The sequence below is a fragment of the Strongylocentrotus purpuratus genome, unplaced genomic scaffold (assembly GCF_000002235.5).
Source record: "Strongylocentrotus purpuratus isolate Spur 01 unplaced genomic scaffold, Spur_5.0 spur5_scaffold_21, whole genome shotgun sequence".
NCBI classification, from domain to species: domain Eukaryota; kingdom Metazoa; phylum Echinodermata; class Echinoidea; order Camarodonta; family Strongylocentrotidae; genus Strongylocentrotus; species Strongylocentrotus purpuratus.
Window position 1 is genome coordinate 6,547,089 of NW_022145607.1, and position 72,089 is coordinate 6,619,177.

The 72,089-nt window shown below is 35.5% G+C and overlaps 1 protein-coding gene and 1 long non-coding RNA gene across 2 annotated transcripts in view; both read left to right on the forward strand.

Annotated features, from left to right (window-relative positions):
- Positions 1-401, forward strand: part of LOC105439806 — a gene marked incomplete at its 5' end in the record, with an annotated part of 2,102 nt that extends 1,701 nt beyond the window's left edge. The window contains one exon of the mRNA XM_011669211.1: positions 1-401. This exon is cut by the window's left edge and continues 1,701 nt beyond it. Coding sequence (XP_011667513.1) covers positions 1-63 — 63 coding nt within the window.
- A 34,873-nt stretch (positions 402-35,274) lies between these two features.
- On the forward strand, positions 35,275-37,315 carry LOC105439769. The gene is made up of 2 exons (XR_004065995.1): positions 35,275-35,346; positions 35,983-37,315. It is a non-coding gene; the product is annotated as an uncharacterized LOC105439769 (long non-coding RNA).
- The last annotated feature ends 34,774 nt before the right edge of the window (positions 37,316-72,089 follow it).

The following is a 72,089-nucleotide window of genomic DNA, read 5'->3' on the forward strand; positions in this document are numbered from 1 at the left end:
GTCTTCTGCTGTCCCAAACAAGTGCATATTTTCAATCTTCATATCAAGCCATTCTACTCGTAATCACATGAAGATCATGGTAATTTAGACATACAATGAGTGTTTATTGATGAAAAGAATTATGATATCCCATGTCTCAGGTCATAGTTCCCGGGTATGTAATTTTTAAGTGTGCATAGTCCTAGTTGTTCTTTAAGCAATGTTTTAAAAGTTTGACAATTTGGAGGCTTTACAATTCACTGTGTTTATTTCAATTCAAATCAATGTATTTATTTGTCCAATGTACTTTCAACATGGATATTTCTTCCGCTCATACTGTACGTAAAATTTAAGGCTCAGGCATATTTTAAAAAGAACAGAAATAGGATACAAAAAACGAATACATTTTGGTAATCATGATAGTGCCGAATAAAGTATTTTTGGTTTTTAGATCATGTATAATGTAATCATCTAACTTCATTAATCTACATCTCAATTCATGTAGCTTTCGCCCTCTCACGTATTAGATCATTCCAATTAAAAATCCGAACATTCAAATTAAACGATCGGTAATAAAAAACACGTTTATGTACTTAAATTACATTTTTAGATTTTTATATTCAGATTGACATAGTAGGTTTGATGATCTTGTTTGCTGCCTTAAATTTAGTGCAATACCATAAACGTACGCATTGGGAAGATAAATATAATTTATAATCTCCCCTTAAGACCCTTGACAAGGGTAAATGTGAGGTAGATTTGTCCAAGTTGAGAATCAATCCCATAAAAGCATTGCAATAACAAATATGTAACTGTCTGTATTATGAAATTACATTTATACTTGTAGGAAACAAGGAAAGTATATTGTTAACTGCATAAGAGTTGTAACAATACATGAAATCGTTATCTTTCAATATGTGCAATATGTTTAATAAGCAAGTCAATGTAAAGAAGCAAACAGAAAAAACAAACATGTAATGATGAAAACGTGGAGACCAGTTTCCTGAATTAGAATGTTGTTATTAGAGCAGAAAAAAGGTGTATTTTATATCTTATTCATTGTATAAAGCCATCACAAGATATTTGTAACCGTATTTTATGCCGTTCCTTAAAGTATAAGTCACTATTTTTGTATAATCTCCTATATGATATCGTATTATAGTCTGTTGAGTAACAAATGTTAATCATGGAGACTCTAGCTGTTGCTTTCCCTTGCTGAAGTATTATGCGCTTTGTTTTCTGTAAACTTAAACCATGCCGCTATTACGTATGCAGTTATAGGTCATTTACCTGTTCTGCTTCCTGCTCTGTCCGGATTTTCTGTTTATCCAGTCATTTATATTTCTTTGCGTATGTTCGTTTTACACATTCCATTTTGACTTTGTTATTGTTATAATTTAAAAATATCAGGTGATTACATATATGATTTAAAGGTACTATAAATTCCAACGGCATTTGAAAGTAAATATTAATTTAGAACTTCCCTTAAAAAGGGGACTTGAAAATGTCTATAAGTGGAAAAATAACGACTATAAGTTGTCGAATCGACTTAAGAGTGATGTTCAGACCATTGTACCGAATGGTCGTACGTTTTATATTTAATTTTGGCCATTACAAGAAGTGGGTTATTGATGTAGACAAATGATCATGTACCCTTTACAGCTCATTTTTTGTGTGCTATTACCAAAGGTATACAAGCCAGTCAGTCACTCAATAGAGTCTGACACTGACATTGAAGTTTAGCAAGTAAATGGGTTTCCTTGCATAATTTGAATATTAGGACACTGTTTACGTTTAAATTTTACAGATAGGACATACGTGACATATTTATAATTCTTGCACAGTTCTACATAATTTGATGCTGGCTGCAAAAGGGACATTGTATCTTTTAATTATTGATTTGTTTGCCATCTGTGATATATATTAAATAAAAAAGATGAAATGAAAGCAATTCTTCTAAATTTGTCAGCAAATAAGCTTAGGTTGTCTGAACTCCTAATAAAGGAAAAACAAACATTTAAAAATTGTATATTTGCAAATTCTTAACAGTGGCGTATAACTATAAACAAGATCACGGATAGAATAGGTAACGAAAATGGGTAAGAGGTAGTGAATAGTATGTATACCTATGGATTGGAGAAAGACAGATCAGGTGGAATAAAAGGAGAATGAGAGTGACATAACATGAGTAAGAGAAAGAGAAAACGAAAAAACAGGGAAAGTGACAAAGAACAAGAAAGACAAATTGATACAGTCATATGGAGAGAGATAGAGAGAGAGAGAGAGAGAAGAGAGAGAGAGAGAGAGAGAGAGAGAATAAAGAGAGGGGTGGGAGATGAAGGGGAGATAGGAGGAGACGGATCAAGAAAGAGGGGTCGAGTATAGGGCACGGGAGGGAGTGAGAATGGGGAACTTGTTGAGAGTGACAAAACAAGAGAGAGAGAGAGAGAGAGAGAGAGAGAGAGTTTTTGAGGGGCGCCAATGGGAAACATGAAGCAACCGATAGAGAGTGAGAGAGAGAGAGAGAGAGATAGAGAGAGAGAGAGAAGGAAGAAATGAAAGTCAGCTCACCTCCCTGTATAAAAACCTCACTCCCTTCTTGCCCTTCTTTCTTTCTTCCCAACCCCCCCCCCTCCCCCTCTCTCTCTCTCCCTCTCTCTCTCTCCCTCTCTTTCTCGCTCTAGCTATTTTTGTTATCAATGTTTTTTAAATATTTTTTAAAATTAATTAATAGACTCCATCCTCTGTTACACTATGATTTCTTGTTCTCGTCCATAAACTCTCCCTCTGAATTTCTCTCTCTCTCTCTCTCTCTCTCTCTATTTCTATATCTCTCTATTTTTGTTATCACTGTTTGTTTAATACTTTTTTTTAAATGAATGAATATATTACATCTTCTGCTACACTATGATTTCTTTTTCTCGTCCATAAACTCTCCCTCCGTACCATTCTCACTCTCTCTCTCTCTCTCTCTCTGTCTCTCTCTCTCTTTCTCTCTCTCTCTGTCTCTCTTGCAAAAAAAAATGGCGCCATCTTCAGTACAGATGTTAAACTAAATCGTTTAATACACATAAATATTTGACTTACTGAAATTAAAGATAAAGTTGAGTTCTGGTCATGCAATTTCATTGTGAAAGAAACGTTGTGGAGTCGATCAGAACACTTGGTATGTACTGCAAGGTTCTGGAATCGAATTAATAAGAAAATCGGCCCAGTCTTGGTAAAGTTACAAGCATTGAACAGAAAACGATGTATATGGGACTACACGAACGTGTGGCATAAAAATCTGTCCCGATTTATATGCTGTTACTTGTCATGATTAGAATATTAAGGCATTTGAAGAGCCATGCTTTTCAGGGAACATTTTTTATCTGATGTTCTTCCACATTTGTATAATACAATGATAACGCTCACAAATTATTTTGCATCTCTTCCCAGAACTCAACCTTCTCTTTAATGACAGAGGAATTTTGACCAATACCAGTACTATTCCTCGATATTTCAGATCCTTTCAGTTGAGCAGCTCAACTTTATCTTTAAGCTCAGTAATTCAAATATTCATGTACATTAAACTATTTGGTTTAACTTCTTTACTGAAGATGGCGCCATTTTTGTTTTGCATTCAATGGTGTGGAGGCTCCTGTCACTCTTCCGGCCCATATCACCCTCACTCCTCTTACTCTCACTCTCCTTTTATTTATTTATTTATTTTCTTTTTTTTTATTGATGTTTTCTTTCGTTCATTCATCTGCATGCCATTCGGGGGGGGGGGGGGCATGTGCTACCTTTACCAATGTAGCTACGCGTTCCTTATTATGCGTATAGTAAATTACATGATTTCTTTATCATTTTATATTTTTTTACCCAATATTCCATGAACATATGATTTTATTGAAAACAATTTACTTATTACAAAAATAATGTTTCTACAACGAGGTATGCTTGTAAGTCATTTCCTTGGAAGAGAGAATAATTTTTTTATTCAATCCACTAATCCCAAACAAAATCCACGCTGGTATGTAGCACAGTCATGGCATCAAACGATAATATATATAATAATGCTTTCCTGAAAGCTCTGTCAAGTCTTATTCGAATTCACATACAAAATGTGAGTTAACAAGACCATCGACGAATGGGAGGGGTGAAGCAAGGGGGACATATCATCTTCTTTTCATGCTGTATCCCCCCACCCCCCCAAAAAGGGGAAAACATATATATATCTTTCTCTCTTGATATTCCCCCTTTTTTCGTCTTTGCCATTGCCTTGGCGCCAGGAGTTTTATGTATGTCGGTTGTTTCAAAGGGCCGAAATAAAATCCTATCATTCTTTAATTGTATATTGTATGTTGAAAATATGTTTTTACGAAAAACTGGGTGTAGATCACCAGTTTCTTTAAATGTGTCTTGGATAAAATTGAATTTTTGGTCACTTTTAATCTTCGATCTGACGAAATCGAAAAATGAGGAGGCGCCATTGACGACCGCTGTAGAGATTATGAAATAAAAACGTGAATACCAAGTTTAGAGCTTTTAACTAGCTTTACCCTGAATATCAGTGCCTCGATGGTGTATGCCTTTCGTCGTTATGCCAGGGTCTTTTATATCTGTTTATCTTATTGATATCTACTTGTGCATCATGCAAAGGAATTGTGTGTCTTATTTCGTGGAATTCTTCTCAGAACTACACTCTCCACTCTTCGAATTTTGTTATTCTGCACACAACCTTCCCGAGGTCGAACTTTTCTTCGTTCCTTTCATTTACTCCTTTCATTTGACCTCATTTATTGTGTACAAACACGGAAAAAAGGAGGGAAAAAGTTTTTTTTTAATTTTTTTTTTTAAATCCTTCCTTTATCGACTCTTTCCTTTTATTTCTCTTTCCTTATATTTTCCTCGACTCCTCTATACTCCCCTCAAGCGATTTCTTTTGACGAAAAAATATAATACATGGTTTCTTGTTCGTAATTTTTTGGAAGGTGATGTGCTGATTGAGCTGTGCTAATCGTATACGTGTTAAACAAAAGCAAAAATGTATCACATTGGTGAATGAAAGGTGGAAATTTACGAACACATTTCGGTATCGAAATGCAAAATACGTGAATAAATTGATAAGATTCAACAACCTAAGCGTTAAAAAAATAAAACCTGATGGTGTCAATATTTCGGTCTTTTTCTACCTATTGTGCATAACTGTTAATAATATGACGTTTTCAACTTGCGTTTACTTTAAACACATGTTTATTAAACTACGTTGGAAGCTCATTCCTGGGGGAGGGTGCTGAAGGGGGCACACGCCCCGAAATTACTTAAATGGGGAAAGTCTAATCTCGCCCGACCCCTCACGAAGGAGAACAATATATGTAATTAATGAGAATTACAACAACGTAAAACAGGCTTTCTATTGCTCTGCATTGCATTTCAAAATGGATCAATCCCTCGTATCTTCATGAACGCAGTTTTTCTTAACACTTTTTAACCACGTTGACATTAGCAAGGTAAGAAGCAAGGGAGCAGATACTTCCATATATCAAGTGGGAGTTAATATGTTCTCATAACACAATAAACACTTTTAAATTAAAGAGTGATATGATTGTAAGTGCTGCTTTAAAATGCACATTTTCACAATAACAACACCAACATTTCTCATTTGGTCACTATACTCCAGTACAACTTACATATCATCAGTGTATCATATGACTGTAGAAAACCCTTCTAGACAGGCCAAATGCGATAGGCAGATGATGTGTCTTACAAGGAGGGGGTGTCGTTTCAACCCCCTTTACATCTTTACAAGACCATAATAGAGGGGCACTTTGCCCCCGCCCTCCATACCTCTAATATAACCATGGAATAAATTTCTAGTGCTCGTATTGTATTTGGGCAGTTTATAAGCATAATAACTGGACGTTATCGTTACATTATTCAATACTACCTAGTCAAAAACATCATGTTTTAACCGATTAAACTTGTTGACTGCATAGCTATAAACTTCATATTCGTATTTAAGTTTTTCTTTCATAGTTTTTGGAACGATTTCTGGATTTGGTCCGAGAGGTCATATCGTCTGTAATGGAAGATAACAAGAAAGACTGAAGAAATAAATTCCCTCGTGGCTTTTTAACAAATATCTGGTATAATTGGAAAAATGATGATATAAGAGCTGTCTCAATGTAATACTTTACAGCCATTTTGTTAAAAAAAAAGTAATATAAAGATAATTCTTGTTATGAGGTTCAGTTATAACCATTTTCTCTGTGCTTTATGCTTAACCATTTAGGAGTGGCGTTATAATAATAATAATAATAATATACAGTACTTATATAGCGCATATCACAATAAGTGTCTATGCGCTGAAAGAAAGAGTAAGACGGAAAGGAGGATATAGTAACTTAAGAAGAGTGAGATATGCTCAACATACTTCCTCTCATTAACATTGGAAAGTATTTTTGGAAAGAAATGTTTAGAAGAGCAGAGAATATTTATTAATGTTCTCTAAATCATGTCTTATAATAATAACATCGACTCACATTTAAATAAGGCAAAACAGCACGCACGTGAATTGCGAATAATGTGACTGCCACATCTTACTTACTATACATTATTTTGATGTTATGAAATAAATCTGACATATCTATTTGTTCTTATCGACAAAATTGAGCCCATCTAGAACCGGTCGGCCAACCACTCCTAGTAAATCAATGGCTCTGGTATTAATTAGGGGAACACGCCCTCTTCGGCTTGCAGCAAGTAGGGGGAGATCGCGTTGCGTTGGTGGAGATTGTAATTTAATCGACCAGAATCTGGGCGAGAACACACTCTCCCTTGCATGAAAAAAAAAAAACTTTCTCAGCTGAAAAACATGAAAATAGCATGATGGACGACCGTTACCAAGGCGTATTCATGAATCTCCTTCTAGTTATCATGCACAATTAATATAGGTTTTCCCGGCCAATTTCGTCAAAGCAGAGATCAATTTCACTAACGTGCATTCATGTTCGAGCAAATTTTCTCCACTCGTTGCTCCCCTTTTTCAATTTTAAACTTTTTGCATTCAATTTCGTTTCGAAGCAAGCACATTCAAATTAACGTTTGGTTCAGTCAATTTGGAAATACGTTAGCGTCATTCAATTTCGCCAAAGTTGAGTGGGAGGACAATTCTTTGGCGAATTGCGGTTTCATTTTCGTCTATGGGCAACCTCTTTCGCAATCGGGTCATTCAAATTAAAACTAGACCTCATAATTATTGTATGAGGCTCGAAGTTTATTCGGATATTCACTTTTTCATATTCATTTGTTTATTCTTTTTCTCTATGATCTTTTCTGACAGGATTTCACATTATACAATCTTCTTATTTGTCTGATATATTTATATTGCATTCAATATTTTCTCTTTCTGTCGATCTTTATTTTTGATGAAACATTTCTTTATACAGTCATGTATTCATATCTTTCACTATAAATGAGGTTATTTTGTAAATGTTTTTTAAATCAATCTGGATTGAGCAGGTAATTTTCTTTCTTTTCATTTTACATCTGTTTCTTTATTCATCATTGTATTTTGTTTCCATCATGTCCATGTCTAAAGCTCAACTCTACCGCTGTCCAGGATCTGTGTATAATTATATTGCTTGTTCTTAGAAGAGAAGTCACAAATTGTGCACCTTCTCTGGGGACAGTTACCTGTGTAATGACAGATATCTGCTAATGAATACGCATAATCATTCCTACAAGTAATCTTAACATTACATTATTCAAACAGAAGTATATTAAGTGACAAATTAACATCAAATAAAAAGCAATGCACAAATGTCTCATAAGGATGCCTAATCACGAAATTGAATGCTCGAATACATACCACCGTCTGTCCGGCACGAATTTGAATGCTCTTTGCATTCTTTTCTAAAATGAATGCTCGTTTTGCACGTCTCCGTGACAAGAGTATGAAATCGCATGCTACGAAATCAAATTGAACGACGCAATTAGCTTTTTGAATGTTGATCTACATAGTCATTAAATTTCGCACGAACTTGAATGAACGTAACGTTAATTCGGATGCTAAGTGTACGAAGTTGGGCGGGAAAACCTATAATAATAATATAATAATAATCTTTTAAAGTCCACTCCAAATTGTATTAAGTTAAACCGAAAATGGACATTATTTTTGCCCAATTGATCGTAAGCCCGGCAGCCACTGATCAGCGCCAGATCGTTATTGTCTTCTTCGTTTTGTAATTCCTCACCAATGCTATTATTTAATGTTAATGTCCTGCATGACAGAGCGCAGTGATATGTAAAACTTATTCAATATTATTGTTGCAATTCAGGTATAATGGCGCCATCTCCGTTTGAGAATACGAATGCGCCAGAATGGTTTAACTCCCTTTCTTGCCCGTCGGCTGGAAAGTATTTTCTAGCAGATGGGGTAAACATAAATAGCTGCCATTTCATCACGACCGTTTCTTTAAAGCTTCCTTAAAATTTAAGTTTTCCCTTTTGCCTTTATGAACGAATTACAATTTCTGAAGAGCAGAATATTTATCTCACGATGGAAGGGGAACATATTTAGTTATTTTCACAACTATTGGTATTTGGGGGATTAAATAACTAAAGTTTTGAAATATTCAGAAGAGAAGAGTGTATATAGAGCGGCAATAGAATCCTCTGGCTTGGGACAAACACAATTTAACAAAACGAAACAAAGCTCGAATTGTTTGCATCAGAAGAGAATTGCATACACATATTCTCCAATTCATTTGTAACGCACAGAAATACGATACGCATCGTGGAGTTATACTAATTATACGAGACCATAGTGGCTTTAGTGCAGTGACATAATTATTACAGACTTATATTTGTCTGTCACTTTCAAAGTGTTATTCAGTGTTTGGTGTACTTTTTTCACCAAATCTTGAAAATCTCGCAATAAAATCCTCGTCAGTCAAATTATTCTCTATCCTCTAATAGTAAACAGAAAGAAAGTCACTGAAGGTTTTTCTTGTATCTTCTTCTTCGCTGGCATCACCGAGTGCTCATAGATAACATCAATTCATAATTGTTTTTAAAATAAATTGCCAAATCTTGAGTATAAGTACATTTGTATAGAATATGATAATGTAGGAAAAGCGTTCAAATGGTATTTGTGAAGGTTTTATTTGGGCCCTTCTTAGAATGATACAATGAGCACCAGGGAATAGTTTATCCCCAGTTAAGACTGTGACAAAATATCGCTGAAGAGAAGTTCACTGGGTCACAATTTATTGTTTTCTCCGCCCCATCAAGAAATTCCCAGAGATAAAAACATGTAAAGCACCTAGAGCTCCACTCTCGAAATATGATAAAATGGAATCGCGTGCAAGTGATGTTTGCGAAGTGGCTGCCTATGCCCTTACGTGAATGATAAAATGAACAATTGAAGATATAAGTACATTTACAACTCTGATAAAGTTTAGTGTAATATTTATTAATATCACTGAGTGCCGATAGATAAGAACAATAAATGATTATTTGATCTTCACTGCCAAAGTATGAGTACACAAGATGATAAATCGGAGATAAAATGGAATCGCGTGCAATTGATGTTTGTGAAGTGGGTGTTTGTGTCATCACGAGAATGATAAACAGAGCAATTGATGACTCCACGATGATCTCTGATTGTTTGCCAAAAACAGGTACCTACATTTATCATATCTTTCACTTCAAGTGAATACTCTTTTTTGCTATTCATCTCAAAACTAAACGCGCGGTATAATTATTGTTTTGATGCCAGTTTAGTTTTCTTTCTGTTCCATTGCCACTTGTCTTGTCTACTTTGAGATTTAAAAGACATTTATCAAATTATAACAGTATCTCTCAGAAACACAACACTTCTTTTTTTGGGGGGGGAGGAGGGAGGTGTGCAGCTTTTAAAAAACTACTGCCTCCGAGAAAAGAAATAAATAATCATCAAAATAAACGGGCAAACAATTAAAACACAACTTAAAATACCTTAGGCAAATCATGCAAAGGAATGAGATGAGCAACTATATGTATAAGTATTAAAATCTTCCTTAAATTTGATGTGGTATCTTGTGTATATATTTATGAACTTAAAAACAAGTACACAAATAAAAGTTTGGGTCTGGGATACAATGTGATCAAATAGTTTGCAAAATTGTATGTTCATCTTGGACGCCGTGACTCTTTGCACGTCGCCAAAAACACTCTGAATGTCACCTTAACCTGAAGCAGGGATCATGTCAATAAATTAATTTTATCAGAAGGGCTGCGTATTATAAAGAGTTATGATTGATATCAAGTTTGAACAATACACAATGAGGCATAGACTAAGGCTCAATATTAACCCTATGATCAATCAAAAGGCTTTATAATACGACGTGGTATTTATGCAAATATTAGATATATTTCAATCAATGCACTCCTCATCATAGCAGCGACATTTACTCTGATATTATGACTGTTTACTTTGAACATTTACGACCTTTAAAGAAAAGCAGTTGAGTACCCAATGCATGTAATGTCAGTCAACCTATATTGATGGATAACAAAAACCACTCTGATTTTCAAAACAAACTATTGGTTTTGCAGAATCACATGATTCACGAGTAAATAAAACGCCCCTCATTAAACGATAACAATTCATAATCCCGTGACTAGACCATTGTTATTAAAGTACAACAATTTCTCTTACATAATGCCTTTTATCATTGAATAAAGAAATAATTCTCCAGATAAATAATAATCTTAAAGCAGCCAGTTTTTCACAGACTTTGTAAACAGTGACGGAAGTTTTGAATTGAATATTTACTATACAATGACGTTCTAAAAATATTTTATACTAAAATCTAGCAGTATGACAAAAATGCGAGTTTGACGAAATATCACACCAATTGAAAACGAGGGAAAGATAAAATCTAAAAAAATAATATTGTGCATATATTTGTTTCGTAAAATGTTTCGTAAATGTTGTGCATACTTGCTTCTTAAGTTCACACAATCGCATAGCGCACAAACAATGGCTTAGTAAACTGGTTATACTGTTATCGCACTTAAAAATAGCGTGCAAGTGGTATTTGCTCAAGAGTTGCTTGTGCTGTAAACGAAATAATCAATTACAAAACACAATGCATTTTTCTGAAAACGATTTTGATCTTTAAAAAGGTCTTCAGATAACCTTCGAATGCCGATATTTCACCCGGACTAACGACAGATCTATGACAGTATTTTATGATGATTTTCGAACAGCAAATAAATATATAGATTTAATTGACCTCTTTTATCAGTGACATCTCGCTGCGCCATGCAAAGTGTGTCTGAATGCACGTCTTCATTTTATCCCAGATATAAAATAATATAATAATAATCATAATATCCCAAATATGAAAATAACAAACTAGAATATCTAAGCCTGAAAATATAAAAGTACATTGCTTTTGTAATTCAATCAAATTGGTCAGATTAAAAACATGAAAATATTTGCACGACTACTATTATATATTTTTTAATGTTATTTCATCCTTGTGATAGTCAACTTAATGTTTTCGCCGGTCCCAATTTGAATATGATTACTCATCGTTCAATCATGGTTCAATAAAATAATTTATATTCGAACCCAAGTTATTCTACTTATAATTCAATGTCAAAGACGTCTTCGTTTTAATTCTATTCCATTTCTCATCGCTAATCGTAGATCTTAGTTCAGTTAGTCTTGCCCCTCTCTCTCTCTCTATTAAAATCTCTTTCCCATTATACATATCTCGCTCTCCTTCTCTCTATATGTCTGCTTATCCCTTTTAAGCATCTTATTTGCCTCATCCTTCACTTCTCTCTCTCTCTCTCTCTCTCTCTCGCTCTCTCTATTTATCCATATTTCTCTCACTCACTCATTCTCTCTCTATCTCTCTCTTCCTCCTTCTCTCTCTCTCTCTCTCTTTTCCTTTCCTCTCCCTCTTGACCACCGTATTCGACCCAAATCTAAATCATCTTTACCCCTCTCCCATACATGGCCCTTTTCCTTACTGTCCATCTCGCCTCTATCTCTCCCTCATTAAATTGTTTTTCTCCTCTCCGTCTTTCTACATGTAGACTTCTTGAATCACATGATCACAAACTTATTTCAATGTGGTGTTGAAATAACATGTTTTACTCTATCCCTGAAAATTACGGTAATGTGGCTTAGTCAATTGATGTCTCTCTTGGCGACACCTTCGTTGACCTAGAGACCGCGAGACCAGAGGCCTAAAATTGTGTCTTCTCGGACGTTGAACATTTACTTTTCTGACTTTTGATGATAGAAAAGAAAAAATAATAGAATAAACAACTGTGAGTTAAGGTCTCGTGAATATTTCAATTTTACTTCAGGTGAAGCAGACCTTCGGTCTTTCGGCCCTTTAGTCAACTAAGTTTTGTCCCCTGATGATCCGACAAATGATTTTAATGTCCTCGTTTCCGGAAGAAACGTTTATTAACACAAAGAGACGTGAATTAATCATCATTGTTGCAGACATACCTCGAATCCAAATCAAGTCCGTTTAAGTTTGTGAAAGTGAATTTATCAAGCGTTGAAGGGTATTCGGAACACTCATCTCAGCTTTTCTCACAGATAAATGATTTCCGATATAACCCCTTTGGCATAAGTAACGTGAACATGTCTTCATTTATATATCAGAGATCGTTAAGATCATCTCTAGGGTCTTGAAACTATAAAAGATGAGGGTGAGTTCTGGTAAAGGTGAGAACAGAAATTGTAAGCTCTCACACTATTGTTTATGTTAGTTGAGGAGGTATCTTAGAATCGATGTCCCCTGAAATAGAGATCTCTTCAAATGCTGTCTTATTCGAGATGTTAGAAAGAAAAACAGTTCAAATGTTTGACATTTTCACGCCACATGAATTTTCAGTCCCGTCATAATCATTTTATATGCATTGAATGCGGTTTTAAGCAACATAAGTCAAATTCTTTGATATTTTCGATTATTTCAAAACCTACAGTATACATCACATCTATAAACCTTTCCCAGGTACTTTCCGACACCTTTTTCACAATAAAAAGAGATCCCCAAACACACATCAACAATACAATACCCCCAAAACAAACACAATAAAACAAACATTGGGGAACCTTACAAAATTGTGTTAATGAATTATTTGGATGTTTTCTTTGACTGTTAACCTGTCTTTCACAGGCCATATGTCATTGAGATTATAGGTAACCTATAATAGGTTAATTAAACATATGTGGAAAAAGATAAACACAATGTTTACATAGGCTTTCTTTTATTTTTTTTACAGCTCAAAATTCAATCTTGTGTACCTGATAATTTTGCAATAAAAACGTCGACTTTTAAGAAGAAAATTAGCAGTTTAGTTTTAAGGAGTCTCTAGTGTTGTGAACAGAAAACAACAGTTCTTTTGATTTAATCGTTTAGAATGATGCTGTGAAAATATGCACGATTAAACAATGTAGTTTTTCTTTCCTCTCACATAAAAGTAAAGACAATAATATTTGAAAAAAGGGCACTAAAGAACTGAAAATAAAAAAAATAAAAAAATATTACCAGGGCATATCTAGTGTCAGAAGAAGACTAATTTTCATCATTGGTATATCTGAGTAAACATTTGTCACCTTTCTCATGTAAGACGTGATGCTTCTACCAAAATGATTTTTTTTTAAATTTCATTTATACGTTCAGTACTTTCATTGTGATACATGCATAATTAAATATAAGGTTCCAAATAGAATAAAATCTCACATTACGAAATTCAATAAAGCTACAATAAGATTAGAACGAATTGTTTCCAGTTCCAGCCTCTTCTATAGTGTGAGGCAATTTCAATGAATGAGAGGGACATGGGAGCTAATTGGAGATAGTAAATCGGTTAGAGACAGGTTGAGAGAACAAGAAAAGCGAACCATGGAGAACATAGAGATGAAAAAGGAAGAGAGGAATCTGAAGTGAAATGTGGGGGGAATGACAAAAGTGTTGTAGAGGGGTATAACTATTGATGTGTTTGATATGAGCATGAATGACTAACCTTCACAAATGACTAAAAATCACATTATGAACTTACAGCAGTGCTAAAGCAATACATTCAAATTTGGCGTGGCCCCAAGTCATATCATGACTGTACGAATGTAAAGATCTTAAAGACAACAAATGACGTGAACAAAAATCATCTTTAAACGTAACAGAATATATATACGTATTGTGATATTGAAAACTCTTTTTGATATTCCTACTTTAAAGGTTCAGTGAACAACACAGTAGACTAAAAACAAAAACGCATACATTTCGAGTATTTAAAGATTCATCATTGAAACATTCACAGAGTAAAGATGCCTTCGTACAAAATAAAGACTTTGATTTTCGAGACATGATTAAGGACATATATTTATGTGCATATACATGTTTAGTGTTCTCAAAAGGGAAATCCAAATTTCCCATTATTTACCAGAAAACTGGTTACCTTGATAAAGAGTTATTCTTCGTGTCATGGTTTCGTTCATCATCTTTCATCCACTACCAAACGTGTTACATTATCATACATGAAGGGACAAAGAAGGGATGTCAAAAGGTAGTGTGTGATCAGAAGTAATGAATAATGATATTTAATTTAGTTTTCAGAAAAATACGGGAAAAATAAGGACATAAAGCAGAGATAAGTCTAATGCGTTATGATTCTTTTTCATCTTTTAACATTGAATACAAAATCGAATATGAAAAGATGGGATGAAAAGATCACATTAAATTAGCGAAAGCAGAGTGAGGTAATAGTGAATGGCTATTCGATATGTCGATGCATAGATCCCACTCTGAGGTTGAATTTTTACATTGGTATTTTGAAATTGTTTTAGTTCAACAATCTCATGCTCTGTCATCAAAACGGGGTATCGTTGATAAAAGGATAACGTTTACTTTTGTTATGACGTATTATGTAGCTACTTTTATTTGCTGAGATGTTGGTATAGAAAGTGGGGTTTTTCTTTGTTAAAAACACAAAGTTTGTACACAAACACACACGCGCCCCTACGCGCCCACAAATGCAAGCATGCACATAACACACATACACACACGCTATTATAATGTGAGAAATCAAAGGAGAGAAGTAACTTGCGTCGACTTTTTTCATTGCTCCTCGTAACTGCCTTCTTTTTTCTAATTGCAGGGAGGTGATATGGAAGGAGTGGAATCAAGTCGCTCTCCTTTGACCCTATGCTCCAAGCCGCCGAAACGTTATACGCCAATCTGCAACTGTTGACCAGGTGGGGAGATAAAAGAGCGCATGCAATATCAGGATTTAGAATTCCCACATCAGAAAATAGTATCCCAGCAAATGTTCGCTGTCCCTTTCAATGATTTTCAATCAATTGTTGAATGTGTAATGAGTACAACTAGCGAACACAAACTTTTGTAATTTTATCTTTTTTTTCCATCTGCAAAAATACAAAAAACACGCATTAGCAAACTTAACGTTATCGCAGATGGTAAATCATGGATTAAATGACGGGACGTTAAAACATGCAAAATAAGGCATTATCCTAAAATATTGAGTTTTTCAGGATTTTCTTTTACCAACTCTGGCACACAAATTATTGTAAGGGCGGATTACTAAATTAAAAAAAATTGTTTGATGCACTTTTCCTAATACAATCCCCATATAAAGTTTATAATTTACACTGAAATTTTGCCGGTAATTCAATATTTTGTAATAAATGTGAAACTGGTGCCTGGCCTCCGAGCGGAACCGTGACTTCAAAGCCAGGTGGAATGTTACACATTTAATTGTTACGTTTTGGAACTCACGCATGCGTTTGCATAAATTACACGAGTTTCTACTTCTTCCCTATTACCTCCCTGATAGTTGTGATGTATTCCAATCTTTGCAAGGAACCTTCTCCTTTTTTTAGTCACGTTAGTGTTCTGTAAGGATTTACGTCCAACTCCAGAAGCTAATGTTTAATTCTTTCTCCATCACTCTTATTCTGTGCATTCTTCTGAAAGTTAAGGCGCTTTCACAACAACGAATCTTACTCTCATTTTTTACAATTTACATTCAATGGAGAAAGAAAGAAAGATAAATTGATCGATCGATAAATATATAGATACATAGTTACATAAATACACACTACATACGTAAACGAATTCATGAAAATCATAAATACATACAATACATTGAAAAATGAATGCAAGAATGCGTGGATAAAAATACATAAATGAATAAATAGATCAATAAACACAAGTCTGTTTCTGCAACACGCTGAATTCCCGTAAATTCAATATCGGACATGTCCAATCCGTTTTGGTAAACTGATAAATTGGTCTAAATTCATGCAATCTTTTGGAAAAAGCCCGGTCGGAATTGTTACTGTTAATGAGTAGTTATAGTTTAAGTTTTGTTACATATAGGTAGTTGTAGTGTGAACCTTTGATGTGAAATCTGTTGGGGACATTTTACTTGAAATCTCGTTTCCTGGCTCAATAGAATATGTATCACTGGAGCTAGTCCAAGAACTGTGCGAAGATGAACTGAGATCTGATTCACGTCCCTCTTCAGATGCGGATGTTTGCTCCAGTGTGTAGACATGGTAGTTTGATATAGCTTCAATACCATTGCTTACATCAAGTGTTGTGTTGTCTGGTACTGTCGGTACATTTGGTATTTCATATGTGGAATCGCTCAAGGAGTTGGCATTACTACTCAAACTGAAGTGATCAACAACCTTGAGACCACGATCAGCAGTAACATTGATGCCATGGTTGTTGACCAATAATCTTCTACGATACACACTCATGAAAATAATTATCACTAAAACTGCGATTAGAATGATGGTGAATGCAACAACCGCACCTGTTATGGTGTTCACGAGCCGTGTTGCCATTTTGTTTGAATCAGGTGTTCTAGATAGCGATGATTTTGATGACGTGGTGATAGAGCTAGGTGCCACGCTGCCAGAGCTGTTGTCAATATCGAAAGAGAGTATAAGTGATGCTGTTTGAGTGGTATTGCAAACTGTGACCTTACAGGCAACTTCTTTGCCAACGTCTTCTTGAGAAGGGTCGAGTATCCGCAAAGAATATAGTGATTTCCACAACTTCTTTACTATAAGCTTCTTGTTGGTAGGATTTACATATATTCTATTATAAAACCAATGTACTTTTGAATTACCTCCTGCTTCTGACATCAGACACAGTACAGTTATTTCTGTTGGGACATTTACGTTCCTTGTGTGTACTTGTGCTGTTATATTTAAGATAATTTCACTTCCACATTGGCCTACTGTCATGACTGTCGAAGTCGTAATTGCGTACTCTTTTGGGGAAACCTGTGGTTGATTTATAATGGTAATGTTAGATGAACCCGACGCATTCCCCACCATGTTAATAGCTGTGCAAGAGACAGTTATGTACGCATGGTCCTCACACGAATCTCCTGCTGTTTTGTACATGAGAGACACATTTGCGTAACCATCAAGTGTATCGCATCCATTGAGTAGGTTATCAGGTAGGCAGGTCCAGCTAAATTCAAATACACTGGGATATCCATCTGTCTTGCAAATTAAGTTAACATGCTCATTTTCATTGAGGATTGCATTTATAGGATACACATGAACACGTGGTAGTTGAAAAACTTTAAATGGTCCTATTGAGCAATTGAGAGTTCTCCCTGGAAAGGCAAGCTTACTGGTAACTTGACATGTGATTGTGTGTAGGTGCATCGCTTGGGTAACATTTAATTGGTACGATAGGTAACGAACACGTCCAACATCCTTTGCCACTGGGGAAAGAGTGACATTGAGATCACCAAGATTCCAATCTAGATCCACTGCTGGTTTAGAACGTGGGATACTGCACCTTACATCGATTATCTCCCCTTTCCACAAATCTGTTGACTTGTTTGGGCTACACTGAAATTCGCTTCTTTTGGGGAAAAAGTGTATCGTAAGGGTAGCCCTTCTTGTTGTAAAACACCTTCCATTCTTTCGTTCACTTTCAGATATCAATTCTTTCACATTGCAAGTAATGAAATAATCTGTTCTACCTGTTGCATGGACAGTAAGTATTGTCGATATTACTCCACTCATATTACTATGATACAGCTGATTCCGATCTCTATTTTCTGGATCAACATGCCAAAAGAACTGGTAAATATATGCAGAATTGCTACGTATGGAACACGTAAAGTTGACCCTACTACCTTCATACGACGTGACATCAGCTGGCTCAATGATAAATTTGTTAGAATACTGTTGACATGGATGAAAGGCAAAAATTTGCCTTAAAAACACGTAAATACACAGTGATTTTATGAAAGAAGTCATAATGACGGCGGAAGTTTACAGTGACTGAAAATTTAAACTCCAATGCAGCGTATTCATAAAGTGGATATCAATTGAGCCCTTTCCTTCTGTTCGTTTTCTAGGAATGAGAGGGAATGATAGGTAGTTTCACCTTGGCTTAACCACGACGGCGTAACATATTGGATATTAAATGACAAAGAAACGTAGCTGAGCATGCGTTAAAGAGAGTACCAGTTATTAATTGGTGACGAGTTGCTTTACGTTTCGGTTTCATATGAAAGTGATTCCCATTTGAATATAAAGTGTTTGGTTGATACGACCTTAGAACGTCCGCAACTGTAAGAGAAATTAACCCGTTGACTAGGCCTACTGGATTATTTCACCTTGTTACCATATATACCCAGCCAATCGCGTTCCTGACTCTCTTGGGAGTCTAGCGACGGTTGGTCCATGTATCTCAAATACGGATGCATTTTATATTCCAGGTCACTTTTCGATCAGAGGCAGCATTCGGTCGGCATTAGGATGGCAAAAATAGGGACTTCCAAAGTAAGGACTTAATGAGAAAGTAAGCCTTAACCCACAATATCCCAGATATACAGTGCGTCCCAGAAAAAAACGAAACCGAGAAGTATCGATGTTCTATCATACCTTAATTACAACTATAATTAATGAATGATACATATTTGGAAAGCGTAGAGTCTCCTCTTTCATGTGATGCTACTCAGATGATGCACATTTCACGCATGAAATGAACATCGATACTTCTCGGTTTCGTTTTTTCTGGGACGCACTGTATAGGGTCGAACTACGAAGGTCCATGGAAAATCACATAAGCAATGCGGAGGGGCTTCCCCGGCCGTCTTAAAATCTTGGGACTTAAATGGGTTTAGTCTAAATTGTAGAGTTAATGTGTTTTCAATCTAAATAGATATGGGTCTAACTATGTTATGAAAGAAATAATTCGAATTTATTGAGAATTTATTAACGAGAGCTTTAGAGAGCTCTTACAACACAATTTCTCACCTATATTCTGTAAAGTCTAATATATGCCTTCACCATGGATCTAGCGAGGTGCGGTATGTCATTGGTAATAATCAAACACTGAATACAAAGACATACTAGCATGGTCTATGGTCTGTAAACTCTTAAATAATTTTATTTGGTACCTTGTACAGTGATATCGATGTCATAAGAATGATAGCAGTACTGAGAATTTTTAAATGGCCACACAACTTACCCAAATTCTCAGGGCGCTAGAAAATACATGGAAATATAGATATAATACATAATTAATTGATACAACGACTAATAACGCTGACAAAACTCTCAAATTTACAGAGATATTTTAACATACAGGACGAATTGTTCTACTTTCCTTTCTTTTTTTAATACAAAACATGACAACAAAGACAATAAATCCATTCATGACTGATTTTTAAAGAATAATAACAAGTCTCACACATGGGAATCAACCGTACTATATGACATTCAAAATCATCCTTGTTCGAAGATAACTTCGTTTGGTTTATCAATGAACGTTTCGCTCAAAAACGCGCTGAATTGCTGTTGTGGTGAGATATTTGTTATCCATAATAATAAACAGCGGGTCTAACGATACGTATTCATTGCAATGACGCCTTCATCATTGCCTTGTTTTCGTTCACATTCTGCCCCATTGATATTCTTGTTTTCCTGGTTATCGTCAGGAAATCGCATTCGTTTTGCACACAGTGCTTGTTATTCCTAGTTAGGTGCTTTCCTCATGTCCGTTTCCTTTCAAATTTCATAGGCATAGTTTCTAACATCTCATCAAGTTCACTACATTCTTCGATATCGAAATCACTCATGCATAACCGTCCAGGCGCCATTTTGTCCGTTTCTGGTCCATTTTAAGGCCTTTCTTTCTTCAGTCCTATCTCCACTATCCTAGATCCTACAAACTTCTAACAAATTCCTCTAGATAGTCTAAAGCAGGGCTCCCACTTAGCCGAGTTGGAGCCTCGAGTTGTGGCGAGCTGGCGCAATCTTATGGTAAGCAGTTTTATCATTGAAACATATTTTTTGATATCAAGAATTCAATTCTTGATATCACGAAATCGAATTCCTGATATCACGAAATCGAATTCTTGATATCAAGAATTACCATTGCTTTACAACATAAAATTATTTCTTGATAACAAGAATTGATTTATTGATATCAATTAATAATAAAACGGCTTGCCATACGATCGCGCCAGCTCGCCACAACTCGAGGTTCCAACTCGGCTAAGTGGGAGCCCTGCTTAAGAGATGTTCTTTTATCTGCGACTTAAAACCTGACCTTCACAATGCTTTCTTCGTACTCGAAATTTTTAAATCTGAAACTGACGCCGTCAAAAATCTCTCAAATTCTTGAAAATCTATAACTGCCATAACTTTCTCATATAAATTACGTTTTGTATTTAAATCTCACGGTATCTTTATCAAACAACTGCACTTGGCCATGCCAAATTTCACGCTCCAATGGCTATGCAAAACATAAATAGCGCCGTCTCAAGTTCTGGGAATTGGCTTTCTTTCTGTGGCCGTATCTCTATTGTGTCTTGGCAAACCCGTACCCTTTTTTTACCTACGTCAATTGAACTTCGCAGACACATGTATCCATATACGTGACAACTGCCTGCCAAGTTTGGTTAATTTTAATGACGTCAGCGCAAAGTTATCGCCAACAATTATGAATATACTATGCATTACGTAATAGCGCGTTTTTTGCGTGCAGTACATCGCGCGCAGATGACAATGGTGTCAAACTGACCGCAATGAAGTGCCCTTTCGAATGACACCAAACACGTTATATGTTATCACGGAAATATTTGAGTAAATTGTGTTTGAACAAGGGTCCCTATACGAATTCTGCTGAGTTTCCGCCAAGTTATAACACGGATCGGTTATGACGTCATTTTTAAGACTGCTTTTCGCCCCCCCCCCTTCCGTTCTTCTTTTCCCTTGCAATTTTGTAAACGTATTCTGGCTCGAAAAAACGCAGGGCCTCTCGAAGCCGGATTTTAAAAATTCGTCAAGGGAGCCATGGTAGACGCCATTTTATACTCTGCATGATTGTGTTAGTATGGGCGGCCGTTTGTGCCAAAGCACGCGTCGCCACATGTGTATCATGCCCCAAATCCCATTGGTTTTTGCACGCAGTGCATGCGAGCCCTTTTATAGGTCCCTTCCACTAATCCAATTCCCCTCAAAAATCGTAGGCGTAGTCTCTAGCGTTCCTTAAAGATCACTAAATGTTCCGTTCTCCGGAAAACCCCATGGGTGACCGTCCAGGCGCCATTTTGTCCGTTTCGGGCCGTTTTGGTGACCTATCTTTCACCCTACCTATCTCCACTATCACAGAAGCTACAGACTTATTATACATTGCTCTGGACAGTCCGAGAGAAGCTCTTTCGTTTGGCGTCATTGCACGCATATCGTTGTATTGCATTGCTAGTGTTTTGTTTATTGTTATGTTTATGTCGTTGGAGTAGAATAGAAAGACGGTTAAAATAAGATCTTCCTATTGCATTTTTTTATTAGGATAGAAAATATTTTAGTTTAGACTATGTTTTCCTTTCATGGAAACAGTAAAAAGAAAAAAAGTGATATTACAAAATGATATTAAAATCAAAAAATAAAATAAATCTTCTTTTTTATTTACATCCACAAAGAAAAGACATTTATAGCAATGCTGGAAACCTACACAGTTAAAGTAATAGATTTTGTTTTAAAAGTATTTAAGGGGTAACTAATACGTATTTCAAGCAAATATATTTGTTTTCGTTTTGCGATTATTCAAACCCCAAAGCCAATAGTCAAAGTCCACACATATAACAGATATTGAGTGATTGTTTTTTTTTTTAGCTATAGTTAAAATGGTGTAATGCAAAACGCCTCAGCACCATATGTAAGTGAAATCATAGCGGACAAGGCCTATTCCTGTATTACACATGCAACTAGGAAATGCAAATATTACCAAAAATACAGAATAGGGTGATATTGATATGTTTATCATGGTACTCTTTAAAAGATATTACTATAAATTATAGCTCATTTAGGTTAGGTGGCAAGATAGAAAAAAGAAGGGGAGTGTGTACTTTTTTATTTCTAAAATTGCATTGTGTTAATGCTCAAATAAAGCTCCAGATCAACTCTGTGTGTGCCACAAGGACAAAATATTTACATATCTGGGAGAAAATGCCAATGCATGACCATGGTGACGTTTGTTTACTCATTTCATTTATTGATTCATTTTGTTTTTATATGCCTCTACTCACATGAAATACAAAGCGAAAAAAATGAACACTATATAAAAAAATAAAAAAATCCGAAAAACGAAAAGAAGTATTACATAAACAAAATAATATAATATATACACACATAATCCTAAACAAACCAATGATTTAAATCGACGAGGGGAGGGGGTCGTCAAAGAATCATGGGTCATTTTCCAAATAAATAATATAGTTATCCTAATCCCGCTAGTAACAGAATCCTCCTTTAAAACCGAGTTTCTATATCAAGGTCTTGGCTCGCGTTTGGGTTTTCATCACAAGGAGCAGGGTTTTCATCACAGGTAACAGGGTTTTCATCACAAGGAACATTTCTAAAACCCTTTGTTCGCCGGTTTATATACATGTACACGATTACTATGACAGCTAAAATGACGATGATCAGAAAAAGGATGACAAACACTAAAACCCAAATGACCACAATGCTATAGTGTAGGTGCTTTGCTGTTTTTTGTTGTATTGGATATAAAGTGGTTCCCGTTTTGTTACTGGCCATCATTGGGATTTCGGATACAAATATGGAACTTTGAGTAGAAGTGGTACTAGAGCAAAGATCTGTTAGTCCTAAATGTATTGTATTGTGCACAGGATCAATCACAGTGTCACTGCATTCACACATTGGTTTAGGTTGGCTGAATGTAGCACTACAGCAATATACAATATTTGAGTTCTTGACTAGTACTGTCTGCTTCAAAGACGTATTTGTTTCAATGGGCCTTGTTAAAGAAGGCATCCTGTCACCATTTTGATAGCAATCGATCTTTCCAGACAGGCTTCCAACTTGGGCTACGCATTGCAGAGACACCCAACCCCCAGGTTGGTAGAAGCCGTCTAATGCACACGATGCTTTACCGGGGGGATAATCTACGTGGACCGAGATTTGCATATAATCCTGACTTTTCTCAATGTCTTCGTATACGAAACATGTGTATAACCCTGCATCATCTTTCTGTATATTAGAAATAGTCAATATGAGTGAACAATTGTTGTTTTCGTTAACAATTTCAATCGAGAATCTATGTTCCTGATATGGGGGTAGCAAAAGGCTCCCCCCATCTGTGGAATGATAAAAAGGAGCTCTGTTCCCAACCTGTACGAATACGTCATAAATATCACAAGAATACGTATACGTGAGATAAGCCTCCTCCCCCTGTAATAAATTCAAAAATTGAGGATCACATCTAGAATACGGTAGTGATGAAATAAAAATTACTACATATATGAAATGACAAATTCTACAACAGAAAATATTTGTGAAATGTATCTGGCTTGGGTACCTAGGTTGTGACATTTTCAAAATAAGCGACTTTGAAACAATGTTGTAATGAAAACTGTAAGATAATTGAATTTAAACAGGGTACACACAATCTCCACGCCGTGGTCAAAATACGGTAGTTATCTTTGTCGACGGGTAGCATTCTACCCGTAAGTAAAAACCTTAATTTCTTTGTGTTAAAGCAATTTTCAGAAAAAGTACCTTCGTTATACAATGTTTAAAGTAAAAAGAGTAATACGGACGGCCCAAAGTCGATTCGATCATAAAAGAGTACCGATTCATTGTTGCCTTTATCAGGGGTAAAGCAAAAATAAAATCACTTATTTGATGAAAAATTTATTCTCTTCTCAGTTTAAAAAAAAGGAACATGTTATTCATCTTCATTTGATAGACAAGATGGGTAACGAGTTTGCGTAATAAGTATGTGATTTCAACTGCAATAGCAAATTGTATGAATACTGGTTAATCACGAATGTCGCTTTTTCATTGTCGAGTGCAAAAAATACTGTCTTTAAATCAAACTCTTATAGCATGTTTGTGCTCTAATTATGGTTTAATAGGCCTTTGCCTCTAGATCGATTCCAATTCCAGACCACCAGCAAAGGGTTTTTCACGTGTTGATTGCTCGTCCCTGTTTGTTGCCCGTGAATTCGTAGTCCTTTCAGTAGACTTTTATCGATGATTTGTTCCGCAGCTGTAAATTTCTGGGGAGAAAATGAAAAAAATAATCAACTGATATAAAATAAAAACCTGAAATGTCAATATACAGATAAATATCCGTATCTATATCCATGCTGGCATATTAAGATGACACACAAAACCTTAACAAGAGAAGTTTGATGCTTTGTAGTCCAACAAATCTTTTATTTCACTCATTCATTTTCGACGTTTCTTATTACGTATTTATCAAGTGATTTTTGACAAAAAATAAGAATAATAATCCCTATGGCATTTACATGGCAATTTACAACAAGTTTATACGTAAATTAGAATCGCTTTACGCTGAAATAAATGTCTCAGTGAACAGTTTGAACACGTTAAGGCGACTTCACATTTAAATAATAAAAATGGACAAGAATTACTCAATATGATGGTAACTTTATGTGAGTGTGAGTGTATGTGTGGGGGTGTATTCAATTTATTTTGATTACTTAGACATGCATCTAAATATGGGGTTTACATTTTTATCAAAAGTAGTTGGAAACAGCTTAAATCCATACTGAAAAAGGGTAACTAGCTTTTCATATTTATAAATACGTTACATTTTGAGTCTATATCTTTTTATCAATGTATAACAAAATTGTGTTCAATATTTTTATTTTGATGAATACTATGTTAACTGCTATTTTGTTATTGTTGCAAATAAATATTTGTTTTTGTTATATCAGCACTCTGACCAGGATACTATAAAAGCGCTTTGAAAAGAAACAATTACCAAAAAGCATTTTCATTTAAAGAAGATGGGGCAATGCAATGGGGGAAACGCGCGTCTTTTACCGGGGATCAAAACTTTAAAGAAGAAAAGGATACATTTCTTTGAAAACTTGTTTTGCTTAGGTAAAGTGATTTATGGCCCGGTCCCACTGGCTGATGGACACAAAACGTATGCATAAAGGACACAGCGGACGAGCAAAATTTCGAGGGTGGCTCCATTCGTTTTCATCCGCTCCAGAAATGGACAAAATTTGCGAAAATTTGCGAAAACAGAACGGAAAATAACGGACGTGGGTAGTATGTAGCGGGGATGTTAAACGGAGGTTCATCAGAAGCCTAGCGGATGAAAGCGGATGGAAGTGGATGACATACGCTTACATCTTTTCTATTTCCGTGCTACTAACGATGTATAGACGTTCCATGTACCTTATCTTTCCTCCCTCTTTCCGTTTTTAGCTGCAGCGGATGTGAGTTGCAAGGATGCCCAGAGGATGCAGAGAGGATACAGTGGACATTTAACGGATGATAACGGACATAGAACGATTGTTGCTCGTATTTGTCGCGGATTTACATCGTACACGGCGGAAGTTCATCCGTTCTAAATGTTTTGTTCAGCTCAAAACTTTTTGCGCAGATGAAATCACAGTGGACGGATGCTCGATGGATAGAGCGTAAGCAACACGTATGCAATGAGTACATAACGGATGCATAGCGTTTTCCAACGGATGGCAAGATTTTTTTACGTTTTACATCCTCTTTGCATCCGTAAGTGTAGTGGGACCGGGCCTTTAGATTGTAATTTTACTGTTCAACGTGCCCATCGCTCTGCTCGATTAAAATCAATGGTTGCCTAATACAGGGAGCCCCCCCCCCCCTGCTACCTACGACCAGAGCTGAATGGGGGGGGGGGGGTGGCATCTCGTTTATCGCAGAGCCACTAAGAGTATTTGAAATGATCTTTGAATGAATGAGCTTTAGTAATGTTGAAACAGAATACATTATTTACCTGTTTTGTCATTTCTTCTCGTAGCATATGGAGGATATCAAGCTCTTAATTCATCCCGAAAGATCATGGTGTGTAAAGATCTGCAAAAAGGATAATATTGGAGAAGAAAATACAAGAACTTACAAATAATTATCTAGATTAAGTAAAACATTTTTCTCCATATTAGATTATAGCCACTATGTTTTGAAACAGGTTTTACACTTTATTCCTAAGGAGCATTTTAGCACCCTCCGATTTAATTTCTACGGCATGTGTGGTCACATATTTTGCGGCGCCCGGGAGGTGCCCGGAGAAAATTGGTCGAGTGAAATGCAAGGCACCCGTAAGGGTGCCGGCAAGGTGCCGGCCGGTAACCTTACGGGCTCCGTTCGATGAGCAGGTGTACCGATGGCTTCCGGAAGGTGCTGTGCACTGAACTACAAAGTGAGTCAGACAAAATGTCCCACTTTTTAAATGTTGTTTTGTTTGAGGTATGAATATTTAATCATAGGTTTCATAATATATCTTGATAGAGTTATCCTCCTAGTACCATTTTCATTTGAATCCCTGCATGCATCACTGAATATCAGACAATCTTTACATGATTGCCAGATCTCACTTGCGCCATGTTTCTGGGTGAGGAATAAAACAGTGCATTGAACAAAGACAGTCATACACGCGCACACGCACACACACCCACACACCACACACACAAACACACACGCACACGCAACACCCACAACACACTCGGTGACAATTGTTTCATAATTACCCGTTTTCTGATTAAGCATTGATTTTTATCAAGATCGCTAAATGTTTAAGTGGCATAACCCTAAAAATCTTTCCCTTTTGTACACATTCACTACCACCATCATGTCATCATCGTCATCATTATCATCATCATCATTATCATGAAGCACAACATCCGCCAATACGCACCAAGAGGACTGCGGCCACTCAACTTGTCGTACGATGAGAAGAATTCCCGACAAAAAGTCAGAGTTTTAGTGGGCCTTGTCGGTAATGGCATGCTCACTTGTGTGCGTGTGCCTGTGCATGGGCGTGTGCGTGTTTGCGTGTGTGTGTGTGTGTGTGTGTGTGTGTGTGCGTGTACGCGTGTTTGTGTGTTTTTGTCTGGCTAATTGGATAATTGAAAAAAAAATGGCTGTCTTTGTTCAAAACATTATTTTATTTCGCACCTAGCAACTTGGCGCAAGTGAGATCTGGCAGTCTTGAAAAGATTGTTTGATGTTCAGTCATGCATGCAGGGATTCAAATGAAAATGGTACCTAAATGTACTGGGAGGATAATTCTATCAAGACATATCATGAAACTCATGATTAAATATTCATACTTCAAACAATAAATCTTTTAAAAAGTGGGACATTTTTTTCTGACTCACTCTGTTTGTGTCCTCTGGTATCCTCTGCACCTCCTGTATTTAAAACTGCGTTGTACATTTCAAGATGCCGCCGTGAGGGATCCGCACGGGCAATATTCATTTTAAATGGCCCCCGGACGGTAGACGCCTGTTGTTGTGCATATCACCCTACGGGCACTTTACGGGCATTCTACGGCCTCATGGTCAGATAAAAACGCCGGGAGAATTGGGAGCAGCCAACTCAGCACCACGGCGCCCGTACGGCTTATAAAAACTGTTCCGGCGCCCGTAGGAACTTTACGGCAACTGGCCGGACACCAGCCGAAAATTCCCAAAATGTCTGTTTTTACTCGCCGTACGGGCCCCGGAGTGTATATGTGAAAGCCCCATCAGAATGTCTAAAATGTATGTATCAAAATAAGGGATAAATTTTCTTTTGGGAAGGTTCAATGTTGGCCCCTATGAGACGCGGGACTATTGCATACGATCCCGTATAAGGGACATCTGGTCCCCATGTTCTGTATTCTGCTAATTCAGTTGATTTAACCCGACTCTGGGTTTAAAATCACGTTTAAAACAAAAGAAAAACTTAGACCTCAGACGAACTTAATTTGTCACACCGATTTGAACGAAAGCATAATCCCGGTGCCGGAATTAAACTTCAGTAGGATGCGGCGTACATTTCAAGAAATGCATGTCTATTTCAAGATAACAATTCAAATTTTAATCAATTTTATATGAATATAACTGAAATGAATAATAGAATATCAAATTACCTTCATTGTGTGAGGATCACCTCATACAGAATGCAGAAGTGCTCTCAGTGTTCCAGAGTTACTGTTTCGATTAATTCCTAGCTATCCGTAAGGCAAATCTTTGCTGTTAGTGTAAAGGGGAAGAAGACCGAATGGACTTTATCAGTACGTTAGTAGTATGTTTACTTTGCACGAACAAAAAAAGAAGAATAATGAACGTCATATGATTGTGATATTTGTTTTCAAGTTCATGGTTGAGGTCATTAAATAAGACTTAACGTTATGACGCTTGTACACATTGTAGCAGTAAACAAAATACGTAACTAGTTAAAACATGACAAGATGAATCATTCAGTACACAATTTCCTGCTTGATACATGTAGCATTAAGGAATAAAACATATTTACGATTCTTTTTTTTATAAAAGGATAGAAGCAACAATAGTAGTAATAGTAGTAATATATATTTCAAATTTCTTTAAAAAAAATATATTTATATGTCTTCATTATAATTGTATTTATGAAATTGTGCAACTTTTATATTTATGTTATAAAGACATACACAAAATGGTAAATGCTTTAATACACAAAATATCGGGGGGGGGGGGGTGGGCTGCCCTTACTAGTACGGCCTATATAGTTTATTCCCCATTTGTATTAAGTATGTGAAAACCACCAATATTTTCTCTTCCGATCCCTCCGATGCCTCTTCTTTGCGAACAAAATTTTATTTCCCCTTTCGGATAGGAAAGTTTCAATTTTCTTTCCTTTTCTGCTTTAGTACAAGAGCGGTGGAATTGATACCTCGGTAAAATGGTGCTTCAAATGGCTACTGTCCACGATACCGACATGTAGGTCTCGTGCGGCTTCTAGTAACAAATTTGCTAGCATGAATATAGTTGTTGTTTTACAGAAAATTAATATATACGAGTTTTCTAAAAAATTATTTCTTTCAGTAGGACTGAATCTTGGGGAAAAAAGATATTCGCAAAGAAAGTGTACTTGGGAAAATGATAAATGAAAGGAAGCTAACATGTCAGCGTATATAGCAAATATGATAAACGAAGCCAAGATCAATTGTTAATTGTTTCACTTTCGGGAATATAAATAATAATAATAATAGTATTAGTGAGGGGGAGCAACGGGATGGGAGGGGCTTGCGTTCTTAATATGAAAATGAAAGTGCGACTATGGACAGATACCTTTGGATTGGAAAGAATACTGTCATTTATAAAAGGCTATGACACTGCTTCCTGAAATATATTAATATGAACATGTTCTTTATTTATCATTGAATTTACATATTCCTCCCAAAGACATAAGGTAACATTTGCTTGTTTTCACACATACATCTTGTAAACTCAAGACTGAAGTAACCACAAGCTGCTGAAGAAAAGACAGGCCCATCTTGTTTTATCACTGACGTGACAATGGGTACACCACAGCACAATTTGAAAAAGCAGTGTGTATGCGTATTAAGCATACTACTCATTGTGTCCTTAAAGTCGACCGCCACTTGCAGATCATGGGGAGCTGGATCATTTCTCACCCATCCAACAGATCAAACTGTAAAGGAGGGCCAAAATGCCACTTTTCTTTGTGCTGTCAGAAGCCTTGACTCTGACAACTTTGAACTGACATGGAATGTACATCCCGATAAGTATGACAGGGATACATTTACCGCACTTGTAAGGGATCGATTTGAAATTACGTCAAGAACAACGGTATACAGGGTGGGAAAAACAGTGCAAACTTTTCAATGTATCTTGAAATATTCCAACGAAAATTCTGAACAATGTTCCCATTCACGTGTAGCAAAAACGAATGTTCAGTTTTTCCCGAAATATAGGCAACTGTCATGTGGGCCTCCATTAACTGACGGATTTCACGAAGGGGAAATAGTTTCTTTTCGATGTGCATCACCTCGAGGTAACCCGCCTGTAGACCTACGCTGGACATATGTTAATAACAGGGATATTGCCTTTCCAGTTCTACATGCGAATGGGCTCCTCAGGGTAATTGAAGTAAATCTTGCCATCACTCGAGACTTACACCTCAAACATATTTTATGTCAAGCAACTAGTACTGTAGCTTTCCCAGATGAAAAACGTACGTGTAGCTTGGGGCCAATTGTAGTGCTGCAAGTGCCACGAGTTCTTATTTACCCAGCCCTAGCTACTATTGAAGCTACCAGTGAAGGATCCATACGTTTCAAATGCATTGCGAGAGGATTTCCTGCGAACTTCACTTACTGGTGGTCATGCATTTCTGAGGAAACATCTCACCAGTGTGAAAGCTCTGCAAATATTTTAGATGTTCATATTGCGTCAAATGAGAGTACAAATAATACACTAAGAAAATTAAAAATTACTTGCAATGTTTCAAATTCCGTTGGATTTTCAACAAATAGTTCAAACTTAACAATTCATCCAGTTGGTCATTATAATGGGACCTGCAATGAATCAGAAAACGATGGTCACCAGTTTCTTCATCTCGATATAAAACCAAGTAACGTATTTGATCATTCATTGGAATTTTCTTGCTTCTTGATTGTTCCGGTAGACAAATTTGATGTGAAATTCAAGTTGTACCTAGGAGGAACTCTTCTTACATCTATTAGAAAATATATGACTATGGCATCATTACCTTTATTCGGTGTAAATCTGAATTACAACGCGTCCACCTCTGACGAGGGAAAAGTTGTATTTTGTAAGGTTGAGGGGTTAGTAGGGATTAATTTTATAACCTGGGATACATGTTCAGTGGTGATTGCAAACGGAGAAACTAAGATTCAGTCGCAGATCTCAGAAGGATTGCCCGACCATCCAAATACATTTTCACCTCAAATGTTTGTTAACCGGGACTACGCATTGCAGGACAATAGGACATTTAACCAGCAAAATGCGACAGGCTTTAATGGAAAATCGACATATTTATTAAATGTTGGTCTATATACAAAGTTACCAGAAGTTACACTGACGAGAGACACTAATGACATAGATAGCACTAAAATGATTCATTTATCGACAGATAAAGACAAAACAGAAATGATTAAAAAGTCATTGATACTAGAATATGCTGATTTTCTGGTATTCGGCGCTGTAGTAATAATCATCGTTATATTTGTAGTTGCAGTATTCATATTTTGGAGTCATAGTCTAAAAGAACAGAGAGATATCACGGGTATTGAACCAACTGGAGTCTCTGCGGATGTGAATGAAGCTAGTGATGACTGTACAGGCACAGATCCATTTTATGAGATGCCCAATGTTCAATTTGATTCTACGACTGAGGAAATAGCCCTTCAAAACTATAATAGTACATCGAGTGATTCTTTAGACAGCATATACTCTGAGAGATACACTTGTCAGTTAACAAGCAGTAGCTCTTCGGACACATCGAGTTCTTGTGGATAGTGAAATGAATTTTCTTTCACAAAAATTAATGTACCTGAAATATCGATTTATTGAAAAGTGATGACGCTTTCTTCTTAGATCAAAAGTATGAGGAGACTGAATTCCGTATAATTGATAAATTACCGAATTTTTTTTGGCTACATTTAGGCCTTTCCCAATTGCATATTCATTGAGAAGGTGGACTGGAAGAAAGAAGCTTGATGACTTTACTTTACATGTTTTTTATGGCATGTTCAGAAAATTGATACCGTTTGATGCGCTCTTAGCATAACTTGAAGATTGAAATTTAAACACTTACTTCATATGACTTGAAATCTGTATTTCCAAAATCAGATGAAGGATAACAAAGGGGCAAGTGAATGTCGAGAGTTAACGCGACTGTGCCTCCAAGCATCGACACACATGCAGGTAACAATATTATGTTTTTGTTTGCCATACACCTAGAACATTGTCACTGCTCCGTAATGAAAGCAACAACAGAACACGTTACATTCAAAATAACGAACTTTAAAAAAAAAAATTCCCATAGCCAATCCTCTACATCTGTGTCTATATTGTATCTAACTTCTCAGGATATAAGATATAGAGTGGGCATGAGGCATGGGGCAAGTTTCCTGGGCGGCACTTGAAAGGTTAACCAAAACGCCAAGACTCAAAAAAGGAAATACAAAAAACACAAAATGCAAAATGGGAGACGTGGAAGTCGAAAATAAGCTCCTTATTTTTCGGTCGGTCTCATGATATCCCCCCTCTCCCATGTTTGCCCAATAGACCGAAATTGTAGGTGCCGTAGGTTGTTCATCAGGAGAACCCTCTTAGAATATTTGAGAATTAGGCCCTTGAGACCCTCAGTTTCTCGCGGGCTTTCGGTCCCGAGTTTTGTAGCCCTGACAGTTCAACACGGGTCACAAGTAACCATACGAGTTGAACAAAAACAAAGATAACCAATTCTCTTCTATAATGTTATGAATTATTTTTTTTGAAATTGTAGATTTTGATGCATTGTGACAATTACTATGAACACTATGAAAGTAAAAATAAGGGAGAAAATGGGGACATATTGCCCAAGTAAAGCGATTTCTTGCAAATTGTCGTGATTATGCATTGAAATCCAATATAAAATATCTTTAAACAAGTAAGAATGAAAATGTTGAAACGCTTTCAATCGATACTAAATAAATGCCGAATTGTTTCCTTCCCTCGCCTTGTTGACGCGCCTATAGCTATGAATATATTGTGGCGTTGCTATTGACATGGTGAAAAGAAATATCACCATTAAGTCAAAATCATAATTTGCTAATAAATAAAAGAACATCCAAGTCCTCGCCCCCCCCCCCTCAGTCAATTATACTTCGGAATCAGTATTGACGTAGCCCTCCTTCTCCCCTTTATGTCAACAAGTGCCTTCACCCCAGTCCTTTCGTTTCCACTGGTGTGTCTGCACTCTAGTGGAAACTTTGATCCGTTATGTATTTAGTGTATTTATTAAGTGCCACAAGGTACACGATGTCATACTTAACAATACCCATAGGAATTCGAAGTGTTTAGCAAACAATATCTGTGCATGTGACTTCAATTATATTACCTCTTATACATGCTGTTTATGTCTTCTATTTGGTCACACTATTCAACATAGTCAGAACATGGTTGTGTGCTGATGAGTCTCTACATTCTATATCTTCTCTGCTGCCCAGCATTTCAGAAGAACATTTACAGACATAACTAGCTCATAAATGGTTCCTGCTTGTGTTTTTCATTTCTTTAGTAAGTTTTGCCCTCGATTGCGTGTTTATGTACGTACATGTAAGTATTAAAATCGTATTGGGCATTTATTTTCAATGTTATTCTATAATTCTATAATAAATGTGTCATTGTACTGCTTGCATATGATGTAAGTAGAGGTGTTGGAAAACATATTTAACATATTATTCCTAATCAGGCTAAAGGCTGTATAACGATACTCTCGTCATCCTTAAAAAGGCTTTCGATACGGTTGACCATGTTAGACTTGACAAAAGGGCTTGTGAATGGTTCCTTAACTACCTAACTGATAGAAGACAGTACACGTTTGTAAATGGTGTAAGATCAGACGAATTGAATGTAATTTGTGGAATTCCACAGGGGGCCAATTAAGGCCCCCTGCTTTTTACCATCTATGTTAATGATTTATCAAATTGTATTAACAAATGTAGTATATCGTTGATGACGCTGATGACACATGCATAATACCGTGGTAAAACTACAGAAACTATTGAAAATGTCATTAATGCTGATGTTATACGTCTTTTAAAATGGTTGAATTCAAACAAATTATTTCTCAATACTTAAAAATGGGAGGTCATGTTAATTGGATCTAGAACCAAAGTTAAAAATCGAACGATTAATATTTATATTAATGATGTAAAACTCAATCAGATACATCATTGCAAATACCCAGGTATATATATATATATATATATATATATCACAATCTCGATTGGGATCAATATGTTAATTTTCTGAGAAAATATATTATCAAAAAGCTGAACCTATTTCAAGGAAAGGGAAAAATATATCTCAGAATATTGCACTTATGTTTTATAAAACAATATTACAAAGTAAACTAGAATATTGTGATGTGGTTTGGAGAAATATAAAGAAAAAATATGTTAGGAAGCTTCAGGTTCTTCAGAATAGAGCCCTTCGAATGGTATTAAAAGTTGATGCCAGATATTCTAGAATTTCCCTGTATCAGCAGTTAAAGCTTGATTTTTTTTAGAAAAGAGAAGAGATAAACATGCTCTTTACATGATGTATAACATTGCTAATCATAATTGTCTTAATTACTTGCTAAATTTATTTGAACTAACAAATGTAATTATAATATGAGTAATTCAATTAATAATTTCTTACTACCAACATTAAAAACGTGTTTTAAGAAAAAGAGTTTCAGCTATTTCGGTGCGAAGTGCTGGAACTCAATCTCACCAGAACTTAAACGTGAATTATCTATTATGAATTCCAATCGTAATCGTACATTAGTATATGGAATCAAGAGCCATTAATGAGTAATCCCCGTCCCCTTTAAATATTTCATATGTATTTTAAGTGTATGTTATATTTGTTTTGTATATATTTATGTTATCATTATTATGTTGAATTATGTTGTATATAAGTTATTTTGATATTGTATGTTGTTATGTATATACACGGACCTATGGAAGAACGGTCCGCGGGCCGCGGGCTGTTTAAATAAATAAATGAAACGAAATGTTCATCCTTGCATACCACGCATAGTAGGTTTAAATGAAAGCCTCTGGTTTTCGGCGAGGACACATTTTGCATATAGAGGTATATGCCATTCATATGTGAATTTCATAGTTTCTTCATTGTGGGTATTGAGATTTCTGTACATTTTCATTGACTAGATTTTGGCCTCTTTATTCATAGATTGGAAAATTGGGATCATCTGAATTTTATCTTCATTCCATGTGAATATCACAAAATCGTGAGCATCAATATAAAGTGGTAAGTGAAAAAGTTGAGTTAAGCTTGAGTCAGTGATTAAAAATAATTTATAAATCATACTGACTATTATTTTTATCACCGCTGTGAGCTACATGTACCCTACTGAAAATGTATTTAGGGAAAGGCGCGTATAATCTGATAATTTTAACGCCTCACATGGTATTTAGAATGTATAGTAGAACATATAAACAGAAACATCACGTTTAAGTTTATGATCGTCCGACAACAGGGTTTGTGTGGTAAGCTGACAGAATCATAAACGATTCGGATCCTTCCGAAATTTTAAATATAGAACAGAATAACAAAACGTGTTCTATATTGTAAAGATATTGGCAAAATGAGAGTTTTTTTTTCTAACTGAATGAATATGTTTTGTATTAGATTACCTCCTTTGCACTTTAAATGTATGCAAATTTGAGCTTTGATTAATGATTTATTATGAATTTGTAATGAAAATTTTAAAAAAATACATCTTATAAAATATATCTCCTGTATAAAAATTACCATCCCAAATATCCTATAATATGGATGACAATCATATTTATCAGAATTGCACTTTTTTATGAGGATTAGATTTTAACATAAAAAATGACCAGGAAGGATATCTGTAATCGTTGCTCCGTCTACTTTCTACAGATTTGTACTATTGATCGAAGATATTGGCAGATAACCAGCTTGTTTGCAACGGAGTGTTAACCTCTTTCGAGATCCCCACCCGGCTTCAATCTGCTTCCTTCTCTGGATGTTACTCTTAAATCGAAACACTTGCACGTAAATGGAAATGTGTAGTGAATAATAGTGGAAATTATTGGCATTCGTTAGTTGACAATATTGTACTTCATTTTTGCGTTTAAATTACATGTATAATTCTTTATTTCCAGGATTAGTTAAAATTCTTTGATCAAATAATATGTTCTTTCGCTGTTTTATTGTTAATATGAAACTATTATATATAATAGTGCTAATTTCAGTTACCTATGCTCTTGAAAATTCATCTGAAGTTGCTACATCTGAAGGGATGGTAGCTCTCATGGGTTTTCGATTTGAATCCGAGTTCCCCGCTCCTTTCACATTAGGAATAGGCCAAAGATTACCTTTCTTTACAGAAGGACAATTTGTAGATAAACATTTATCACTGAGTCAACTTCATCGATTTGAGGTGAATGCATGGCATTCAGAATCCAGAAGTTACACAATTATACACTTGATAATTAATAGGGTTAGTAGAACTGACGGTGGAACATACTATTGTCAATTTGGTTCACTTAGGAGAATGCAGGCAGTAGCTCTGAATGTGCATTTCCCTCCCGGTAGAGTTGAATGTCGTGTTTACCCTACGAATGAGAGCAAGTGGGAAATGTTGAAATGTTCAGCTACAGGAGGAAGCCCTCGTGGCAGAATCGTTTGTTTAGATTCTCAAAATGTTGAAATACCTGTAAGGGGAGATGTTGGAGAAAATGACACTCACATTATTCGAGAAATTTGGATAAGGCCAAATTCTTCTGCATACTGCTGCGCCAAAAACCACGCAAGTACTATGTCACATGAATGCCATGAATTTGTATTACAAAGGGAAAATTTGAACGGAATGAATGAAAAAACTTCTTTAAAGTCAACATTTACTAAGACAAGTATCTACTCTTCAGAGACAACATTATCGAGCATTTCTCAAGGTGAAAATGTTCCCATATTTACTCAAAATCTCTGGATCTATATTTCCCTTGTAACCCTAGCAATAGTATTTATAGGGCTAGCAACAACAATTTGTTTGTGTTTTGTGTATAGAAAGCATATTGAAACAGTCTTAAAACCGAGTAAGGATGTTGGGTTAAAGAGGAAGGAGAAATTGCCATCTATAGATTTAAAAACTGAAAATACACCTGATGATCCTCCTTCTAAGCGAAAGCCACCGTCTACAGATTTTGTAAAGGAATTATAAGCAAGTTCTTTAAAAAGCAAATTACCAGATTTTATGTGAGCTAAACGAAAATGGCTAGTAAAAAAATCCAATAAATCATTTTTTGTGAGAAGTGTTAATACCTCGTTCTCCAAGCGATTCAAATGGCGTCATTTCTCTTAAATTTCTAAAGTTTGATATACATGTATGTTTTACATTATCATGATAAAAACAAGTTAATGTGCTCGGGTCGCCAATATGTCGATGTTATTGAGAATATCTGGAACTCAAAACGTTCTGATCTTTAATGTGGTTTAAATTCTCTTTTGCAAAAATCCTCACCGTGTGTTTCTGTATCTATGCGATACACTCATGATTTATAGCAATAACAAAAGCATGAGTTCTTGACACCTCCTCAATAATACTTCATTTCTCACTCTGCTTAAAAGCCACAATAGTTATTTTATTTTAAAAACGACATTATGAAATTTTAGTTAAGCCCCATATTAATCATTAATTTTAAATGGGAACTACAAGATATGGCCTTTAATAAGAAGAGGAAGCATCAGAATGTAATTAATTCTGGGAGAGAACTCCCCCATCTCTAAACCATGGTGTCTTTGATCTATGTACGATTAGTAATTCGGGTCGACTGGTTGAGAGTTAGATAGAGGAAGTGTTTATTTCCACTGAAATCAGTGAATCACCTCTATCTTGACCCCAGGTCAAGATATTTTGAAAGTGATTTGGTGTGTATTTTCTTTCTTAAATTTTTTTAAGCTGTTTAAAAAAAAACATGCAAATAATTATTAACAAAAAGATGATAATATAAAAGTTGTATTTACATAGCTACCGTTCTTTATTGAAGCATAAGGCAAAGGAATGTAAAGGTCTTACAAAGTGGAAACAGGGGTTTGACTTTGACAATACCGTATGGAATTCATATTACAAACTTCCCTTTTATTCAACTGTCGATGTAAACATTTTCAGTTCAAGTGCATATAATTCTATTTATGAAAGATACTTTGTTAAGATTTGAATTAGTTACAGATAACCTATGTACATTTAGATTTAACAGTGAAAAAACGATTATACACATATTTTGTTACTATCTATCAGGCTATAGTTCATCCAGATGTTGGAAAAAGCCCTCCTCACGAAATTTCCATTCTCTTCTGTCTCTAGCTGTCCTGGTCCAAGCGGCCGTTCCCATGTATGATGTTAGGTCATATCTCCATCTTCTCTTCTGCCTTCCTTTTCTTCTCTTTCCCACCCTTGGTTGCCATTCTGTTAAACGATTTGTCCATCTATTGTCCTGAAGTCTTGCTACATGCCCAGCCCATCTCCACTTTGATTCTCTGACTTTCTCCATGATGTCTTTAACCTTTGTTTTCTGGCGTATGACTTTGTGGTTGATTTTGTCTCGCAGAGCTAAATGCAACATCTTTCTCTCCATAGCTCGTTGAGTAGTCACAAGCTTCTGTACTAGATTCTTTGTCAATGACCATGTTTCTGATCCATATGACATAGTTGTTAGAATGCATTGGTTGACCATTCTTCTTCTTAGTGACATGGGTATGTTTTTATCGGTCAGCATGTCTTTGTATCTTCCAAAGTCCATCCATCCTTCTTTTACTCTCATCATAACTTCTTCTTTTGTGGTGTCCTCCATTTTCAAAGTTTGTCCCAGATACTTGTAACTGTATTTATTCAAATGAAATATGGTCAAAACTTGTGATATTTTAAAAATAAACTTCAATTAATAAGTGATATCTTTAAATTTATGTTCATATTTTGAATGGCCAAGAATATCATTTTGAAATTCCGCGTGTATGGAATGGATCCCTGCTAATATACATATGAACGATAATATTTAACAAAGGAACCCTGTGGAATGGTAAAAAACATGTTTATACTAGTTTTGAAATTCCGCATGTATGGATCCCTTCTTATATACATATGTGAACTATATTATTTAATAAAGTAACCCTATGAAAGGGGAATAACATATATATAATAGTTGTATTGTATTTTGCAATTGAGAGTGCAATGTCTACAGAGAAATACATCTACTCAGTATGTGTGGAAGAGAATAGAAGAGAAAATAGAGAGACAGTGATAGAGATACACACATAGTGGTGGGAGAGAGAGAGAGAGAGAGAGATAGAAGGAAAGAGAAAGAGTGAGACAATTCAGATAAATATATGTTTTCGAGTTAAATGAAATAATTTTGTTTGCTTGAAGTGTTCGCAATAGATTCAAGGGTAAACATTATTCTAAAAACAACAACGAATGCATGTACAATACACCTATGTAAGTAAATATACTTACATAAAACAATATTGGGTGCAATTCAAAGGGAGAGGAGAAAAGATGAGATAATAATAGGTAGGCTGGGCAAAGGAAGGGAGAGAGAGAGAGAGAGAGAGAGAGAGAGTGGAAAGAAATTAAGAGATCGCATTAAGTTTCGATAACATATTAGATCTGTCTTAATTGGGGATATCACTCAGCAAAATCTTAGTTGTTACAATATTCATATTAGATCATGGACTTCATATTATTAGCTTTATAAAGAATCCAATTTTTGTTTCCTCTTCATTTGCAATACACACGCCTTATCATATAGACACATATACCTACATAAGTATTGCGAGGATTAAGGGGGGAATGATACATGAGAGAATAATAGGGATAAATACGAAAATAATTGGAGATAAAGAGAGATAGGATGATGCTTGATTTTAGATAGTCATGATAGTAAAGATGACAGAATTTAAGCTACCATTACCGTGTAAGAGTCTTACATGTATACAGTTTACCCATAAATGTAATAAATACAATCTGGTCTTGGTAGATAAGGGAAGAAGAAGTGGTTGGGAAAAAGAAGGGTGAAAACAACAGACAGAGAATGAAAATAAAATGAGAGAGAGATAATGGGAGAGATTGGGAGAAAGAGTGTATGAGAGAGAGAGAGAAAGAGAGAGAGAGAGAAACCGAGGGAGTGAAAAGTAAGTCGATGAAACGTATTGGTTCGTACTACGAGCCTATAGTATAGTAGTAATGACTGCTTTGAGAGACATAGTTGTTTTTATTAGCTCGATTGTAACCTCCCCGAGAGCGTATAAAAACAACTATGTTTCGAAAATTAAAGCAGTCATTATTACTTTTATATACTGAAAAAAGAGTCAACTTATGAAACCCCTTGGCAATTCTCTAGTTTGTTGAATATCTAATAGGGTCTTTGACAGCAGACTAAGCAGTGTAAGGGCACAAGGTACATAAAAATACGTGTGTGGGACTATAAACGGGCTGGATTTTGTGTGTTACTGAATTGTGCTTAGAATTCAAATAATTCATCTATTAAATTACTATAACAGACAGTAAACAAGTCAAAGGTAAGAACAAGAATCAGTGCTTATCAGTATAATACAAATTTTGTATGACATACCATCAGGAAAGCTATCTAAATTTGTCAGAAATTAGCGACAAACACACCAAATTCAGCGCTGCAATGACGCACAAAACGGCGTACAATTCAACTTTTCATCCACCAAATGAATTCAAACATTTGTATTATACAATTTTCAATAGCTGTATCACCGTTATCGCAAACAATTACATCACAATCTATATCTAGACCTAGATCTACGGCTAATAATAAGACTAATTCACGTACCCTTTTGGTGTTCTTGCCTAGCGACCAATTCGCACACACACAATGTATGGTATCCGCGCTCGCTTAAACCAATGGGTATTTCAGCAAGAGTGAACATTTTCCCAGTAATTGAAATTTTGCCGGGATTTTACCCTTAAACTATTACATGGGTTTGGCATTTTTCGTTTATTTACGGGAATGGCTAAAACCATGACTGTAATTTCGACCAATCAGATGGCTGGATTTCTTAAGTGAGGTATATAACTAACTTTATTAATATGAGCTAAGAGTATAGTCGTAATAAATACAATCTGGTCTTGGAAGATAAGGGATGAAGAAGTGGCTGAGAAAAAGAAGGGTGAAAACAACAAACAGAGACGTTGAAAACAATTTCGTGTTGGTTATATTACGCACAACCAGCCGGCCCACGTACTGTTATTTTTAATTAAATAATTAATTAACGGTCACCGCATTTTTTTTTAAAGTGGAGCTGAATTGGTATCATCGTATGGCTAAATTTCACACATTTTGGGGGCTAAAATTACCTTCAAAGCAATTTTAGGTTCTTAAAGGTCACTAGAAATGTCATAGATAGGAATAAGAGCAATAACCATGCACTTTAAAGGCATTTGCGGTCTGAAAACAGAACTCAACTATCCCTTTAAAAACAAGCACACACCTTTAATAACTCACAGAATAAGGTGTCGTCCTAACTCGGGGGTTATTGTCCTCGGGGGTGGGGGGAGGTATATTTCCTCAGGGGATAATTGTCCTCCTGGGGGTGATCGTCCTCGGGGAGTAATTGGCCTCGGGGGGGGGGGGGGTGGGGTAATTGTCCTCGGGGGGTAAATCTCCGGGGGATTTTTCGGGGTGTAATTGTCCTTGGGGGTAATTTTCCGGGGGTGATTTTCAAGGGGGTAATTGTCCTGGTACGCTCCGGTGTATGCATTAGCAGATGCGTGCTTGAATTAACTGGGTCCTTCTGTTGCAGAGAAAAAAAAGATGATTGCCAATTATTATTAACGATACAACTTTGAACATTTTGTATATCCAATAAATATACTACCAAAATTAATTTTTCTAAACTTTTATTTAAAAAATCCGAACTTATTTCATCGAAAGCCTTTTCTAGATCCAAAAAGATAACAGCCCCGGATTTGTCTAAACTTTTATAAAGAAAATCCCAACTTAATTGATTGAAAGCCTTTTCTAGATCCAAAAAGATAAAAGCTCTGGAATTATTTTTTTCTTCAAAAGAACATATTACCACATCGATGAAATGAATATTGTTCCCAACAACACGTCCTAAAGATATGCATTTTGATCTGAATCAATACAAACATTTAACAGTTATTTTCAACCTTCCTGCTAAAAACAGATGGTAATATTTGATAATCAGTGTTCAGGAGACTTATCGGCCTCCGATTTGAAGAATTTGTTTGTCGTCTTTCTTATGTGAAAGGGTTATGACAGGTCTAGTTTTTGAAATCGGTAAATTTCCTACTAACAATGATGTTTGAAATTAATTTAACAGAATAAATGTCAAATTACTCCGACAACATTGACAAAACTCCAAAGTCAAACCACGTAAACCTGGCCTTTTCTTTTTAGTCCCATTTAGGGCATCATTTCATTCTGTAAGTGGTAATTCTGAATCACAGTATCTATTTTGTTTTTCATTTAATACATTATCAACTTGAATGTTTTGAAGATAATCATTCACTTCATGCTCTTTTCCTGTAACCGAATACAATCGAGAAAAATATTCAACTTCAGCTACAATTATATATTCCATATTTCTGTATATTGTTCCATTACAATTTACTTTAAACATATTCTTTAACATAAATTTTCCTATTTCTTAGCCTAAGAAATATATTTATTATTTCGCTCACCATCTTTATACCATTTGATTTTGGATCGTATTTGTGCACCATGTATTTCATATTCATAACATTTTGACAATTGTCTTCTATAAACATGAGCAAATTTGTTATCTTGATGTTCATTTAATATTACAAGACCTGATAAATGATTAAACCTGTCTTGTAAGAAAAACTGTACGCCTTTTGATTTTACTCTTGCCTTATTAGTACAATAATTAATTGACATGTGTCTAATTTTCTGTTTGAAAATGTTCCACAAAACTATTATATTCTCTTTTTTTTATTGTAATTTTGTTTCTAAGTTATTGATAAGAAAACTTAATTTTTTCTGATAAGCATATCTTGCAAAGGTGAGTTACCTCTACGAGATGAAATATTTGTGTAGGTTGTGTCATGGCAGTCATCCATGCCTACATGTACATGTGAATATCTGATGAATAAGATCCAGGGTCACATGTGCAAAATGCCTGTCCAAGGTTCACTTATTATGCAAATGCTACTTTGCATTTTGAGAAGTCATTTAGATCGCGAGACGGCATAGACTACGAAGGAGCCGGCTGACACGATCGCTTCTAAATTTATACTGATCATTGAATCCTTGAGCTGTTTTGTCATCTAATTTTAGTAGGTATAAAAAAAATTGTAATAATCGTAATTAGTGTATTAAAAACCTCATCGTATCTATATTTTCGTATTTTGATTTGATTTGGTATTTCTTTTTAGAGATATGCTTATATTACATAAATGTTTGTCATAATCGTTTACATACACTGTGAAACTGCTGGGTAGGAACGCCCACCCGAAAGGAAATAAAATGTCGTACATCAACTTCGGTAAAATAGTAACTATTAGGGCCTACCCAAGTTGGGGAAAATGAGGAAATAATTTGGTGGCCTACATACTTTAAACCAAACGCATGCAAGTAGGGCGTAAGGAGTCCGAGAAGTGGAAGTGTAATCTTTGCATATTATAACTCATGGTATATTTTAAGCATTTTACCTCGAACCGATGGTTCATAATCGAACCAAATTCGTTTACAAACGCGCGGGACAAACTCTTTGTCTTTTCTTCTTCTCCATCCCATTTCTATCTCACTCTCTCTCTCTCTCTCTCTTTATCTCCCTATTCATTTTTATTTTATTCTATATTTTGGGGAATAATTTCACCGAAGGGATATGGTCCAGTGTTATGACAGATGCTCTTGAGACCTTTGATCTGGGTTTTAATTTCGTCAAGGATACAGGGTTAAGTTGAAAGTGGGTTTTCGGTCAGATATAGGAGGATTAGGGCTAGGGTTATGTAGGTATAGTGTGGGTTATAGGTTTTGAAATTAGGAATTCGGATAGTGTATGAAATTCACCGTGGAGCTATTGTGGCAGGAACATGTGTCGTACAATCAATTTTGCGTCGAAAAGTCATGAGACAAGACCAGCTCTTTGCCCGAATACATAACGATATGCAGTTGTGTTTATTGTAGAACTTTAAAATCCAGAGATGTATTTTTTCCTCGCCTTTCTGCCATATTCGCCTACCTTTTAACAAGAGCTAAGAGATATATCAGTTGTTATTATGTTTCTATTGAGGACGATGTTTTCCAATTTAATGAATGTTTTGATTGAATCACGCCTATTTTGCAGAGTATAATTCTCATTTTTTTTTCTTCATTTATCATTTGATTTGTTTAAATGCAAAACAACACCAACTGCGGGACTTAATAACTGAGGAAAGATGTATCAAATTGTAAAGTATTTATTAGCCAACCTCCACAAATACCAAACAATTGTCACCAATAATTTACAAAAACCTTAGTATCACATTACCTTCAGTCAAAGGTTTATGTTTCATATTCTTATGTTGTTTCATATATTCGTTCATGTAGTAGTAATGCCTAAAAATATTTGTCTACTCTAGCTGGGAGAGTTTGGTCGGGTAGGAAATCTTCATTTGCCACAATTGGTAATAGATTTATGTTTCATGTTCTTATGTGTTTTTGTTCTCTTATCCTCAAGCGAGGTTTTTATTTACACAATTTCAATACATTATGTATAGGAATAACTCCATGATTGAGTGAAACATAACATGGGCTAAAAATTAAAGTATATTCAACAATTCTTCCAGCTTAGTATTATCTTCCTTGCTCTAACACATTCATATCTCAAAAATAGTAATCTTAGCAATGACTAGAATTCAAAAATCAAAATATGTGGGTATAAAACAAAACCATTAACAATCTTCTTAACGTAACATTTATAAATTGCATAATGCGCATAATTAAAAATAATATTCAGGAGAGAATATTTATTGTTTCCAATATCCTTACCTACAGCTAATATCTTTTGGTCTATTTGCATTTCTTTTTGGAATAGATTAACTATCAAATTACATATTATTTTCCTAAACAAAGTCACATCCTTGCAATATAACATAAAGTGAAATGTTGATTCAACTTGTCTACAAGATTTGCATAAATTATTATTCACAATTTGCCATTTATATAACTTTTCTTTTGAGGCAATAAACCTATGAATCATCATGAAATTAAATTGTTTGACTTTATTATTACGAATTTGCTTAAATTAAATAAAAATACATCCTTCCAAACAAAGTCATTATCCAAATCTAAAAATAAATTTCAAAAGTAAATTACATTTGGTTCTCTTGACATTTTACGTACCAACTAACGATAATAATCTTTTACTTTCATAGCGAAACACAAATCATGTTCTTATGTTGTTTCATATATTCGTTCATGTAGTAGTAACGCCTATAAATATTGTTCTGCTCTAGTTGCGAGAGTTTGGTCGGTAAGGAAATGTTCATTTGCCACACTCGACCCAGGTGAGGTAAATGGGTACCTGGCAGGAATAAATTCCTTAAGAAGCTGCAGCGCTGTAACAGCAGCTAGGCTCAAGCCGGTGTAATAGTAAATGCGCCTCGGAATAAAATTTCTAGATAGACGGCGCTACAGAAATGCCTATTATTATTATTATTATTATTATTGGTCGTAGTTATTAATATATATTATGTATATATACATGTATACAAATATATAAGAATGTATATACATGTATATATATATATATATATATATATATATATATATATATATAAATGTATATATATATATATATATATATATATATAAAAATGTATATATATATATACAAAATTTTGTATTAAAATGACATCTATATATAACCCTACATGATACATCAACCGGACATCATAAAAACTGGTATATCAGCTCTAATCCTAACCATTACCCTAACCCCTTAAATCAAAACAACATAATATATATAATCAATTAAAATAATGACAAATGATTAAACTCTTTTTTTTTTGAGAGGCCTATAGGTACCTTCTGCCTGCAAACGTACGTAGAGGGCAATACTTCTGTTGTTTTATCGATAACATGACACAAACATTTCCTGTTAATGATCACTCAAGAACGCATTTTTCCACTACATATGTCCGTGTAATGACACCGTAAGTTAAACACATGTATGTATACATGTATACATATGCGAACCTTCCATTGTTGCGGATAAATCTGTAGAAAAGAAGTAGAAACTAAAATATAAACAGCCCCCGTAAAAAAGAGGAAAATTTGGTTACTATATTTTTCTTCGAGAATGCATATGGTAAGAAGCGTAAGTCATAGAGGGAAATGTAAATGTAAATGTAAATCCATACTTTACATTGTTTCCTAACATTTTTCATCAATCGACCAGTCTACAAACATATTCAAATGTATAGAAGTAGCTTTGATTGCGACTTCGAGACGTATCATTGATGAATGAACTACAATACTCGGAATCCAGTCTGCATACATTACTTGTTGCTATGTCGGACAAGGTTGTGACAAGCCTTCAGTTATCAATAACAAGCTTGTTTTAACAAGTAGGCATGCAATTTGAATATGTTAGTAAACAGTTTTATTCTCTTTAGGTTTGGGCAACAAGACCTACAAAAGGACGTTTAACAGATACTTAATTCATTTTCATCGCCTAGAAAATGGCAGCAGCACAAGAAACAGGTAAGCAACAACAAAACAGGTTTTTATCCAGTATGAATGGTTTGTATAGCATGTTAAAAGAGACAGTAATGCATTACGTACACGCCATTCTAACACATGCCCTTATGGCGGCTCTAAATAGTTGAAATAACTTATAACCAGATTAAAATCAATATTTAAATATCTAGGTCAAAATTAAAAAATAATATTTCAATGATCCCTGATGACAAAGCTCCGGGATTTATCCAGAATAATATATTACGATTCATTTTGAATCTGTTACATAAAGAAAATTCAAAAACAGTTACAAAAACTGAAATTACTTGTTGTCATGATCTTAGTCAAATGGTTCAAATATTTCGTCCTTGTTTTCACGAAGTGACGGTAGTGAGGAAAATCGTAATGCAAAGTGAATGCAATTTTTTTTCACTACCGTCACTTCGTGAAAACAGCGACGATTTGACTGGAAAAAATGAAATGATGATCCAAACTCCCTATGGTATGGACTGTTAACTTTCATGAAAAAAGAGGGCATCCAATGTAAATTGCGTCCATTTTGAATGACTTACTTACATGGCTTACTTACCCTAAACAAGGGTTGCGAAAGAAGCCAAGATTGTGATATCTCGGAGAATATCTTACATTTTGCTTGTAAATGGGTCGTTTCTTGATTCTGATTAGACATTATTACTTTTGCTAGGCTCAAATACATGCGATTTTGTTTGGACTGATATAACAATGCGTAAGGGCTGTCGACACAAAATCATTGCTTTGGCCAAAAATAGGTACGAGATCATTTTGACATCTCTTTTTGAAAAGGCTGCTGCTCAGTGATCAGTGTATCATTATTCAGAATATTAGTTAAGATTTAATATTAAATGTTATTCAAGGGAACACAGGCTATAAGTTTTAATTGGAAATTCATAATTTTGTGTGATTTTTTTTTTATTATGCAATGTATAAGCCCAGACTGTTCTCACGTCAGGTTTGGGCGTTACAAGAGTGAATTTTCGAGATTTTGACAATGTAAATTACCATGTGCATTTTATTCGCTGATTATTGAAATTAGATTTATTGAATCCATTTTCAATTCTCATTGCAAATGTATAAGCAAAATAATTGATTGGTAACGCGGTCGCTGTATAAACAAACATACATAAATGGTTATGATGATTATTTTCTCCTCGACTCAAGCGCATTTTTTTTTCCTTAAAATTGATATTTACCATTTAGGACATCAGTCTAGATTGACGCTCGGTGGTCTCATCAACCAAGTCACAAGCCTTCAATGTTCCATTTGCTACAAGTTTATGACGGAACCTAAAGTGCTTTCTTGTGGACATAGTTTTTGTCTCACCTGCTTGTCAAATATTGTACGTGAAAACAAATTAAGTTGTGCGCTATGTCGAGCTGTCACTAAAGTTACCAATGGTAATGCTGCAACATTGCCTAGTAATCTTGCATTTAGATCAGTGGTAGAAGAGGTTGCAAACCTAGAGGGACGGTGTGATGTTTGTGACACTATGGGTTTAAAACCAGACAAAATTGAATATTGCCAGGATTGCAACATCTTTATGTGTCATGATTGCTTTTCAAAGCATCAAGGGAGGCCTGAAAATCAGAATCATTTGCTAAGAAAAAAAAGGAGATCTAAACATTTTACTACTATGATATTGAGAAAGAATTTCTGCCCACTACATGAAACACAAACTTGCGAAGGGATTTGTGTTAAATGCAATGTAGAAGTCTGTAAACAATGTTCAGTTACTCACAAAAATGATGGACATAAAGTTCAAGATTTACTCCAGTATATCACTACTTTACATGCTACGGCAACTCCACTGCAAAATGACATCAAAGAAATAAAGAATGTATCAAAATCAGGGGTTCAACAATGCAAATCTCATAGGGAGAAAGCAATCCAACACATTGACTCGGTCATGATACAAATCAATGACGAATATCAGGGGTCACTGAAAAAACTAGAAGAGAAAAGATTATCAAAAGTAAAGATTTGTTCAGATCTCAAAGAAAAAATGAATATAGTGTCAGAGGAAATAATCCATGAAATTGAAAAGCGCGTTTCCCTTCTGAATCAAGCTAATTATTCCATTCAGAGTGTTTTAGATTCTCCATTCGGAGATATGTCCGCGCACAATTCAACGCTGGAATCATCTCAGTCAAAAATAAACGACCTAAGAAGGGAAATAAACTTTATTACAGAAAAGCCTCCAAACATGCTCAAAGATGGAAATATGTTATACTTTCAAAAGAAGTGTGGATGTGAGGACTATGACATCGCAGAACTAAAGAAATACGTTTGGGAAAGAACATCGTTTCCATTGACACAACCTACAGGGGAAATGACTTGCATGACCGTTAATTGTGAGGGAAATGTGGTTGTTGGGTTTTTCCATGGAGGAATTGAGGTTTTCACAGAAATGGGTTCTGAGGGAGTAAGTGTTGACTCTCTAAAGAAAGTGTGTGTCATGGCCATGTCATGCGGAAACGATGGTAATCTTGTTGTAAGACATACAAACAATAACATTTCTGTTTATGGACGCAAATTTAAGAGTTCTGATGTCAAATTTGAAACAATAGACCACGAAGTGGGAGGAGATGGGGATCTGGCTTTGGATACAAATAATGATATCTATGCAAGTTATAGAACCATCAGGTTAATTCACATATACGAAAAACGAGGAGGAAAAGCATTGCGAGAAATAAAGTGTGCTGGCTGTGTGCCTCAACAAATCTTAGTGATGCCAAACTTAAACATTATAGTTATGGATGCAGCAACTATCAGGGTAATTGACGTGTCTGGTGCGACTAAATCAGAGGTAGTACGTAGAGGTTACATTGGATGTCCCGCCGTTGCATGGGACAGAACATTGATCATTGCTTGGGTGAAACCTGAAGGACGATCTGTTGAATTAGTGAAGTACACGCAAGACATGAAGAACAAGGAAACACTTCTCTCAGACAATACCATAGATCTTTCAGGAAGACAATGGTTCTATTGTAGGGCTGCTGATAAGGAAAAAATTGTCTTCTGCTGTCCAAAACAAGTGCATATTTTCAATCTCCATATCAAGCCATTCTCCTCGCAATCACATGAAGGTGGTCATTTAGGCATAAAATGAGTGTTATACAACTCACTCCAAGATCTTAATCAAATAATTGGTCATGCGCGGTCACGTGTGATTCATTTAGTGAGCCTATTGCACTGTACTACTGAACTCGTTTTTAGAGCGCAGTAGTGCGCGTAGAGGTTTGAGCGCTGAATACTGCGTGAGCATGAGCCTATTCTTGCGCAGCACTATGCGTTAAAGGGTATAGAGGTAATTAGTGCGCTTGCGATATCTATAGCTATGTGTGCGCACTAAATTAAGCCTGATTAAACTTGAGATTTCTTTGTCAGCCATATACTGTCACAAAACAATCTTGAATTAATTATTTTTATATAAAAAAAACAGGGTCTAGCAGTTTTGTTGTATAAAACAAATGATGCATGTTTTCATTCGTTCATTATACGATCTATCCGCCCTCGTTGATGCTGTGTGTATCTATCGCACTCAGTCTAACGGCTTCGTGCAATAGATCAAACAGCCTCAACTCGAGTCGGATAGATCGTATAATGAACGGATAGATCGTATAATGAACTCATGCGCATGCATCATTTGTATATTAATTGATGAAAAGAATTATGATATCCCATGTCTCAGGTCATAGTTCCCGGGTATGTTATTGTTCAGGGTATATAGTCCTAGTTGTTCTTAAAGCAATGTTTTAAAAGTTTGACATCTTGGAGGCTTTACAATGCAATGTATTTATTTGTCCAATGTAAATTAACATCGATGTTTCTTTCGCTCATATTTAAAAAAATGAGGCTCAGGCACATTTTCAAAAGAACAGAAATAGGATACAAAACACGAATACATTTTGGTAATGATAAATGATAATTTAGACAAATATCATGTTGAGTATCCAGTATGCTTAACGTAGCCACATCATGGTAGTGCCGAATATAGTATTTTGGGTATTTAACTCATGTTATCATCTAACTTTATTAATCTGCATTTCAATTCATGTAGCTTTCGACCTCGGACGTATTAGATCATTCCAATTAAAAATTCAAGCATTCAAATGCAATAATCGGTAATAAAAAATCACATGTATGGACTTGAATTGCATTTTTAGATTTGTACATTCAAATTGACATAGTAAGTTTGGTGAGCTTGTTTGCTGCCTCCGATTTCACATTTAGGCGATTAATTTGCTACATCCTGGAGTTAGATTCGGCAACGGCTTATTAAAGGGATCTGTAACAGTGTTATACTTTTCAAAGTCGGCATCCTCCTATGTTGATAATAATTGTAAGGATATCGACTTCCTTCGGTTTCATCCATTCTATAATTCGTTATTTATCAATCTGATTACTGATTGTGCCATCGTTGTCGTATCTTTTTATACCAAATTTTATACAACTTACTAAATGCTAAGTTTTGTTTAGATTATGCAATTTAGTGCAATATCTTAACGTACGCATTGGAAAGAGAAAAATATATATCTCTAGGAATATGCCAAGGCCACACACATTATGCGATTTGTAAATAGTTGTCATATTCATCATAACAAAACCATGTAAAATTCATATTCCAGCCATGACTGTATTTCCAAACAGACCAGCATGAACGATGAAGACAACGGTTAGATCAATATTTTGAGAATGGTTATAGTGATCATAACCTAATTTATCTTTAAATCTTAAATTGAGCAGAAGTTAGAGATCAAACTATTTAAGAGGTCAAATGGTTTTGTAATCGTGCAAAGGAATGTTTGCAAAGATTTATTTCAATCAAATTCTTGAGTTAGTCATTAAAGCCCAAGTCCACTCCAAAAATAATTTACTTTCAATAATATGTTCAGTTTAGTTCTGTTCAGTTTATTAATTTTTCTCAAGCATAAAAACAATGTTATAATATGTACAAAAAATTGGCAAAAACACATAGTAAGAGAAAAAACGGAAACTACACAAGAGTTTATAAAAACTTGTATGGCGTAGTTCCCAGTAAAGCGAAAAAATACATGGTATAAACAATTGCATGTCAATGAAAACCTGGAGACCAGGCTATTTTCACTAAATTATAATTGTATTATCAAAACATAAGAAGATGTATTGTATTTAATGTATGAAGCCATCACAAGAAATTCGAGTATAACTCTTTTTTTTGGGTGTTAATCTCCTACATGTTATCGTATTAGCTGTATAGTGTATTATCGAATGTTAATCATGACGACTTGAGTTTAACTCAAGCTGTAGCCTTCCCTGGCTGAAGTCTTGTGCAATTTTTGTTTTCTGTTAACTTAATTGTATTGTTATATTCTTAATATCTCAGGTGACTCCACGTATGATGTAAATTATTGACTTGTTTTACATCTTTTATATATGTTGAATTAAAAAAAAATGAAATTAAAGCACATTCGTCTAAATTTGTCTGCAAATTAGTTTGGGTAGTTTGAACTCCTAATGAAAATAGAGGAAGTATAGAAAATTGCATATTTGCAAATTCTTAACAGTAAATATTAAAAAAAAACAAGACAACTGATAGAATGGGTAAAGAAGATGGGTAGGAGGTAGTGAATAATATGTATACATGAGAGAGATAGATCAGGTGGAATATAAAGGAGAATGACAGTGACATAAACTGAGAGAGATAGAAAGAGAGAAAACAAAAGTGAACAGGGAAAGTGAAACAGAAATTTGAAAGACGGGGATGAAGTCAGATCGAGAGAGGGAGAGAGAGAGAGAGAGAGAGAGATGGGGGATGGGAAGGGGGGAGACGGGTCAAGAGAGGGAGAGGCAGAGTAGAGAGTGACGCAGCAAGAAGGAGAGAGAGAGAGAGAGAGTGTGTGGGTGAGAGGGCGCCGAGGGGAATGATGAAGCAAGTATAAATAGACCGAGTAAGAGGATACAAAATAAGGGAGAGAGATTATTATATAGAGATACAAAGGGAGGTTTCATGAACGAGGACTAGAAATCATAGGGTGAAACAGAAAATGGAATATAAATAAAGTCAAAACAGTGATAACAAAGATAGAGAGAGGGAGAGGGAGAGAGAGAGATAGAGAGAGAGAGAGAAATAAAGAAAGAGAGAGGATCGAGTGAGAGAGAGAGAAAGAGAGAGAGAGAGAGAGAGAGAGAGAGAGAGGAGAGAACGAGGGGCATGGGAGACAGTTGACAATGAAATATATTAAAAGAAATAGAGAAAGTAAGAAGGGAAAGAAGAGGGAGGAGGTTGGTAGAGAGAGATAAGCTGACTTTCATTTCTCCCTTTACTCCTCTCTCTCTACCCTCCTTACCCCCCCCCCCCTCTCCCTCCCTCTCTCTCTCCCTTTCTTTCGTAAAAAAGATGGCGCGTGCAACATTCAGTACAGATGTAAAAACCAAATACTTAAATACACATAATAATTTGCACAATTGTGCTCAATGACATGCAGAGCAATCTTGACCGATACCACGATTATTCTTCGATATTTCAAATCCTTTCAGTTGAGCAGCGTGTGTCCTACCACCAGTAGGGGGCAGCAGTCTAGATGCATTAAATACGAATTAACATGGCATTGACACGACTCTGTAGGTAGACCGCTGACAAGTACCCACAATTATATGCAGGTTATTTATACAAACAATAATAAAGTGCGATTGTAGTATATTGTTGGAGAAATCAACGCCTTTGATTAACTGAAAATGTTTTAGGAAAGGTTTTGGTATGGACCAACAGTTCTTTTCTATTTTAACCTTCAATCTGATCTGGTTGTAGCAATTCTGAAAGGGAACCTCTGTATATGGGGAATCGCATTCTTTATTCATTTAGGCCCGACCAAGGGTATTTTCCCAGACCTAGGATTATTTTTTTTTGTTATAAACCCTATTTTGAACGAAAGTTTTAGCCCAGCCTCTGGTGTAGATTTCTTAAGAATATGGGCTAATGGGTTATATGAGCATGGTACAGAATTTAAAACAATTTGAACAAGATTAGATGGTTCAATATTCATAAGTTAAAGATGATTTATATTGTCTACCAACTTCACGTTCGTTGCATAAATGTTCGTGTGGTCTACATAAGTAGAGTAGTGGTGCTTAATAACATAACAATCAAGACTAGTGCCACAGCAATGCCGCACAAGTGGCGTAGAACGGGAGCAGCGATTGTGTGGGCACTGGGATGGAGAACATCAGTTTAAAACGATTGAGAATCCGGTTATCTTCTCCCCAATCAATGTTGCCCATCTTTTAAATCAAATCAATGTTTTAAAATAAAATTAACTTTTTTGCAATATCATTAAGAATACAATTATTTATAAGAGAAGGAACAAAAGATTGCATTTGATTAATAAATAGATAACACAAGTATACTAGTTTTCAGTACTTATTTGACGTTGATTGAGGGGGAGGGGGATCAAGAAGTCACAATTTCTTCGATCTAATATGTGTCTTTGATAATGATAATATTTACTTGTGCAAAAATAGTCTGACGAAATTATAGAAAAATATACAACGCCATCTATTCGCTGAGTTTGGCCAACTTGGTTCAATAGTCACAAGATGGCTATACATATCATTTTTTTCTTGTTTTGTGCTTGACCAACAAATCAGTATTTGCCATATTGTAACCATGGATATTACCAGGGTCGATATTGTAATAAACCACACTCAGCAAACAAAAAAGGTGGACACTCTTTATTGTTAAGTGTTTTGCTTCATATAAACCGTCAATCAAATTTAATAAAGTTTATACTCTACCAACATCAATTACGACTAAACATTGGACTTCATCAGTGACGTACGCAGGATTTTTACAAGGGGGGGGGGGGAATTTAACATTTTTCGGGCTAAAAATTTCGCAACGACTCAGCCAGCCACTGAATAAGCGGGGAGGAGGGGGGGGGGGAGGGGTAAGAGGATATATTTTTTGTTTTTGTTTGGGGGGGGGGGGGGTCCCGAAATTTGAAAATTTGACCAATTGACATTCCGTTTTGTTGGGGGGGGGGGAATAAGGTCATCTGTTTAAGGTCGTTCATTAGGATTTAAAAAAAAATCAAATCAAATCTCATAAGGGGGGGGGGGGGTTCTCAAAACATACACATAAAACAAACTATAGGGGGTTAACCCCAACCCCCCCCCCCTCTCCCTGCCTACGCGCGGACTTCATGCTTGGATGGGCTCTTCGTTGTCCGTTAGATGGTCTGATGAAGGATAATGCAAAAAGCGAACGAGTTGCCTTTCAACGGTCAATGAACACGTGAATCTGTAAAACATTCTTGTTCAACAATGTACAAAAAGGGGGTTGATCTGTGGATGTCAATTTTAGTCTCATGACTGCATGGTTTTGACAAGCACGGCCAGGATGCCTCTCCTTAGGACATAAGATACTAGCAATGCTCATCAATATTTGAATGGCCAGATGCCACATTTTTGCAATTTTCTTTCAGAGACTCATTTATTGTTAAATGGCTATGCTCACTCACGCATAATTATTAATATCCCAATTGCATATCATCTTAAAGATGAATAATGTATGCTTATTTTGAGTATGGCACCGGGTTGATGGCTCTAAATAAATTAATAGAGTTGCGCCATCAACGCCATTAACGGCCACTGTTAGGTCCTGAAATGGAAAGTCATACTTATATGGATGTGAGGATACTGAGCATACATGCAGTACATAATTTATAAGATTCGATCAGGTAGTTCAAAACCCATATATATTTGCATAATTAAATGTGCTTATTGCAGAACAATTATTACGAATATACCAATACAACATTTATGCCTTCAGATATTAAGTTATGGGAAGGAGGGGGAGGAGTATCAGTGTTACTTCTTGTCCTACCTAACAATACGTAATATATGCAAATCGCATTCTGACTATTAAAATACAATTAGTCGTAACAGGTGAAATAAATCATTTGTAACAAGGCACTTAAGAAAGATTTACATTAAATTTGATTACATTACGAAAATGGCCTATTCATATGCATATTCTTAGAGTAAACGAAATTATGGTAATAAAATTATGTTTGACTTCATCATTTAGCCTGGGCGAAATTGGCTCAAAACTCGCCGCCCGGCCGCAGAGCAGGCTACTTTTAGGTGATGTGACCATAACTTAAGCAGAGATCTTAAAAAGAGGGCTTTAGAAAATAGTTGAGCAATTATAATTAGGAGTTTTGAGAAAGTGACACATTTCCCCTTTCCGCCGCTCTCCCCATGGTCTCTAATTAGAATATATTGGTTTGCGAGTGTATGTATGTGTGCGTGTGTGTTTGTGCGTGTGTGTATTATATGAGCTGTTTATTTTCAGATTCACTAAATATATATGTGAACAGATTACAAAACAATTACAAGAGATCCCTCCAGCGTTTCCAGAGAAGCGTCAGCTGCTTGCGGAGCTTTACATATGCTCTAGAATGGATTTCTGAAGGGTACACAGGTAACGTTAATGAATTGTATTAATCACCTGAGGCAATTTTCTTTCATTAATGTCATGTCAGAAAGTATTGAGTAAAAAATGTCGAATTTGAGCATCAAGATGAGACCATATTAACTTATTTGAATGCGATTTGCGATACAATATCAAATAGTAAACAGTAAACAGTGACGACATACCTTACATCCCCACCCCCTGGCGATCTCTCCCCAACCCTTTCCCTCTTCTCTCTGTTTTTCTGTCTGTCTCTCTGTCTATCTCTCTAAGTGCGGGTGTGTGTATTATAAGAGAGATGTTTATTATCACATTCACCAACTATAAGGTAACACTTGGGTTTTCTTTAAACGAAAGCCCTAAATTTAGCACATACAGGTATTATTAAAGATAGATTTTAAGTATGTCATTATCTATCCCCCAAAACAGATAATGAGGATGATAATAAAGATAATCATAATAATATTAAAGTAATGACAAATATTAATGGTAATGATAATAATCATGATAATAATAATAACAATAATAATAACAACAACGACGATAACGATAATGATAATACGATGATAAGAACGGAATTTTAAAAAATCAACAATTGTAACAAAAACACCACTAAAACGACCAGCCTTGTATAGAAGGATAATACTGTTGACCTTTTTCAGAAGTACCAATTTCTCATTTAGTGATTGTGAGATAAAATTAAACAAGAACTGTAAGCTAACTTGAGTGAAAAATGGATAATGGTTGCCTGGGAAATGGAAAGAGCTCTACTAGTTACTACGGCCCTAAGTACAAAAGACGGTACTTCTTGGGTAGTGGCGCTATACAAAATTCGAGTCCTTGTATGAAGGGTGCCCTATGATGGCTATTGAAATATGACCAACATGATCCTGGTGGGCATAACTTGAGATGTATCTAAATCTGAATTGTTAAAATACATAGTTAAAAATACATATTAACAAGTTAAAACATTTGGGTAATATTTGCCACAATGCCGCTTCAATAAATATTGACCCTCTTGATGATCGACCACAAGTTTGGAATCTGCCGTGACATGTGTGTTTATATTCTCATGAAAAGTGCATAAGGGCTCAATTTAGAAAAAGAGTATAATCCCTTTCATTTCTGCTAATGTTGCAAGTACATTCAATAGCGCCTTCTCAATTTAAACATGAATAAATCAGAATGCTACAACTGACAATTGAGCTAGAACATGTTCAAGATATATATATTTTTTTGTTTAGTTACGTTGTCATATGTGGGTGATTTTGATTGAAATCAACATTATGTTAAACAAAAGAAATGAAATAAAGAACACAACCCTCAATCAGATATGGTATTCATTCCTTTTGCTTTTAGGGCACATGCCACCCTCCCCATATCCCCACACACAGTCACAGTTTTTCCACACTTTTCCTGAAGACGGAATATTGCACTCACTATCCATCGACTTTCTAATTATGCCTCTCTATATGCTAATGAGTCGTATCTTTGTAAGTGTAAAACAATTTACACGACATTGTGTATTTCCTCTAAGTAATTTCATGACAAAATATTTGCTAATAGATTTTTCGATTTAATTATATGACTAGCTGCGCGTTTGTTTTTGTTTTTGTTTTTGTAATATACAGATTGTATTTTTGTTTAAGTATTCCAAAAATATGGGAGATTCTCATTTAAAAGTTATGCCCTGTATGACCTTGTATTGTATTTCATTTTATAGAGTAAGTAATATCCCGTCGAAGTATACCTTATTCGTAACTACTCTGGTGCCACGGATACATTTTTCAAACGGTGTTGTCAAATTCCTCTTAAACCAAGTTTTGGTTGAAGCAATGAATGTGGGTTAAAAGTCCTTACGCGTTGTTATTTGAGTCTGAAAGCAACTGCTGAATAATTCTGATTTATTTTATGAATTTGATTTGAAAAGGTAACAATGTCAACTCAGACTCATTAAAGAAAAGGCATATTTATAAGCAGAATTTACAGTTGCTCTCTTCGTTATGATTACACAATCTTGGCTTCACTCGCATTCCTTGTTTAAAAAATAAAAGTAAGATTTGTCAGTGAGTCATTCATAAAAGTCTACTGCAAATATATTTGGTAGTTATCATCATGACTTTCATTTACTGATTACTGGTTGAGTTCTGGGAAGAGGTGAAAAATAATTTGTGAGCGTTATCATTTTTATTATGCAAGTGTGGAAGAACATCAGATATTGACATGTTGCCTGAAAAGCATGGCTCTTCAAATGCCTTCATATTCTAAATATGTCATGTAATATCGTAAAACTCCAGGGTAGGATTTTTACGCCACGTGTTCGTGTAGTCCCATATACATATTTTTGTGTATAGTGTTTGTAACTTTACCAAGACTTGGCCAAATTTCTTATCATTTTGATGATTCCAGAACCTTGCAATACACACAAATTATTATGCGCTAGATGATCAACCTTTTCTGGTCGATTCCACACCGTTTCGTTCACAATGCAATCGCATGACCCAAACTTAACTTCATCTTTAAGGTAAGTCAACCTATGGGTTTTTCATGTGCTTTTCAGGACAAATACCTTATGCACGTTGCGCACCTTATGCATTTAAATCAGGGACATGATAGACATCATGTCCCTTGTGTAATGGAGCAATGGACAAGTGAAAAGTCCGATTTTAGGCATCACAAGACAAGAAGTAAATAGGTTATTTCATCATGTTATCATGTGGGTTGAAACGAGATCCTGTGAAAGCTTATATTACATCAGATCACTTTAATCAATGAAGCACTAAAGCATGAAGTTAAATTCATATTGAAAAGGATCTAAGGCCAAAGTAATACTTGCATATGACCATGATTGGTCCTGACCGACATTCGTTCCATCAGCCCAGACATGAAAGAAGGAGAATTTGACGGCACTTTTTGAAAACCCTGGGTATACCTGGATGTTTTTTTTACTACACATGCTAGACAATTTTATCATCGTTTAGAGTTGTGCCATATTCGATAATTTTAGAGCTAATAAAACATAATAATTTCTGAAGGCAACGTAAATGTTAAGTTCCTTCTAGATCATCATGCACAATTAATGTACATAACAACTCATTATCATGAATAAATATTAATATTGTCGTTCTCCTCTTGTAAAACCGTATTACAAAAGTTATCTGATGCTAATCTTGCCCTCGAAATCCGCCTACTGCCAGCATGACAGAGCGCAGTGGTATGTAATAGTTACTCAATGTTATTGCTGCAATTAAGATATGATGGCGCCATCTCCGTCTGAGAATATGAAAGCAACCGCAAGCTTCAATTTGCTCCATTGCCCGTCGGCTGGCAAATACACTGTTGGTCATAATGGTGGAATAATTATTTTTACCCCAATTTATTGAATGATTTTGACAATGATTTATTTCTAATAGATCTAGATGATAGTACACATTCTCAGATTTTATTGAATGAATATTGGGGAGTGTTTGTTTTGCGTGACTGCTAAAGCATGTGTATGCTACTATGCTAATCAACTAGGGGACCTACTTCCTTAAGTCATAACTGACAGTAATTAGGAGTAATGCCTCATAAAAGGGCACTAATATAGCACATCGACACGGTTTTGATCCTGGGGGCTCACAGTAACGAGGCCATTGCTTAGCCAATGAATCATGACTGCACGCAGCGGGCGCTAGGGTACGTCGACGCCCCCACAGAAACAAAAAACGAAGAAAATGCAATAAATTTTCAATAATACATTGCACTTTCCCCCAGTCCCCAACAGGAAAAATTCCTCTATAGGGCCTCGCATTAAGGTTTAAAGGCATGCCAAAATAGAAGATCTTTTTTTTTTATGTTGGGGGTCGGGGCAAAATGCAATGAATTATTGAAAATTTATTGCATTTTCTTTTTTTTCCTTTTTTTTTTTGTGTGGGGGCGTCGACGTACCCTAGCGCCCGCTGCGTATAGTCATGATTCATTGGCTAAGCAATTGCCTCGTTACTGTGAGCCTCAGGATCAAAACCGTGTCGATTTGCTATATAAGTGCCCTTTTAAAAACTCTCTAAAAGGCCTAACCCCGCATTAATTTCTATGTCAAAATATCATATCTTTACATAAATACTACCCTCTTTAAAAAAAGCAGTAACCAAGGTCACCTGCTTAGTTAGTCAAGACTAAATTTAAACATGCGCTTAATCAATAAATCCTGTCGTACTCAAAGTATGTCAACCTTGTCTTTCTTATTTCGACTCATTGAACTGTTATTTTGGGTCTCAAAAAAGTTAACTGTATCTCAGACTTAATCTTTCAAAACTCGAATTTATCTGACACTTATTTTCATATGTCAACACCGAAAATAGTCAACTCAAACATCTTTAAATTAACCTATGACAAATGTCATTACTACGCTGTGTTTTCATGAACATAAAATCCTTCGTAATTACTATATTGATAACAAAGTAATACGGTATGCACTTTCAATGTAACCGTACTCATTACCATGCACATAACTTATTACACAAATTCGTATTTGAATGTGACTTCAAACGATCATTAGTTTTCTCCAATTCATGATCATACACTTCATATTATCTTATCTAAGCTTTACACAATTCTTTTGCGGACAAAACTAGCGACTCTGAAAAAAAACATTGACATTTTTAAAAACCCGTAATTCTGGCTTCTAAATTATATGAACTCAAATATCAGCTCACATCCATGAAAAATGTGTTCTGCAGCGTTTACATGCAAATAGCTCTATAAGTAGATCAAGGTCAGTACGGTATCTTTTAACAATCTGAAAAAAAAGCATATAACTTTTCATGTTTCACTGAAAAATTGGAGTTATACTAACACGAGACCACAGTAGCTTCAGTAGTCAAGTGGCATAACCATCACTGAATTATATTTGTATGCCACTTTCAAAGTGTTATTAAGGTTATTAGTGTTTATTCAAGACATTTTCAACAAATCTTGAAATCTTTATGAGCAAATCGGAATAAAATCTTGGTCAGTCGATTTGTTCTTTCCCCTCTAATAGTAAACAGAAACAAAGTCGCTGAAAGTTTTTTTTGTATCTTCTTCTTCGCTGGCATCACTGAATGCTCATAGATACTAAATAATAATAATAATAATTAGATCAATGTATATAGCGAATCTATTATACAATTATACTCTACTGCGCTGGGAAAAAACTCCTAACAGTGCTACTTTACAGACACACTATAACAAAATAAAAACAAAAACTATTCAAAAGCTTCTGACAATATGAGCGTCGTCAACAAAACTTTGAAGACAACAACAGATAAGGTTTTTTCATGTCTAATGGTAAGTTATTCCAAAGCTTTGGAGCGGCGCAACTGAAAGCACAATCTCCAAGTCTTAGAGTAACTTTTGTCTTTGTGTGAGGTAGCTTTAGAAGCAGCTTGTCCCTTGTTACGTGCATATGGATATGATTTAAAGGATAATAATTCAGACAAATAATTCCGGGCTTGACCATTTAATGCTTTGTAAACAAGCAAACGTATTATGAATGCAATTCTCTGCCTTATTGGTTACCAATCTAACTGAATAAAAACAGGTGTAATATGGGCACATTTTTAGGAATTGGGCACAATTCTTGCACATGCATTCTAAACACGCTACTTGATTGTTTGTGAATACACTAATACATCACAATACTCAAGCCTACTTCTAATAAATGCATGGTCAAGGTCTTTTGTGCTTTAACGGTCTAAGTATCTACGAAATGTGACGGAGATTATATAACATATAAAAGGCAGCCATAGACCAAGATTTCTTTGTTTAAAACAGATAAAGTCGTTTAAGATAAACAGGTGAATATCCAAGTCTGACAGATACAAGTGCTGTACAAGAACCCAATATTATTAGTATTATAATTCAAGGGAATGTGATATGCACTTCTATCTAACAGCTTCCTGGTATAAGTATTACAATGTAACTATAGATAGGTCACAATCTGACGTGGTATCATGTGTTCATACATGAACTTCAATAAGAAGTACAAAAACAAGAAATTTGGTTAGGGATATAGTGTGATCAAATAGTTTGCCAAATTTGAAGGCACAAATTGTATGTTCATCTTGAACGCCTCACTGCACGTCGCCGTGAACACGATGAATGTCACTTTAACGGACATGCCATTACATGTTAGCCTGAACCACGGATCTTGTCAATACATTAATTTTATAAGATAAGATAACATATTATTAATATGAACATTAATTTTTTTTTATTTCAATCAATACACTCCTTATCATAACAACGATATTTACTGTGATTTCCTAACTGTTTACTTTGTTTGAAACAATAAAGTCGCTAAAGATAAGCACGTGAATACCCAAGTCTGACAGAGTGCTATGAAAGAACTTAATATCATTTTCATTAGTATACAAAGAATGAGAGAAAAAGGTACCTCTATGTATAAGTATTAAAATATAACTATAGATCAGTCCAAATTTGATTTGGTATGATGTATAATAAACATGAGCTTCAAAAAGAACTATACAAACAAGAATTTGGTGAGGGATAAAGTGTGGTCCCATTGCTTGGAGGCACAAATCCCTTTTTTTCATCTGGGACGCCGTGACTCGTTGCACGTCGCCATGAACTCGCAGAATGTCACCTTAACCGACTTGCCAGAACACGTTAACCTGAACAAAGGATCTTGTCAATACATTAATTTTATCACAAGAGATAACATGTTATTAATGTCAACATTAATTTGTGTTCAATCAATGCACTCATTATCGTAGCAGCGATATTAACTGTAATGTCTTGACTATTTACTTTGTTTGAAACAAATACAGTCGTTAAAGATAAGCAAGTGATTTACCAAGTCTGACAGATATAGGTGATATGAAAGAATCCATGATTATTATCATTAGTATACACAGAATGAGAAAAAAAGCACATCTATGTATAAGTATTGCAATATAACTTATGAAATCATGTGTATATACATGAACTTTAATATAAAAAAAATTACAAAAACAAGAATTTGGTGAGGGATACATTATGATCAAATCGCTATGTCAAATATAATGTTCATCTTGGACGCCGAACCACACTACACGTCGCCGCGAACTAGACGAATGTCACCTTAGCGGGCATGCCATTACATGTTAGCCTGAATCACGGATCTTGTCAATACATTAATTTTATCAGATAAGATAACATGTTATTAATGTGAACATTACATTTTTATTTCAATCGATACACTCCTAATCATAACAACGATATTTACTGTGATTTCCTGACTGTTTATTATGTTTGAAACAAATAAAGGCGCTACAGATAAGCACGTGAATACCCAAGTCTGACAGATATGAGTGCTATGAAAGAACCCAATATTATTGTCATTCGTATACAAAGAATGAGAAAAAAGGTACCTCTATGTATAAGTATTAAAATATAACGATAGATCAGTCCAAATTTGATTTGGTATGATGTATAATAAACATGAGCTTCAAAAAGAACTATACAAACAAGAATTTGGTGAGGGATAAAGTGTGGTCCCATTGCTTGGAGGCACAAATCCCTTTTTTCATCTGGGACGCCGTGACTCGTTGCACGTCGCCATGAACTCGCAGAATGTTTCCTTAACGGACTTGCCAGAACACGTTAACCTGAACAATGGATATTGTCAATACATTAATTTTATGAGATAAGATAACATGTTATTAATGTGAACATCACATTCGTATTTCAATCAACACACTCCTTATCATAACAACGATTTCCTGAGTGTTTACTTTGTTTGAAACAAATACAGTCGCTACAGATAAGCAGGTGAATTCCCAAGTCTGACAGATGCGGATGCTATGAAAGAACCAATGATTATTATCATTAGTATACAGAGAATGAGAAAAAAAAACACCTCTCTGTATAAGTATTGCAATATAACTTTAGATCGGTCATAATTTAATATGATATCATGAGTATATACATGAACTTAAATAAAAATTACAAAAACAAGAATTTGGTGAGGGATATAGTATGATCAAATCGCTATGTCAAATATAATGTTCATCTTTGACGCCGAACCACACTACACGTCGCCGCGAACTCGACGAATGTCACCTTAGCGGGCATGTCATTACATGTTAGCCTGAATCACAGATCTTGTCAATACATTAATTTTATCAGATAAGATAACATGTTATTAATTTCAACATAAAATGTATTTCAATCAATGTACTCCTCACCATAACAGCTATATATATGCTGTTCTTTCCTGTCTGTTTACTTTGTTTGATACAAATACAGTACTTAAAGATAAGCAGGTGAATAAACAATGCATAAAATGTCAGTCAACCTATAGTTATGGATAATAAAAAAATACTCTGATTATCAAAAAGTAACTATCTTTCTGAATAAATAATTTTCCAAAGAAAGTATAGTCATAAATAAAAAGTATTTCAAGCAGCCAATTTTCTCCAGACTTGGTAAACAAAATTACTTTCCAGGATTATTTTCATACCAAAGATTAAGTAATTTAGCAGTATGAACAAAAATGACAGAGCGTTAAGAAATCTCACCCATATTAGAAAAGAGAAGAAAAGGATTGGAGGAGTAATTATGATTTCTCGTAAATAAAGAAGATTGTGTAGATGTTAAGCTTTTTCCTTCTTGAATGCTTTCATTAAATTTTGCATACTTGTGCTTTAAGTTCGAACAATTACATGGTGAGTAAAATTGGTTATAATAGCGTGCAGGTAACATTTGTTTTAGTGTTGTTCGTGCTGTAAATGGAATAATGAAATACAAAACTCAGTATGATCTTTCTGAGAACGAGTTTCATCATAAAAAGGTCATCAGATAAAGGCCGAGTGCCAATATTTCATCTGAACTAACGACAGATCTATGACAGAAATCTATAATGATTTTCGAAAGCCAATACATGTATAGATGTAATTAACCTCTTTTATGAGTCAGATCTTTCTGCGCCGTGTGAAATGTGTTTTGATGCACGTCTTCATTTATCCCAGAGATGAAATGTTGACTTGCTAAATAACCTATAGATGTATGTCTTTAGACCACACTGGAATATCTAAGCCTAGACATATACAATTACACTGCACCTATTTGCAAATCAAATTGGTTACATACATCATGAAAATATATACACCACCATTCAGAGATATATCTATTGATGTTACTTCATTCCTAGAGGGGAGGGTGCTTTGGTCTGAAAGATTTTGCCAGTTGTACTCAAATCAATCGTGATTTCCAACCTTACACACTCTTCATTAGGTAAACATCAAATAGTCAAATAAATGTGTTGACCGGCCCTTGTTTGCTTTTCATAATTCATCGTTCAATAATATAATGCATATTGCAAGCCCCAAGTAGTTCACGTCTTTCTTTATTCTATTCTATGTCTCTTCTCAAACCTCAGCTCTCAGTATATCTCAATCTCAGTTCAATGTCTCTGTAAACTTCTCTCCATTCTCCATACCTCTCTCTCCGCCTCTCTGTCCACATTTCTGTTTGTTTATCCCTTTAGGTATCCATTTGCCTATTCCTTCACTACGCCTTTCTATTTCGTTCCCGTACCCCCCCCCCACTCTCTCTCTTTCTCTCTCTCTCTCTCTCTCTCTCTCTCTCCCTTTTCTCTCTCTCTCTCCCTCTCTTTCTCTCCACCCCTCGCTCTCTCCATCTCTCTCTCTATTTCACTTCACTCTCCCTCTCGATCAGCCTATTCGACCCTAATCTCAATCAGCCTTACCCCTCCCGCATACATGGCTCTCTTCCTTACTGTCCATCTCGCTCCTTATCTCTCCCTCATTAAATTTGCCCTTTTCCCCCTTTCCCTCTTTCTACATTCGGACTTCTTGAATTTCATTATGTGTAAACCAAAAAATTCCTAAACTGTGGCATAGTTAATTCATGGATCTCTTGGCGACACCTTCGTTGACCTATACAGTCCACGAGACCAAAGGCCGAATATCTGGTTTATTCGTGGAAAAATTACCCTTTCTGACGGTCCATTATAGAAGAAGAAGAAAATTAAAAAGCATGTAAAACGAACTGTGAATTATGGTCTCGTGAATATTTCAAGTCGGAGAAGCAGACCTTAGGTCTTGCGATCCTTTATTCAACTGGCTTTAGTCCCTTGATCATCCGACAAACGATATTAATGGCCTCGTTTCCGGTAGAAACGTTTATTCCCACGAGATGGGCATTAATCACTGTACAGACGTACCCCAAAACCGAATCAAGAACGTATAAGTTTGTGAAAGTGAATGTATCAAGCAGTGAAGGGGATTCGGTACACTCATCACAGCTTGTCTCAAAGATGAATGATTTCCGATGAGACCCTTTTGGAATTGATTAAGTGACGTGAACGTGTCCTCATTTATTTTTCAGAGATCGTTAAGATCATGTTTAGGATCTTGAAACTATTAGAGATAAGGTTGAGTTCTGGTAAAGATAAAAACAAATACTTTGTGCGCTTTCTCATTCCTTTTATGTCAGTTGAGGAGATATCGTGGAATAAATGTCGCCTGAAATAGATATCTCTTCAAATGCCGTCTCATTCGAGATATGATAAAAAAGAGAAAACTGTTTGACATTTTTACCCTACATGTATTTTCAGTCCCATAATTTGGTATACATATTTTGTATGCAGTGAATGCGACTTTAAGCAAATATGAGTCAAATTCTTTGATCTTCTCGATCATTTTCAAAATTCACAGTAAATATCGTATCTATAAACCTTTCCAAGGTGCTTACAAACACTTATTTCTCACTATGTAATCTCATGACCATTACTCAAAATTATCTTTAATACGTGTATTCTTCTTTGTCTGTCAATGGCGCTATGTGCCTTCTTTGTATCTCCCTCATGAGCAAGACAAAAAAATACAAATCATCAACAATACGATACCCCCCCCCCAAAAAAAAAAAAGAAGAAAAGACAACAACAGCAACAACGACAATACATTGGAGAACATTACAAAAGTTTGTTACTGATGTATTGGATGATTTATAATTGACTGTAAACCTGTCTTTAAAAGATAAAAATGTCATTGCGTTTATAGGAAACTTAAAATAAGTTAATTAAAAAAATGTGGAGAAAAGATGGACACGATGTTTACATAGACTTTCTATTAATTTCTTCCAGCTCAAAATTAAATCTTATTTACATGATCATTTTTTCAAAATTAAATTAGCAGTTAATATAGCAGTCTCTAGTTCTCTAGTGTTGTGAAAAGGAAAGAAAACAGCTTTATTTGACTAAGGCGTTCAACGCAATAATGTGAAACTGTGCATGATAAACCAATGTAGTTTTTATGCGCTCTTACATAAATGTAAAGACATTAATGTTTGAAGCAAAAAGGGCACTTTAAGAAATGAAAACATAAGAATATCACAAGTGCAAATTTAGTCTTACGAGACGACCAGTTATCATCATTGTTGTCTGAGTATGAGTAGTCTCACACGCAGGAGCGTCATACCGAGTAACATTTTTTCACTTTTCTCATGTAAGACGTGATGCTTCTATCAAAATGATTTGTTTTGTTTAAATCTCTCTCTACGTTCGGTACTTTAGTTGTAATACATGCATAGCTAAATATCTGATAAAGGTTCCAAATCTAGTAAAATCTCATATTTCAAAATTAAATAAAGCTACAATAAGATTAGAACGATTCGTTTCCAGTTCCAGTCTCTTCTATATTGTGAGGCAAGTTTATTGAATGAGAGAGACATTTGAGCTACATGTAAATGGAAATAATTAAAAGATTAGAGACAGGTTGATAGAACGAGGAAAGTGAAGCATGAAAAACATATACAGAGGAAAAAGGAGGAGTGAGATCTGAAGTGAATTGTCAGGGACTGAAAGAAGTGATATAGAGGGGGACCACAAATATCGATATGTTTCATATGACTAACCTTCACATTATGAACTGACAGCAGTGCTAAAGCAATACATTCAAGCCTGTTAACGCCCGATGACATCATGACTGTAAGAATTTAAACATTTTCATTATAAATAAATGACGTGAACAAGAATCATCTGTAAACATATGAAATATGTATACATGATATTAAATAATCTTGTGGTTATTCCCACCATGCCCACATGAAGGCCCAGTGGAGCACACATTAGACCAACAAATAATTCATTTTCGGATATAACAGATTCATTAATGACACATTCACAGAGTAAATAATTATATTATATAGTCCTTATATATGTCCAATTGTGAACGTCAATTTCGTATATGGGTCAGACAGATCGATGGCGATAAAGAATGGATTATTATGTTACACATCTTACAGAAAGAAAAAATATTAATTTTGCCGTTTACATAATTACAAAATGTGTAAACCTGTACATATGATACACTTTTCATAAATCAGATTTTACTTTTGATTACTTTAAATGTCAGTTTCCTCATCTTACATTCTGGGTTTTAACCTCGTATTTTTATTTATACATCGTGATATCTAGAATCTTAATTATCTTTCAACACCGAAAAAGGCCTTTGACATGTTCATTGAAATGTAGTATGATCTTTCCAACACACCTGTTTTTGTTATGTTCTGAATCGATGTACACTCACATTTCAGAACCATGTTTGATTCTTTTGCCATCCCTCTTTATTCTCTTCATTTTTAGATATTTCAAGGCACTTTTCCTCAACAGTCCTTATATGTCAATTACTTACAACTTTCATTCAAAGGAGATCGTGTTTTGTTTATTTTGTTATGATATTATAATATCATTTATATGATTGTAGAAACAAATTATGTTTTTTTTTTCTTAACCAGTTGTTTCTATTGTACCTCTGTATTGTTAAGTGGCTGTGCAATCATTTGTATTTACATTTTATTCTTCATTTTACGCAGGTCCTCCAAACTATAGCAATGTGCGCTCCATTAGAAGACCTACTCCTTTAACGGAAGACAATGTAAAAATTGAAAAAAAACGGTAAGTAGATAGCTATATAGATGGATAAAAAGATAAACGAATACAAAACTAAGTACTTAAACACAAGACGTTGTCTTTGCTTACACGGTGAATTTCATTATGAACATGTCAGACAAATGTGACTTGTAGCCATTCTTTCAGTCCTCTGTGAGCGTTTTGTGAAACTGCTGATTCTCAAATCTATTCTATAATTATCTAGACAACCCCACTTATATACACTCATTTCCTTACTATACCATTCACATAGGTGCAGCCGATAAAACGCAGTTTCAATCGTTCACTTTTCGTTGGGATCTCTTTTTCGCGATCCTTTGATGGACATATCGTATCCTGGCTCGATGTAATACGTATCGCTGTCACTAGTCCAAGAACTTTGCGAGGATAAGCTTAGACCTGATTCATTTGCCTCTTCAGATGCGTATGTATATTCCATACTGTAGTGATGATAATGTGATATGGTGTCAGTAACACTTCTTGTATTAAATGGCGTGTTGTTTGGTACAGCCAGTACATTAGGTATTTCATATGTGGAATCGTTACTAGAGGGACAATTGCTGCTTAAACTAGGAAGATCGATAATTTGATCATTATGGTCAGTAGTGGCGTTTATGCCACTCGTGACTATTTCACTCCTACGATACACACACATGAAAATCATTGTTACTAAAAATGCAGTTATAATTACAGTGACAACAACACCCGCACTTCCTATTATGACCATGTGCCATACCAACAGTCGGTTTGACTGGGGTGTTCTAGATGTTGGTACTCTAGATAGTGGTAATTTTGATGACACGCTACTAGGCATCTCGTCAATATCAACTAAATCAAGGGAGAGCAGAAGTGAAGCTGTTTGGCTAATATTACAAGATGTGACCTTACAGGCAACTTCTTTACCATTATCTTCATGAGAGGGGTTGATGATCGTTAAAGAATATGATGATCTCCAGAATTGTTTTAATACAAACTTCTCGTTTGTTGAATTTATTATGATTTCGTCAAGAAACCAATGTACCTCTGAACTGCCCTCTGAAATCAAGCACATAACATTTACTTCTGTTGTGTAATCAATGTTGTTTTTGTGCATATATGCCGTTATGTTCAAGAAAACCTCATTTTCACACAGGCCATCGGCTGAGGTATTCAAAGAGTGCGCTGGTTTAACTCCATAGGCATGATCATAATGGGGGTGTCTTTCTATGGTAAGGTTATATGATCCTGTCCCATTCCCAACCGCGTTAAAAGCTGTACATGCAACGGAAACATATTTTTGTTCAAAGGTCTCTAGATTGGGATATGAAGACAAGGTAGCATTTTGATTTGTAGTATTACATCCGGAGAGTAGATAATGAGGTAAGCACGTCCACATGAACTTAAATACATCAGGATATCCATCTGCATCACATGATATGTTTACGTGTCCATCTTCTTTGAGAATTGGATATGTGGGATAGACTGTGACACGAGGAGATTGAAAAACATTCAGAGGTCCTATCAAACAAGTAAGGGTCTTTCCTGGAAAAGCAAATCTACTTGTAACTTTACAGATGATTGTTTTTAGGTGCATTTCTTTGGTTACATTTATCGTGTACGATAAGTACCGAATTCGTCCAACATCCTTAGCCACTTGGGGAAGAGTAACACTCAGATCGCCAAGGTTCCAATCTAGGTTCACTGCTGGATTAGATCGTGTGACACTGCATTTTAAATCGACGATGTCTCCTTTCGTGAACTCATTTGACTTGTTTGGGCTGCATCGGAGTTCGCTTCTTTTGGGAAAATAGCGAACCGCCAGGATGGCCCTTCTTGTTGAAAAGCATTCTCCTGTTTGTCGATGAGACCGTAATTCCTGCACATTGCATTCAATAAAGTAGTCTGTTCTATCTGTTGCCTTGACAGCAAGCGTCATTGACATTAACCCACTTTGTTCATTATAGTAGAGATGTTCTTGTGCCCCCTCGTTATCTGGATCAACATTCCAAAAGAAAGTGTACACATCGGGAGGATGGTTACGTATAGAACAAGTGAAATTGGCCCATCCACCTTCATAAGTTGTGATATCGGGCGGCTCACTGGTGAATTTCTCAGAAGATTGATGACATAGTTGGAAGGCAAATATTATTCTATATACGACCATTAGTTGCCAATAAATAAAGAAAGTATGATGAAATCTTTTATAAAAACTCATGTTGATGGCTGTCTAGCGAGACGAACGAATGGGCTATCAACGTATCAAAATAAGATGGACCCACGCTCTATCAGAATATGCGGTGGAACATCTCTTCCCTTGAAAAAAAATCAGGAGGTATGTCTACCCATGAGGAAATACTTGTGTCTCTTGTTCAAGGGTTCGATACCTTAAGTATGTGAAACTAAACGAGCGTCTTTTATTTGAGAGTTTCTACTTGGCTCATAAAGGAGGGGGAATGGGTATACATTCATCATTATTCAAAAGATGTGGGAGTGATATCAATTAATCCCCCCCCCCCATTTGTTCAAGCCCCGTAGAACTTTACACGAGGCACGTATAGAAAATGAATGCCATAACCTCCAAGGAACCACGGACACATCATCCATGAGATAGGCCCACCAATAACCATTTACGTGCGATAAAGATTTCGGCTGTGATAATGAAGAGGATTATAGATGATAGTATTTTCCATGTTAATTTCGCGACTTTGCTTAATCACATTCAATTTATGTTAATAATTGCACGCTTTTCGTCAAACATTCGTTCAATTTCACACGACATTAACGCGTGGACATATAATACCACTGTTACACAGGCTTCCTATGCCTGCGCCGGTTCAATTAATTAAGATTAGTAAACACGGAGATCCATTAAAATACATAAGTCTG